General features: G+C 33.5%; 2 protein-coding genes across 2 annotated transcripts in view; both read right to left on the bottom strand.

Moving 5' to 3' along the window:
* The window catches only part of LOC140438484 (beta-1,4-mannosyltransferase egh-like), a 13,813-nt gene extending 8,024 nt beyond the window's left edge, over nt 1–5,789 (bottom strand). The window contains exon 1 of the mRNA XM_072528142.1: nt 5,454–5,789. Within this exon, the coding sequence (XP_072384243.1) occupies nt 5,454–5,762 (309 nt within the window). The 5' untranslated portion in view covers nt 5,763–5,789. The remainder of the gene's footprint in view (nt 1–5,453) is intronic.
* A 24,225-nt stretch (nt 5,790–30,014) lies between these two features.
* LOC140440138 (putative ATP-dependent RNA helicase DHX57) lies at nt 30,015–60,336 on the bottom strand. The gene is made up of 14 exons (XM_072530435.1): nt 60,150–60,336; nt 59,985–60,096; nt 58,841–59,019; nt 55,001–56,079; nt 50,996–51,203; nt 49,648–50,003; nt 45,830–46,103; nt 44,830–45,072; nt 43,617–43,738; nt 41,270–41,410; nt 39,812–39,993; nt 36,872–37,078; nt 32,121–32,294; nt 30,015–30,506 (listed from the first exon to the last, which is right to left on the bottom strand). The coding sequence occupies exons 1-14, from the start codon at nt 60,215–60,217 to the stop codon at nt 30,129–30,131; spliced, it is 3,723 nt and encodes a 1,240-aa protein (XP_072386536.1). The 5' UTR covers nt 60,218–60,336; the 3' UTR covers nt 30,015–30,128.
* Between the last annotated feature and the right edge of the window lie 11,753 nt (nt 60,337–72,089).

Consider the following 72,089-nt stretch of genomic DNA (forward strand, 5'->3'; position numbering starts at 1 on the left):
AACACAGCCCACAAGTATTGCGGGAATTACTGGCGTATGTCTTCACATTATTCTATAAGGGACATAACTTATCACAAGAGAGGACAAAAGCACTTGAAGGGTACAGATGAAGAACGATCATAGTCACAAAAAATAAAAAATCCAAAATTCATGCCGTTATAATGGCATTATAATGGCATTACACGTGAAAATCAGACATAGTCCGCTGTAGAACCGAATACAAAAACGATATGCAGGGGAAGAATGATCATAGTCCACAGTTCCAAGGTAAAAACGATCAGGGTCCGAGTCCGAACAGGTCCCAGCGCACTTATTTGGTTGAGTCAGTCGCTTTGTTTGCGTTGTCGAGAGTGCATCTCACATTGTTTGTTCTCGTGTTTTGTTTATCTAAACAAGTATTCTAAAGTGATACTGCGTAGTAGTTATAGTTACCTTAGTTCTACCTTTTCTTACAATGAGTTCCAGTGAAGAAAGTGATTCAGGCTTGTTAAGCATACCTAGCAGTTCTAAAAAGAGGAAAGTGACCGGTAGAGTTCGTGATGTCGATAAAATATTAATAAATTGTACTTATAAGGTTGGGGGTGATTGTCATTGCAAACGTCTGAAATGTTTTGAAAATGTTAACGATTCAGAGCGTTCTCGGTTGATCAAAACTTTTAATGGGTTGAAAGACAGAAATGAACAAAACTCATTTTTGGCAGGGCTAATTTCTGTGCATGGAATTGAACGAAGACGACTTAGGAAATCTGAATAAGATGCTAATCCTCATGACTTTTCATATGAATATAAGGTAAGAGTGTTATGTGAAGGCAAGCTGCAAGAAATAAAAGTTTGATTTAAAGCTTTTATGTAGTTTTTGGTGTCACTAACCGACGCTTGATAACAGTTAAGAAAGCTCTTGTGCAGACAGCTAAAGCTCCTATTGATGGTAGAGGTATGCATAACAACCGTCCTCGTAAATTATCAGATGACACAAAAAAGCCTTGATAGATTTGTTTTCTTCTCTTAAGGGTAAAAAAGCGCACTATAGTCTTAAGGACTCAAAAAGAGTGTACCTACCTGAATATCTAAATATAAAAAGGTGATGGTTTTATTCTTGAAAAAGTATAGCGATAAGCATTTTGAAATCTCTTACGAAGTATTCCGCAAAATGTTTGTTACAAAATTTAACATTGCCTTTGGTTACCCACGCACCGACACGTGTGCGGTATGTGATGAGTATAAAGTAAAAGAAAATAGTTTAGAAAAATCGCTAGAAAACGCATCTGCTGAAAATAATGTTTCATTGTAACAAAAGCTGAGGAAATTACGTACTGAGATAACTTTGCACAAAAAGAAAGCTGACAGTTTTTATAGTCGTACAAGAGAAGCTAAAAGAATTAGTAGAAACACTGTTAAAACTGTAGCTATTGCCATGGACTTTGGCAGGAACCTACAAATTCCAGATATATCAACAAGTGAGGTATACTTCAGACGCCAATTATCTTTTTATTTATATAATGTTTACGTATTAGCGACATCTGAATCAGTATTTTACACATACACACAAACAGAGGGTAAAAAAGGAGCAGACGATGCTGTCTTAATGATAAATCACTACATTGAAAACTACTTAGATGAATCAGTTGAGGAGCTAAAAGTGTTTTGGGACTCATGTAGTGGCCAAAACAAAAACTTTACTGTACTCAGATATTTTCACTACATGATTGCTATTAAAAAAAGATTCAAGCAGGTGACAATCACGTTCCCTATACGAGGCCACTCGTACAAGAATATGGGTTTGATTCCAAAACGAAAGTTCGTCAGTCGAAATGCCTGAAGATTGGAGGGACATTATAGCATCAGCAAGAGTCAAGCCTTCGCCTTTTCATGTTGTGAACTTTGAAACAAAAAACTTCAAGCTATGGGGAAATTTCCTCCCAACTGAGTACACGAAAAAATTTAGTGCTTCAACACGTCCCATTGAAAAGTGAAGATTTCGCAGACAAAATCACGAACAATTGAACACCGGGATAGTTACAATGGAGCGTTCACTTCCACACAGATAAGGAGTGTTAACAAACCCTCGTCCAAAGCCCCTACGGAGCTACAATCTTCATATCCAAAGACGGTACCTGTACCAAGCTCCAAGTACAGCGACCTTCATAGGAAGCCCAAGAGTTCTACAATAGCCTTCCCTACAAACATTAAGGTAAAGAGGGCAACGATGATGATTATTTTTAAAAGGTTAGTAGGTACATATCTTGAGAGACTTCAATCTCATGAAAATTATTTAGAATTTATATTAGATAACTAAACAAGATTTATTTTTCAGATTAAAAAAGACAAGACTTCCCCGAATAAAAAAAAAACATTTTTTGAACATAAACTTCGTTTCTTGTATTGTAAACACAAAAAGTTAATAAAATATAATCCATTCAAATTATAAAAATAATTCATGTACAATTAAACAAACAGCTGTTTTGTTTAAATTCTCCCAAGTTACAGGGGAATAATGATCATTGTCCATGCAGTAGTTTTTTTTACACCAGGTATAATAAAAAATCGATGCTGATACAAGTTAAGTATTAGAGTTACAGCATCTCAATAAGATAGACTAAGATATAGTTAATTTTAAAATAAAAATAAAGTGCATAAAAACATCAAACATTCGGCACAAGTCTTTAAAGTTTAAAAACGCTCCCCTGAAAAATTTACTTTTTGTGACTATGATCGTTCTTCAACTGTACCCTTCACATATTAACAGCATCTACAAAGAAGGAGATAAAAAGAGTTGTACAGAGAGCTAAGTGTCATAAATTTCAAAATTCTATGGATAAATTATAAAAAATAAAATTGAAAAAGAGATGATAGATGTAGAAGAACAAAATGACTTTCGTGCAGGCATATCCTGTATAGACAGCATTATCTAAAGCAGGTTATTGAGAAAAGATTAGCCCACAACCTTTCAACTCATGTAGTCTTTATAGATTTAACAAAGGCATACGATAGTGTACCACTTTCAATGCTCTGAGTAGTGATGGAAAAACAAGGCATAAATAAATAAAATATAAAAGCAGTACAACAGCTTTACAAAAATATGACGGAAAACATTAAAAGTGGAAACAAATTAACTAGACAAATTCCTATTAGTAAAAGTCTAAAACAAGGCTGCTGCATAGCACCTACACTGTTTAAAATATACCTGAATGAGGTGCTCTAAGTGTGTAGGAGAAAATGCTGCAATATGGGCATTCCAATCGAAGGCGAGAGATTGTACACGATACATTTTGCTGACGACCAAGCCATTCTAGCTGAAGATAAGAGTGATATAGACTATATGCTTAGAAAACTGGAGGAGGAGTACACCAATTGGGGCCTTACAATTAATATACAAAAAACCGAGTATTCAGTTACAGGAGAAAAATCAGAAAACTTACAAATTGAAATGGTAACTATAAAATCAACTGAAACCTTTAGATACTTGGGGGTTCAAATAACATCAAAAGCAGGGAGTAATGAAGAAATACATTCTAGGATTCACCAAGCAATCGCAGCCACTAGACAGCTACATGGAATATTGTGGAATAATAAAATAACAAAAGAAAATAAAAAAATAATTTATGAAACATTAATAGAAAGTATTGGATTGTACGGCGCCAAACTTTGGGAAATAAGTCAAAACAACAAATCAAAAATTAAGGCAATGGAAATGGACTATTGGAGACGTTATTACTGGTATACTAGACTTGATAGGGTGAGGAATGTAGACATTAGGAGAGAAATGGAAATTGACCTAGACATAATAGATACTGTCACGATAAATATGACTCATATTTAACCTATAAACATGTTGTTATTCTAATAAGAATTTTCTAGTAGTTTCCCCTACGATAAAACCGGTCTTCTTCCTCCATGCCGTTCGAGAGAGTTCAGGGGTCAGCACAGGTCAACATCCGTCCGCTTCGAAGGGATTCCAGAACAACGGTAAATAAATATATAAAAAGGACCTTTTCATTTTGAAGTTAGTCTGAATAATAATATCGAGTCAAGTTTTGAAATGTAACGCGCGTATTGTAGGGAATATAAATTGTAATAAATGTTGTAAATAAATTATATGATTATAGTGTAAAATAAATTAGTTTAATAGTGTATAAATACAGACTTTAATGAACTAAGTGTTAGAACATTTTATAATAAATAAAGTTAATAAATTAGACTAACAAACTCAGTTCAATACTATCGAAGCCAAAAAACTGGCATGGACACCTACAGAAAATTCCTGAAAATAAATGGCCAGGCCAAAAAAAAATAGGGAAATGGACTCCTGGATGGTAACATTTTCCTTAAAGAAACTCACAGTTTTAATCCATTTAATCACCAATCACCAATAATTAATAAATCATTAGTATTTGATGCGACTGATATTAAATAAAAAAAAACGGGTGTGGCAGTCCAGTGGGACTACCGGAAGAAGTTACACTTCTATACACGCATTCGCCGTTACAAATTTATTTGAGAGTCAATCTGCACAATCATTACATATGTAATGCTATAGGTAAAACATAGCAGAAAGAGAAACATAATTAATAACAACTTACTAACAATTAATAAACAACATTTGACCTGTAGTAGGAGTATAGTAAATGAAGGATTGGTTCAATATTTTGATGAAAATGCATATTTTTATTTTCATATATATGTATGAAAGGAGTTGAATGCAAAAATTTTTTTACACGTACTCTTATTTTGTTATTAATATAAAAATACAATACACTGCAACATAATTCAATATAATAATAAAATACAAGTTAAAATGCAATATTCATAAGTATTTAAAAATGACAATAATATACATAAAAAAATACACTACAATACAGTGCAACATAATTCAATATATTCATACAATATAAATTAAAATGCAATATTCATAAGTTTTTAAAAATGACAATAATATACATAACTTTTCTACTTACATGTTTAATTTACCATGTAATCATATTAATAAAAAAGTCCTCCCCGACTGGGAATCGAACCCCGGTCTCTCGCGTGACAGGCGGGGATACTGACTACTATACTACCGAGGACATGACACAAACGCATTTCAAAATTGACAGTTCTGGGTCATACAGTGATTTATTGAGATTATTATTTTGAAATACAAAAGACTAATATAATTATGAACATTTAATAAATAATACAAAACATATCACATAAATAATAATATTAATAAATATTTTATTATATATATAATATTATATGTATATATATAATATATATAATATTAAATATATATACAAAAGGACCATTTTTATATTCGAGAGAGGAAGAGAGAGAAAATATATCTTCTGCCTCTGTCTTACTCATTATCTTACATATGTAATGATTTTACAGATTCACCCCCATACAAATTTCCAACGTGGAGCGCGCGTATAGAAGTATAACTTCAAAAATTATTCAAAATGAAAGCTTACCAACTGGGGAAAGTCACCTCTGGTCACAACTCGAAAACATACAAAAGGTGCCAAGAGACGTGGTCCTTTTATTACAATGTTTTCTGAAAAAGAATTATACATTAGCAAGCCAATAAAGGAAAAAAACAGCTGCGGAAACATGGAAAATGAAGCCAATTTCGCGATCCAAAATATAATTAACCTAACAATGTCACATTGCGCCCAGTCTTCAGTATAATTAGATGGCACTACCATAAAAATTTGACTCAATACGATGAGGCCAATAAAGCAAGTACAATGTATGGCATGTTTAACTTTTCTGGAAACCATAGCACCACTAAATAACAGAACACTTTTTGTTTGTTGAACGAAAACTAAAAATTTTTAAAATAATCTACAAAAATTCATGAAATAAATTATAATAGATAAGAGGTTCAAATACATATTTTTGGTAACTCTGTAACCTTTTTACAAGGTAAAGTCCATATGTATATTCATGTCATTATAAACATGGTGTTTTAATCAGTTTTTAATAGGTTATATCCAAATGTTAAGTATTTTTATTTATTTATTTGTCGAAGGGCGATTCAGACACATAAAACAAAAACAGTAAAATCAGTAATATAATGACATTTTGGGGTATTAAAAACAAACAAATACAAAAAAATCAGGTATATTAACACGTTAATCACCAGTTAAATAAAAAAAATTAATCTCCAGGCCACTGTCGCCAAGGTAACCAATCACGACAAAGATTGTTACTTTGGCCGGCCAACCACAGCGCTCGTTATTAACTGCGCTGTCATTGGCCTCTCGGCGGAAGTGTGCTGAAAATTCTCAAACACGATGTGTATAAAAGAGCAGCACATCTTCCAAACGGGATCCAGTCGTCATACACTACTAGCCCCGTAAGACCTTGTTGGTTCGGTGCGCTAGTAAGCTACCTTTGAGTTTTATTAATTAACCAATATCCTGCTATCGTCGAAGACGTCCAAAATTAAAGAATAATACCTAATAATGGTTATCCAATTTAGAAGTTAAATCATCAAGTGTACGAGAACCGGCGTGTCAACTACAAAACGCTTCCTGACAGTAGAACACGACTTTCTGAGATAGAGAAGACATTGGTCTTAGAACTATCTCAAATCGTGTCGAACCGACCACAGCGGTATTTGAGCCAGTCACGGTAAGGAGCGAATAAAAGATGAAATTGATTTTGATATTTTTGTTGCTATTTTTATATTGTCAATAACCTTTAGTATTTGTATTGATTTAGGTGTAAATGATGGTATATAAGGCAGTGAATGATCATAGATGTTTTGATTGTTAGAAACAATGGTCTGAGATTTCACAAAAAATGGTGTTAAGTTATTTATAATAAAAGTATTACAAAAAAGGCTTCCTATGTAGCATATTTGGAGGATAAGTGTTTTCAATTAAGCCTTAAAGCACGCTCTTTTAATCCTGTTACGAAATGAAATGCGAAATCTTAGAACATTGTATCTCGCTAATAACCTTACGTAATTAATGCGGCTTTGTGTAAATAAAAAGGCTACTTAGCCATACTTACGTAGGTAAAAGTATTTTAAACCTGCATGTCCCGTCACGAACGTATGTAGTTAGTACATGGCCACCTTACAAGCAACCTTTTTAGACTATTATTGGATTTTTTATGTGATTAATCTCTAGGGGATCTCATAGCTTCCGAATACTCGAGGTTTTACGGTTTTACCTATATTAAGGAAAACGATTAATCTACTTTTTACGGCGTAAACGTTTAAATGTTGAAGCAGCCTGTAACGACGTTTGAAGTCTTTATTCATTTTGAATTTAATAATGCCGACTGACATAGAGGCTTCTAAAGTGTCTTATATTAAACAGAGTTTATAATATGAAAATTGTATTTATTTGGGAATTAAAGCAACTTTGATCAAAATTTTCATTAATTGTTGATGTTATAAATGATACAAATCTAATATTTTTGGAACTGTATAGAAATGCTGTACTAATTTATTTATTGATTTATTGCAATTTATAATGTACTTAATTAGTACATAGAATAATTAGTAAGTAAATATAATGTAAGAGTAAGGTCTTAACTCAGGAATCATCTATCAATTGTTCACTCTAAATCTGTTATTGAGTCTTCTAGTCATAGTATTTTAAATCTTTGAAGTATACTGGTACATTTTTGTACCACTAAAAATTAGTCCCTCAAATTATTCGGCTCGGCGACGGCTTAAATGTACCACTATACTGAACCGCCTAATAAACATGTTTAAAACACGTGCCAGAAATAGTTCCCATAAATTTGTATCTTTAGATATTAGTTGCAATTCTAACAACTTCTAATACACGTGTCTGTAAAACAAATTTTCACATCGTGATTTTCTTATTAAAAAGTAAGTATTGTGTGTTGTTTATTATATTAGTTTATTGCTTAAAATTAAAGCTCTGACAAAAAAAAACAATAAAAAAATAATAAAGAATAAAAAAAAATGGAAAACAAAATAAAAAAAAGTAAAACAAAGTAAAACAGAAATAAAAAAAAATTTAAAAAAAAGATACAAAAAATAAAACAGCAAAAACAGACTAAACTAGTAAGTAAGTTTCTAACATTCCATGTCTTAACTGTCAATACAATAGTTTTAAATTTAAATACTAATAATATCTTGTGTAAAGAGAGAACTCAAAACAAATCGACTGGCCAGTTGGTTGTCAAAACCAGTGCCAATAAAACACACACACACACACACACACACACACACACACACACACACACACACACACACACACACACACACACACACACACACACACACACACACACACACACACACACACACACACACACACACACACACACACACACACACACACACACACACACACACACACACACACACACACACACACACACACACACACACACACACACACACACACACACACACACACACACACACACACACACACACACACACACACACACACACACACACACACACACACACACACACACACACACACACACACACACACACACACACACACACACACACACACACACACACACACACACACACACACACACACACACACACACACACACACACACACACACACACACACACACACACACACACACACACACACACACACACACACACACACACACACACACACACACACACACACACACACACACACACACACACACACACACACACACACACACACACACACACACACACACACACACACACACACACACACACACACACACACACACACACACACACACACACACACACACACACACACACACACACACACACACACACACACACACACACACACACACACACACACACACACACACACACACACACACACACACACACACACACACACACACACACACACACACACACACACACACACACACACACACACACACACACACACACACACACACACACACACACACACACACACACACACACACACACACACACACACACACACACACACACACACACACACACACACACACACACACACACACACACACACACACACACACACACACACACACACACACACACACACACACACACACACACACACACACACACACACACACACACACACACACACACACACACACACACACACACACACACACACACACACACACACACACACACAGATTAGTAGTGTATTTAGTTAATCACTGGAACATAAAACAATACTATTTTTTAGACAAACTTTATATTTTTGAATATATACTGCCCGTCCAGTTATAATAGGAGGGCGCCGTTACCTTTCAGGTTAGTAGGGATGACAGAGGAAGAATTGTACCGGGAATATGAGTGATCAAGAATCAGAAATTGATGATGATTCAGATGAAGACGAGACCGAGTGATGAGTTTGTACTAAATAATGACGATGCGTCTAATGAGGAAAATGTGTTGAGTGAGAGGATGTTCCTTTGCCGACGAATTTTGCGACAGTTCCTAATAAAAAAAGACAATTTCGTAGTCTACATAGAATATTACAAAAATACTACCAGTAAAAGATTTTAGTGATGAACAAGGACTATGTCAGGAATTGTTACAAAAAGAAGACATCTTGCTTACCCCATACAGTTTTTTTAATTTGTTTATGTCTGTTGATATTTTAGATAAAATTACTTTTCAAATCAACCTGTATGCAGAACAGGAATTTCAAAAAAATTAAAAGAAATATACTCCAACAACTGTAAAGGAAATAAAAGTATTTGTTGGTCTAAATCTGATAATGGGTATAAAACCACTGCCAAGTTATAGGAATTATTGACAGATGACTATATCTGTAAATTCATGCCTGTAAATAGATTTGGTTCATATTTATCTAAATGACAACAACCTAATGCACAAAAAAGGAGAGAATGAATATGATAAGCTGTAAAAAGACCGGCCTTTTCTCAATGAAGTGAACAACAATTTTCAAAAATACTACAAACCAACATAGCCATCGATGACTCTATGATAAAGTACAATTGTAGAAATATATTGAAACAGTATATGCCCAAAAAACAAATAAAAAGGGGCTACCTATAAAAATGGCTATCTATATAATTTTGATGTTGATACAGACAAAACAGACAACTATGTAGAACACTATTTAGGCGAAAAAGTAGTTCTAAGGTTGACAGAGAATTTGAAGCAAAAAAACCATGTTTTATTTTTTGATAATTTCTTTAATTCCAATGACTTACAAATAAAACTAAAAGACCTCGGATTTTATTCATGTGAAACAATTATGTCAAACAGAAAGCATTTGCCAAAATTACGTGAAGATGAGCAACTAAAACAGGCTGAGTACGATTACCTTGCAAGTAGTGATGGAATAACTTTTATTAAATGGAAAGATAGGAGGTCTGTTCATATTCTTTCTAATTTTCACGATCCCACCCAGACAACTTCTGTACAAAAAAGGCAAAAAGATGGATCGAAAATGTCTGTTCCATGTCCTACGGCTTTTAGTTAATTATAATTAGCATGAATTTTGTAGACAGGTGTGACCAAGCAGGTGTAATCCCGCCAAAAGTAGCGAACCTATCCACGAATCGTCTATTTTAAAACCAGTTTCACTAAATGTTTTCCTTTTTGAACTATTTGGTTTACGTAACTTGCCACATATGGAAATACAATCTTTCAATCGCGTTGAAATTGGACTTCTCAACCCTGTTGACCCCGAGTCATCAAACAACTTTTTTAAAGCGTCCCAAATTTCTTTCGCGGTTTTTACTTGTTTTATATGTATATGTAACGATGGATTAAGCAGAAGAACTAACTTGGCTTAAGATTTTTCTTGTTTGTCTACTTTGGTTTCAGTTCCGTCTAAAAAGGTGGACAAACCTTCCAGAACAAGATAATTTTGCACTGCTAAAGCCCAATTATCGTAATTTTCGCGGCCCAACAACTTTGGCACTGTAGACACTTTGGTTACAGTTCCGTCTAAAGAGGTGGACAAACCTTTCAGAACAAGATAATTTTGCACTGCAAAAACCCAGTCATCGTAATTTTCGCGGACTAACAACTTTGGCACTGTAGACATGTAATTTACTGCTATTTTAACCTCAATACTTACTAGTACACAACGTTAAGTACACCATAAGCTATTAAAACTTATAAATGATACGAACCAGTTGAGTATACAATTAGGACTAACTTTATTTTGTTCTAAAGGTGAATGCAATTTTCAGTTTACATTGTATCAACCTTCACATTGCTAGGATGTCAGATCACGAATACACGAAGAGATTAACATTTTCAAAACCAGCGGGCACAAGAAGCAGAGGATGACCACGAATGAGATGGATTGATGATGTGAAAGAAGACCTACAGATTCTAGGGGTTAGAAGATGGAGGGAAGTTGCCAGAAATCGACAGGATTGGCGACTTCTTTGTGAGCAGGCCAAGATCCACAACGGATTGTCAAGCCACTTATGATGATGATGATTGTATCAACCTTAATTTACGGTAAATATCATAATGGCGCTAATATTTACATTTTGTTTAGTTGATGTCAATATTTTAACAATTTCTATGTTGTTCCTCGTATCTTTCAGTTCTTTATGTTTATAACTATTTTTATTTAATAGGTATGTCAACCATGTTCCTTTTTGCGCAATATTTTTTATTTAATTCGCAAAAATCCTGTAATTATGTATATACCTATTGTAAAACTTAAACCTAAATATTTTGTTTCTAAATATAGTCTTACATTTAGATTATGCATTTTTGGGGACTTCTTTTTTCCAGCATTTTTTCATACATCCTGCTTTGACAATCAAGGTAGGTATGCGGATATTTGATTATATTATACCAACAATAATTATTACTTAGTACATAAAAGTTGAATATCGAAAATACCCTATATACAGACATTTAAGTCATGTGTGGTTCGCTTTAGCTAACACCTTTTACGAATTTTCTCATTATATGTGGTTTCACGTCGGATCCACACGCTTCCAATCTCTCGCAAAAATGTTTCAGAACATCGAATTTAAAGATCGGATAATTTAAAACCTACCAACTTAAAAGGTTTCTCTAATTTTCTACACATACACTCGAATGATAGGGAAACCTCATGTTACACATCGAGAATTCAGGACCGGATATGATTGATTTTTTTTTCCAGTTACAAATGTAGTCGACTTGGTATATTAAAACTTTTTATTGCGTATAGATACTATATTTAATATTGATATTACTGTTAATATTTCTTCAATATAATGGTGCTGTAAATAAACGTGGAAACGATGGCTAACCACAACCTCGTAACTGGTAGCTCTATTAGACACAAGACTCAATAAAAAGTTAGTTTAAAAATATATTTAAATAAATAACAAAAATAAAATTACCTTCTATTAAATATGTACGATAAAAATAAACATACGAATCCTTGTAAACGAAAGGCAGGGTGAGGCAAAGACGATCTTCTGTCGATGTCCAAAAAACCGGGATCGATTGATCATTACGTATCCTAGGCTGAAGGTGGAACAGACACGGTCGATCAATATTCGATCTCAGGGTACGGGAAAGAACGAAGTTATATGATCAATACTCAGAGACCCAGGGTTAGGAGTTTTTACTACATCAGTGCTCCAGATCGAATTCGTTTCTTTGTCATTGTTTACGACGTTTTAAATTTTTGACGATGTTCCATCTCCAGCGCGCCGATGGTTGTTGTAGGCTGTTAGTTGAAGTACTGACCTGTAGAGACAGAGGGCCGGCTGCCTGCAAGCAGTGGCGATGCAATCGTCACAAACTTAGGATAAAAGGTAACTTTTTTGTAATTATAATTTTAGTTTTATTTTTATGGTAATTTTTTTTCTGCAGATAAAAAGGTATATTTTTAAAAATTTGTAGTTAACATATTACCTTTATATATTTCGCTAGATGGGGCAATGTTTCATAAAAGAGGTGTATTTCCATATTTTACTGCTAAAAATCTATAACAAAAAAATATTTATCTAATAAATAATGTATCTTAAGATTCGTTTATTTATGCGATCTTGTGTGAAACTAAAAAACCGCATTCACTAAAAGGCGTGACTTCCATACACTGCAATTGTGTAACTCTTTGCAATTTCAAAAGGGATGCTAGAAGAATATGTGGTAGAGAATATCAAATGCTTCAAAAACCTTTAAGATAAAAGTAAATAAGGTAGCTAAATTTCTGGGAACTTCGTATAAGGAATATAAGAATAAATTAATAACAAAAAAATCGGTTGCCTGTAAAGTCGGTTTTACGGGCGAAGATTTTACGTGACAACGTCTTTTTCTCGGTAGAATATTTATTGATATGAATATTATTAAATTGCACAATAGGAACAAGGAATTGAATGAAAATAAGAATTGCACAAATTTTAACTATAGAAATATATTTTGTTTACTAAAACATTGTACATGTAAACTTAAACTTAACTAATTTCTATTTGAGTGATTTTGTTGAGGATAGGACGATGATAGGAGAAATATGAAATGAAAGGAAGTGTTTCTGCTGTAATGTGTCTTGCACGCCAAGAACGCTCGAGAAAGACAGAGAGCAGTGATGTTCCGTGGAGCTTATCCAATATCGGGAGATGCCTTCGGCAAAATTCGGTAGATTTCGGTAGATCATATGCAATGACGTAAATTATATATATATATATATATATATATATATATATATATTATAATACAGTGCGTCCAATTAAGTGAACACCATAATGGAATTTTTTTTTAGTTTTATGACCTAAAACCTAAAATCAATCATCAATTAAATTTTTTGCGCCATATACACGAGGTTTGTCAAAAAATATGAACATAAAATTCATATTTTTTGATAAACTGCATATATTACTAAAAAAATTTAATATCTGATGATTGTATTCTAAGTTTTAGATCATTCAGAACTTTTTAGAAAGAATAACTTTTTTCCATAAAACTAAAAATAGAAAAGTTTCCCATTATGGTGGCGACTTAATGGTTCAAAAGTTAAAGACCTTAAATAATTATGCTGAACTAATTATTAGAAATAACCATAATTCATTGAATTTTGTTTAATAAATAAAGAATCAAATTATTGGGACCAAATGCTCACATCAGCTATTATGATACAAATAAGGTTTAATAATATTTTGAGAAATAGTTATAGGTCATAATATTTACAGAAAGTTAAAACGTTCTGGTTCAAATAGATGTAACAACCATTATCTGCTAATGGATTAAGTCGGCAGTCAAAGAAAACCGACAGCACACACACCGTCATTTAGCTAATAATTTATCACTTGATACTTGAGATTCTTTGAGAATTGAAGAGACGTGTGTGAATGATTATGATTACGGAATGATGTTTATACAATATGTTATTATTAGGTATAAAATTACGAACTTGAATCTCGGGGTATTTCGCTTTCTTTGCATCTTTGCAAATATATTTTTAAACACTATAGGGAAGTATCAAATGAATTTTAATACAAACGTATTAAAAATACCAAGTATTAGGTTACACTGAAAAGTTTTTTGATGGTAACAGAAATAAAAAGATAAATTGTATTATCCGAATTTATTTTCAAGTCATTGTGATATTTGTTTTAAAATTAGGTAGATTCAAGGGGCAGTTCGGTAGATCGGTAGATAGGAATCAAATTCGGTAGATCTACCGAAAAATCGGTAGACGGAACAACATTGACAGAGACACAAGCTCGGAAGCACGCACCGATTCAACGCGCCTAATTCTCTAGTGCTGCGCGCGCAGCGGACCGATCATGTCTGAGTGGGAGAGAGACGCAAGGCATTCGCCGGTCCGGCGGGCCTCTCTCTCGTTCGGTGACTCACTGTAACAGACGTGAGCGGGCGTTACACTTTTTCATAAATGACTCCGAGCCACAACCTAATTTAAGACGTTGTCACGTCAAAAAAATTTAAGCAAATTCAATTTAGGTTAAGTTAGGTTAGGAAACATGAAAAAGAAAGTAAGCGAACATAGACAACTACCTAGGAAGAAAAAGAAGTGCTGAAAACTAACGAGTTCTTTAAAATATCCGCGTTACAACAATAAAAAATATTTTTTAACAATTTTACTAAAGAGATTAAAAAATTATTTTAAAGATTTAGTAATGAAGCAGCGAATATAGAAATATTAGAGAAGAAATTATACAAAACATACGAGCAGAAGGGTTGCCAATAAGAATGTACATAAACAACAGTGTAAATTCTTGAAAACTGTAGGAGCGCCTGGACTAGTAGATATACGGTAAAATATTGAAATATGTAAGAGAGGACCGGGAAGAAGACGCATTTCCTGGCTTCAAAATTTGCGAAAGTGGTATAACACGACTACCACTGAACTGTTCCGCGCTGCAATAAGCAAAGTGAAGATAGCCGTGATGATCGCCAACGTCCGGAACGGATAGGCACTTTAAGAAGAAGATGTAAGATTCAAACACATCAGTCTCGTCTCAGTTCCGGCGCTGAACCAGCACTGTCTCGTCACAGAACAATTCGTTTCGTATGTTCGTACACACCCGAAATGCATCATTCTTCGGCGACCAATCGGTTGAAAAAAGTTTCTTGGATAAAGAATTAGCAATAATTCCTATATAGGTAGACGAAGGAGAAGAAGCGAAAGCAAACCAAACTCCGAACTGCAAAATTTGTCTTTGCGAGGCGTAAATGCAACAGGAAGTGCTTTTCAAGTAAGGGACACATTTAAAAATTATATTAGTTTTTTAGGCGAGAAAATAAAGAGCATTTTTGCTCCGATTTTCTTCCAAATATTAAATTTTAACCCAATGTTTATGTATTTAGCATGAGACAAATAATATAAAACATTATATTTTCTCACACATTTTATTAATTGTTCGTCGTTAATTTTATTTTGTTGACTTGTACCTTCCGTCATATTTCCGGCAAAACCAAAAAATATCGTCGCGGAGATTATGAAATCGGTCGGACGTTAGATGGGTCGAAACCTCTCAGCTTGGAGAGTTCAGCAACAAATGAATGTGACCGCCGACGGCATATTTCTATTAAAGAACATTTTTTATGACGGATTGTTCGGTTCGGCGCCTGAACTGTGACGTACGGTACTGATGTGTTTGAATCGACGTTAAGAGTTAGACTTTTGAGGTGTTACATATTTTCTGTGCTGCTGTATGGAGTGAAGGCATGCACGCCAAAGAAACAGATTTTCGATAGATTGGAGGCTTTAGTGATGTAGGCTTAAAGAAGAATACTCAGAATAAGCTGGGTGAACAGAGCTACAAATGACGTAGTATCGAAAAGAATGAGAAAACAAAAAGAAGTCCTAAGCGAACTGCTGTAAGAGATCAAGTAGGGGAAAGTAAAAGGACTAAGAAGCGGAGGTAGAAGACGCGTTTTCTGACTAAACAATTTAAAAACGTGGTTTAATTGCAGTTCTACAGACAGAACTGTTCAGATCAGCGACATCGATGTGGCTATGACGGTTGGCAACCTTCTGAGAAAGGCGAGAGAGGCACGCAAAGAAGAAAAAAGAGGATAAGAGGCAAAACTAATGAGGACAAATTCTAGAGAACATCTGGTTCAATCAAAGATTGAAACAGAGACATGACAGTAATACTCAAAAGTAGGGACAAATCATGAGATGAAGCCAAATAGATGTCACAGAACAGAAAAGAATGAAGAAAACTTCTCAAAAATTAACACCAACCCTCGATACCTAACGGTAGAAGAGAAACGGTTATGTATATAGCTTCTCTGCAAGTCAGTCTTGATAAAACTGAAGATATAGAAATTCTAATAAAATTCTTATTTTAACAGGAAGTATTATTTTCCATATTCAGTATGTACTTATTAGGAAGCAATTTTTTAAGAAGCGTTTAATACACAGAAAAAGTTATTTTATTAATGACAGAAATGTTAAGCATTTTTAATGCAAAAATCCTTACAAAAAGTTCTATTTTGAATATTTTAAATAATTAATATAAACTACCATATGAATTTTCAATCTTTTCAGCGGAATCAATAGCTATACTTGAAGCTCTAAAATATGTTAAAAACACCTGTAATAGACATATCTTAATTCTGTCATATTGCCTTTCAGTTTTGCAGAGCATAAAAAACATTGAATTACCCTCAACATTTAGCAACCCCTACATATTTGAAATAAAAGACCGATTGTATCATTTATCATCGACTGGAGTCAACATAAAATTTATTTGGGTCAAAGCACATATTGGTCTCAAACACAATGAATATGTAGATCACTTGGCTAAAATGAGTGTAACAACTGGCTCTACGTTGAAATATATGCTTAACACATCAGATGTTACTACGATTTTCAAAAAAAATCAGCAACTTAGATGGAAAGAGCAATGGAAACATTACTGTTCTACAAACTCTAAAAGGTATACCTCTTTACAACCAACTCTACCTCAAACAACCTGGTTTCAGAATTTCAAAGCTCCTCGTAAATATATTACTACTATAAATCGAATACGCTTTGGACATGCATGCTACCCATGCCATTTATTTAAAATTAAAGTCATCGATGATGATAGTTGCAAACATTGCGGCAAGCTAGGTGACCTCGATCACATCTTCTTTGAATGTCCTAAATTTATTCAGCATTCAAACTCCCTGTATACAAAATTAACTAAATGCAATACATACGCTCCATATAATATACAGTCTTTGTTAGCCATAGGTTCTGTAACAATATATAATTTAATTATAGAATTTTTGTCAGACACATGCATAGCTTTATAAATCTGGTACTCGTTCATGAAAATTTTCATGAGCGTGTATAGGATTAGACTTGCACCCTTTGTTTATCCTATATGTAACAATACCTTATCCGTGGTCCAGTATTGTTTGTCTGTTAAAATAAATGTCTTGACGGACCCCTAGACGAGAAGCGAGTGTCCTTGTATTTTCCTTCGACGTCTTCTTCTATTAATTATTCGTCTATTTCGTTTTAGGGATATCGCTGTGCATTTGTCTGAGAGAAATAATCTGTACTCATCTGTCTATACTTTTTTAAGGAATATATTATAACCTTTCGAGACTGGCTGAATGACGAAAGTCAATGCCACAAAAAAAAAAAAAAAAAAATAATTAATAAAAAAGGCAAGCATGTTTTTTCATATCATACGATCCTTTTTAAAAAGGTTCTACATCCCTCTTTATATTAATCGATAAATATACTATACCAAATTATACACCTCGTGTACGACGTCTAGAAATACAACTCACTTCTCAAAGAATCACCCAAGATGCTCCGTGGCCTTATTACGGAAAAAGGTAGTAGACGCTAATCAATTTGGTGCCCATGAAATCGGAAGTCCGCCTCTTGCATCTTCAAGTGGCAAAGTAAATCTGCTGCCTTTCAAATTAGATCAATAAAAATTTTAAATCCGACACTATGGCTTTCAGATGACGATTACGTTTCGACGCCGCCGCCTCTGTAAGTATAGTACAGTCACGCTTGGAAAAGATAATAAAATGTTTAAAATACCTAAAATTTAAAATCATTTTAAGTGTTAGATTAAACTAAAATATAAATTCAGGTTTTTTCACGAATATTATCAGATTTATCAACTTTTCGTGTTCTGATTTGGATTGTGTATAATTCTATATAAGTATGTAGCAGTGATGCCACGAATATTTGGCTTATTCGGCTACTTAAAAAGACACATAGGTATTCAAAAAGTATTTAAGTAATTTTAATTACAAATGATTACTTTACCTAATACTCAAAATCTATCAATGGTGAGTTGTGATAAATAAAAACAATTTTTTCAGCATTTGTAGATAGCAAACGATTGCGTTTTTCTTCATAAATAATATCAGCTTTTAAGAAAAGCTCCTCACTATATATTTACATATACTACGGCCAGGAGACAATAGATATATTTTTAAAAATTCTGTTAGGATTGTATACGCTTTTGCGTTTGCTTACCACCACTTGTAAGAATATGCCGTCCGATTTAGGTGAACAGTTTTCAAATAAAAATTAATCTCATTTGCCATAGAACCTTTCTCTGCATCCTCATCACTTTGCATGTTGACGCTAGCGACTTTTTCAAAACTATTCCAAAAGCTCTTGTGTTTCCATTATTTATTTTTATCAGTTTTATTGGTGTTTCTTTTCAGGGAACGAGAATCAGCATCGGTACTGCTTAACTCATAGCAACTTATTTTGAACTAATCCCAGGAAAATGTTTTAAAACGCAGGTCAAAAAAAGTGGCAAATAGATATTTGTCATTTTCATCGAATTTAATGCATTTTTTAAGCTCATATTGTTGCTCAAACGTTTCAAACGTTTTGAGCGAAAAATACTAAGACGAATATATGGAGGCATAAAAGAACAAGGTTTGTGGCGCAGGTGTTACAATTTTGAGTTGTATAGAAGATTTGTAGAACCTGACGTTGTAAAATTCATTAAGGTAGCACGCCTCAGATGGATAGGTCATGTAATCAGACGAGAGGAAGATGCCATAGTCAGAAAAGTTTTTGACCGAAGAGGGCCGATCGGACAACGAAGAAGAGGAAGACCGAGACTTAGGTACCAAGACAACCTAGAAAATGATTTGAAGTCTATCGGAATTAGAGCATGGAGAAGAGTTGCCAGAGACAGGGGCGAATGGAGGATTGTTCTGGGGAAGGCTTTGGCTCATAAAGAGCTGTAACGCCACTGATGATGATGATGATGATGATGATTGTAGTGAAAATGGGAATGACGAAATCATGATTTAAGTACGACAGTTAAACAAATGTGGGCATATTTTAGCAAAATCAAAATAAATCCGATCTCACCAAAATCGACTACTTTAAACATGAATAACTGGTTTTATGACGAGTGTGTAAGAATATCTAGAGAAAAAAAAAACAAGGTAACTAAAACAAACAAATAGCCATGAAAACTAATATATTGAACAAATGTGGCAGAGGAAAAGTTCCAAATAAAAAAGAAATAAAATATTTCTACAAAGAGCAAAGAAAACAGAAAAGCAGCTTTTTTCGTCCCCGTGGTAACAGAAAATGCGGCGTTCTCTAAAGGATCCGGCTTCTCTAAATTCAGGTCCGGCTTTAAAAAATTGGTGCGTTTTGTTCATAGCAAAAATTTCACCCTGTATACGGTTTTTGAAAACTTTAATAAACATTTTACAAATAAGATAAATTAATACACAATTCAAATGCCATAATTTATTTTTTCCTCACACAATAACTTAATATGTACTTAAAAAAAAATTTAAATTTGACTATGAAAGTTTAGCAAAGTGAATCATCGATGTAAAAAAATGTTACTTTTCTTGCAATTTTTTTAAACAAACATTTAATTTAACATTTACAAACAAACTGGACCTAATTCAAACTAGAAAGAATCAGTACCGGTTTTAAAAAATTAGTTCGTTTTGTTTATTTTTTGTTTGAGATTACTTAATTTTTAATTAAAAAATTAAATTTGACTATGAATTAAAAATTTAGTAAAATGATCCATAGATGTAAAAAATGTAACTTTTTTTGCAAACTTAATTTTTTTGACAATCTTTTTAACCCTTCGGCTACTGGTTAAAAATTTGAAGTTTTTTGCCAGAAACTGAAACTATATTTTGGTGAAATTCACAATATTTAATATTAAAAACATTAAATAAACACAAATATTTAGGTATTTTTTTTTTAATCATTTGTATACCAAAACGCAACAGCCAGTGTTAGAGTGGGTGATCGAACCCAGAAACCCAGAAATTCCCGATACAACGTGGAGTACGCAAGGGGGACACCATATCGCCGAAACTGTTCACTACGCTTTTGGAATATATATGTAAAAGGGCAAAACTGACCGACAAGGGCATAAACATAAACGGAGAAAAGCTTAGCCATCTAAGGTTTGCAGATGATATTGTACTAATAGCTGATAGGATAGATAAGGCCAAAGAACTTTTAAATCAGCTCTACCTTTCCTCGCTAGAAGGGGGATTGAAAATAAATATATCTAAAACCCAGATGAAGACAAATCTTGTAGTCAGCGAAAATATATGCGTAGGAACAAGATCCATAGACCAGGTAATGGCCTATAAATACCTAGGTCATGAGATTCGCATAGGAAAAGATAACCAAAGTGTTGAGCTTCTCCGTCGTATAAGACTGACTTGGGCAGTCTTCGGCAAGCTGAACTATATTTTCAAATCGTCTGATATACCAATATTCCTTAAAAGAAAAACGTTTAATCAGTGTGTTTTGCCAGTGTTAACTAACGGTGCGGAAACGTTGACCATGACAAGGAGAACAGTTCAAAAGATCCGTGTGTGTCAAAGGGCGATGAAGCGTGCTATGTTGGGCTTTTCACTACGAGACAAGATCCCAAATCGCCAACTACGACAAAGAACAGGAGTGGCTGATGCAGTAGAGAAAGTAGCAACACTGAAATGGAACTAGGCAGGTCACGTGGCTTGAATGACAGATAATAGATAAACAAAGCGGATACTGGAATGGATACCAAGAGATTATGCCTACCGAAGCAGAGGTCGTCCACCAACACGTTGGACTGACGATCTAAAACGTTGTCATAGGAATTGGATGCAAGAGGCACAAGATCGAAATAGGTGGAAAATTATGAGGGAGATCTTTGTCCAGCAGTGGATAAGCGAAGATTGAATGATGAAAGGCTGTGTCAAAAAATTTTACACACAGTTTGTGACAGAAATAAATGCGTAATTATCTTCTTAAAAACTGTGTGTACCATTTTTAGATATAATGTTCATTTTTTTTCTGCTTGACAGTAATGAGTGTTAAAAAAAAGCAATTGGTACACAAAAACTTATCACAGGATGTTTAACACATTTTGTTTCTTTTATAGCAAAGTTACGTCCATTTCTATCACTATTAATTTTATAACATCTTGTACAACGACCTCTCTGATCCACTTTGGAAAGTTTGTGACTTCTTTCTTGGTTAACACGACGATCATCCAAATTTTCAATCTGAAGATTTTGACTAGGTACAAAAAATTTCTGAGGAGATTTCTTCTCTAAATTTACTGACACTTCTTTTTTTGTTTGTTATAGCCTCGTATGCAGTCTGTGCATTTATAATAGATGTATAACCAAAATTTCTATTGAGACTTTCCTATACCATTAGAATACCCCTACGCACTGCTGATGAATATGACTATTTTTAATCAGAGACGTCTATAAATGATTTCACATTATTATACCGCACGATTGTGGAAGGTTTTCTCATCACACCACTTTTTGTTGGCACATCCACGATTTTAGACACAGACTCTGTAGTGAGAAACATTCTCACAGCCCCATCCAAATTAGGAGACCTAAGAAAACAAATTCGGATTGATTTTTGTTTCTCCATTGTCCCAAAAATGTTGTTTTTGTTAATGTTTCATTTTGTAATTCCTAATAATATTTTCTGTTCAGCATATCTATTGGTTTCCTCGGCAATAAGTGATAAGATTTCGTTGTCAATAAATAATTTATAAAAATGAATCGGGGTGATCTCCTTCCCTCTGTGCAAAAAAACTTTGAGAGAATCCTGAATTTTCCGTAAAAGTAAATGTCTTCAAATCACCTACAAAATTGTAAACAAAACTCAAAATTATAAAAGTGAATACTAATTTATATATTACTTGCACAATTATTCCAAATGACATTAGGATTATTAGTATTATTTAAAAAATTATCAGGTTCAGAATCGTTGTTGAGAGATTCTAGATCAGATTCGAATTCTAACTCTTGCCCATCACTGTTAATATCTAAATTAGAGGAAGATAAACACGAATCTTGATAATTTGGATCATCTATCGAATCAACATCATCTTCACTAATAAAGTCATACTCCATTTCACTCAAATTCTCCGCCATTTCAAGTAGTTCAGCATCACTTGATTTTTTATTTACCATATTACTAATTTTAGAAACGTAAATATACAAGAGTAATATTGTACCAACTAATACAGTGAATCACGCCTGCAAGTCAGTAATATGCCATTTGCTGAAGGAGTCTCAAACTGCTCCACCAGAATTTTAAAAAATCGGTCATAGTACGGCCATTTGTTGAATAAGTCTTTAAACTGCTTCGCCAGAATTTAGCCGTAAACTATAGGACCTAGATGCTAATATAAAAGCATCAGAGCTGTGTTTACCAAACGTACACACAGCTTGAAACATTACCACTTCATGTGACCCAATTTGGTACACGCAATTTCTGGTAAACATCAACTGTGTACCAGAAATGGTACACGCAGTAGCCAAAGTGTTAATTTATAAGTATTAATACTATCACAGTTCGTGCTTTACATTTTAAATAATACAACTCTTTTGAATTTTTTTTATGAACAAAAACTAACTTTTTCAAGCCGAACCTGGTTATTTTCAGTGTGAGTAAATCTAACGGACAAAAAATCAGGTACAGGTTCTTTATTAAATGTCAAATTAAAAGTTTGTTAAAAAAAAATTAATTTTTCAAGAAAAGTTACATTTTTTAAATATGTGCTACACTTTTAATGCATAGTAAAATTTGATTTTTTAATTAAAAATTAAGTGATCGTATGGGGAAAAAATTAGCATGCCTTTTTAATTGTCCATTGACAAAAATTTTTTTCATAGCTAATGTTAAAGTGTTGCTATAACAACTGTTTTGAGTAGATAAAGTATCACTTTAACCGCAAGGGTAGATAAAGTGACACTTTAACAGCAAGAGTAGATAAAATGTTTTAACTTTTTTTTATTCAATAAAATTTACAAATTCAAACACATTAAGGATTAAAAACAACTGAAATTTTACAATTAACATTATTAGAAATATAATAAAACGCAACAATATTCTCCGCAAAAACCAAAACGTAACATTTGTTTGACATTTGTTGACAGAGTAATTCATATCTCTAGCAACGGGGCAACACAATTGCGATTTTTGTGCTAACAATTACAATTTTCTTTGAAATTCTATTTTTCACCTGAACTTGAAGTCTTGCTATAGAAAAAAATATTGTATTGCACACGACGATAAAATTGCATTATCTTCTCAAGCATAATTAGCGTCTCGACTGACATCTCGACGCTAAAAAACGCTCTAGAAGATAAAGTACAATTTTATCGTCTTGTACAATAAATAACTATTATTATTTATTTATTATTTTTTTATAGATTCTTTATTATATACTTTAACGAAATTAAAAAAGTTTTTACATGTTGTATAACGGAGCCCCTCGTCGCATAAATGGACTCTTCCAACTGTTTACTGTGACTGCAAACCACGTTTCCTGGCGCTACTTCCGTAACACTCGCATCAACATTTTACTATAGATAAATAGTGATACAAAGCCAGTATAGAAGCTTCGCTTTAAAAACCTTTATAATAAGTCATATAATCGAACTTTATTAAACCAAAACGCATAATATAAATATCTAAAGCTCATTTTCACGTTACTTTTATTTTCAATTTACTGAACGGTAATAAATAAATCGTATAATACGAATTTCTGGATGTGAATTGAGCTACCAAATGAAGAAGAATATAATACACTGTGAAGTCTTTTGTGCTCCATGTCCTAATATTCCATAATAGATTGACTACACTATCCATCTTTTGGTACACGATTACATTTTATCCTTACGCCAGGCGCCACTGCCTACATAGCGGGCAAGTTTTGGGAACGAATGAGAAGACGAGTTTATTTCTTGTAGATAATTACTTTCCTGTCGAGAATACCAATGTTGAAGCGAATATTAAAAACGCTGATATTTCAATAAATTTCAAATTTCCCTTTGACGCTCTAGCTTGGCGGAAAATATCGGATTCAAAAGAAAACTGAATGAATATATAGTGCCATTAGAACTAGAAACATTTTAGCTGAAAGTGCTGGCATTTAAATTTAAATAAGTTTTTAATCGAAGCATGATGTTAAACTAAGATATGTCTGCGTGATTTCATATTAGAAGTACGTCAAAGAAGTCTCGACAAATATTTTCTTCTCAGCGGAAGGTACAACGATTCTGCGTTTTTTTTTTAATTTTTCTCTATATCAATAATAAGCCTAAAAATTTATGTTAGTAACTAAAACTAGTATTATTATGCACAGAAACCCTGTAGGGTGATCAAGATCCCTGTTGTAGAAAAGTAGTAGAACAGTATGCTTGGGTCTGCACGGTTGCCAGTATCTTACCCTATCAGTCAGTATTGTAGCAGTTTCTGTAGTGCTTTATATTATAGATACAGTTGCTAGTTACTGTTCCTGCACATATCATAAAAGTGTGAAAACAATAAGCATGAAGTTAAAAATGTGTCAATGTCAATTTCGCCTAATTTTATCTTTTTTATGTGAGGTTTGATAATGGATAAAATGAGGTTTTTTGAAATGTATTTTTTGCCTTATGTTGTTACTTGTGTTACATTTTCTTTTCTATTACTTTTCATTGTTTTAGAATTAACCATAATTTCAGTTGCAAATACATTGATTTTGATGTTTCGATTTTTGCATTTCGGAAATCTTTCTTAAAATTCAAAATAAACAAACTATTTTGTTTTATTATTTGGTAATACAACTAAACTACTAACAAACAGATTAACAACTAAGTTAGATAATTACCAGTCAAGAGAGCAAGCCGGTTTTAGAAAATGATTCAGGACAAGCGACCATATGCTTACGATAAAAATATTAATTAAAAAGGCCAACGAATATCAAATCCCAATGTATATGGCATTTGTAGACTTTGAAAAAGCATTCGATAAGGTGGAACATTAGGCAGTAAAGAAGTATTTACAAAATGGCAGAATAGACTTTAGATATACCGACTTAATTTCCAATAAGCAATGATCAAGCAACAACATCCATCAAAATAGTTGAACAAAGCCCATTAAGATACGGCGAGGAGTCAGACAGGGTGACACTATATCACCCAAACTATTCAATCAAGCTTTGGAAGACGTTATGAGGAAATTACGATGGGAAAAAGGGGGTATTGGCCATATAAATGGCCAATACTTGAATCACTTGAGATATGCAGACGACATTGTATTAATAACAGATAAAAGAGAAAAATTACAAAATATGATGGATGAATTAAATGGCGAATCAACAAAAATAGGTCTACAAATGAATTATAATAAAACGAAAATTATGACCAACCCACCAAAAGAATTAATAATTACAATTGCACAAACCAGGACATCTATGTCTGCTTCCTAGATTATAACAAGGCATTCGATACAGTGAAACATAATCCGTTAATAAAACTATTGAGAACAAAGAACATCGACACACGGGATATAAGAATAATAAATAATCTGTATTATGAACAAGAAGTTGTCATAAGAATAAATAATTTAAAAACTAATAAAATAAAAATCAAAAGAGGTGTTAGACAGGGCTGTGCCTTATCGCCATCACTGTTTAATGCATACTGAGAGCAAATACAGAGAGATACAAATATTCAAAAAAGCATTAGAAGATGAAGTAGGAGGCATAAAAATAAATGGCCTACCCATACGTGAAATTACGTGAAATCTACACGTAAATAATAAGACGATAGATCGAGTTCAGAAATATAACTATTTGGGGCAAACATTAATGAAACAAACGATTATACCAAAGAAATTAGAGTTAGAATAGAAAAGGCTAGAAGTGCATTCAATAATATGAAACAAATATGTTGTAGAGACCTCAGCCTAAATCTTAGAAAAGAGTACGAAAGTCTTATGTATTTTCTGTTCTTTTGTATGATGTGGAGACATGGACTTTAAATAAACAATGTCTCAATAAATTGGAAGCATTTGAAATGTGGACATATCGAAGAAAGCTGAAAATCTCCTGGACAGACAGAATAACCAATGAAGAAGTACTAAGAAGAATAGACAACAGCAGGGAGATACTGGATTCCGTCAAAATAAGAAAACTACAATATCTGGGTTATATAACACGTGACAGATTTGAATTCCTAAAACTAATAATGCAGGGAAATATTCAAGGAAAGCGCAGCATAGGTAGAAGAAGAATGTCCTGGCTGAGAAACCTCAGAGAATGGTTTGGATGCAGCTAAACTGAACTCTTTCGGGCTGTAGTGTCAAAAGTTAGAATAGCAGTGATGATTGCTAACTTTCATCGCGGAGATGGCACGTAAAGAAGATAGACATCTTTGCCAATCAGAAAACAAGAAAAGCACATTCTAAAATTATTTTACTTTTTGTTGCTCTTCACTTTTTGCCGGACCGGAACCCCCTATTCACTTTTTACCGAGACCCGCTCTTCACTTTTTACCGGGCCCGCTCATCTTTCTCGGCAGTCCTGTCTCTGACGGCCGACATTTAAAACTTTGAGGATAAATCCCTCAAAACATGTGAGTGATATCAGTTTATTACCTTATAAGGGAAGTGATATACGTTTTTTATCATTTCTAACTACACGTATCAAAAGAAATAGCGCACTAAAAATGGCATCGGAAACAATTGTCTGTATATTATAATTTTTTTTTGTAGTAATTTATCATTATTATCGCAACGATGATAGTAACACGAAAACTGTTATTTGGACACTAGTATTATTAATACCCGATAGACACTGGCAATGGCTCCATGATGTATTTACTTTCATAAGGTTGCGAAAATGAAATAGAACTGAGCTTCCATAGTTTTTGCCAACAGGTTTTTTGGTCTAATGTCCAGTACCCAAATCGACAAAGAGACATGTTTGCTTTGCGTGGACAATGGAGATTAAAACTGATTCGCATCTCCTAATGCCCTTATAATGATCATTATTTACCAAAGAATGTGTTTACAATGGAAGCTATTAAAAATTGATTAATATAGATAAGCTATCGACAATGAGTTTTTGATATATTTTACATTTTTTATAGTATTTTTCTTAATGTTATTGTTTATTTCGACAATGCAACTCTCTATTTTTACATCGATGATTGAATTATGCTCTAGTTGAAACCATAGCGAATCTTTTATACAACGGTAGGCAATTGTTATGTGGGGGCGTATATTCCAGTTAGGTATGTTTCCAGAGAAATATACGCTAAATGGAATAGAGAAGTTAAAAAAGACGTGGATAAGGCGAAAAATATAAACTGGGAGGCTAAGTGTGATGAACTGGACAGATTTATGGGTGGAACAAAAGTGGCACAAGCTTGGAAAACATTAAAGCAGTTTAGGAAAAATGAAGACAACATTTCTCTCATAAAGTTAAATAAATGGGAAGAATATTATACGAAACTGCTGAAAGAGGATAGAGTAGAGTACAGATGGGAAAAGATAAGGGAATTAATAGACAACAGAGACGAAAGACAGGAAATCCCTATAATAACATTATCTGAATTGACGGAAACCTTAAAAGAGGTTAAAAACGGAAAAGCCGCAGGGCCTGGAGACATTCCCATAGAGCTGGTTAAATATGGGCCGACTGCACTTTTAGAATTAATAGTAGACCTTTTCAATAAATGTATGTGTGGAGACCAGGAAATTCCTAAAGATTGGAATAAATCTTATATAAGCTCCATATATAAGAAAGGGAATAAAAGAGACTGTTCCAATTATAGAGGTATTAGTGTGACAAGCTCTGTAGGCCGGTTGTACGGCAGAATATTGAAGAAGAGGGTTGAAAGACAGATACAAGATATTGAAGAACAAAGCGGCTTTCGTACCGGGAGATCCTGCCTTGATAATATATTTATCCTACGACAAATAATTGAAAAGCGTGTCGAAAGAAGTAGAGAGACCCATTTGGTATTTATAGACCTTAAGAAAGCATATGATAGTGTCCCGTTAAAGAAAATGTTTGAGGTCCTCGAAAGGTCCGGATTGGATTCGACGTATATCCGAGCGATATATAAATTGTACGAAAATGCAGTTAGTTGTGTAAAAATTGGAACCAGAACCTCAAACGAATTTAAAGTCACTAAAGGCCTAAAGCAAGGATGCTGTTTGTCACCGACACTCTTTAAAATATACGTCCAAGAAGCATTGAGGAATTGGAGAAATAAATGTAGATTTATGGGCATCGAAGTGGGACAAGAAACTCTGTATACATTGTTGTTAGCAGATGATCAGGTGGTGGTTGCAACCTATGAGGAAGATATAAATTATATGAATCGAAAATTATTTGGGGAATATGCCAAACGGGGTCTTACTGTAAACATAACCAAAACAGAATATTTAAAAATTGGAGGAAATACCACAGATCTGAGGCTTGAAAACGCAGTCATAAAAGGCTGCAACCAGTATAAATATCTAGGAAGCATCATATCAGCAGATGGCAGGGTTAAGATAGATGTACAAAACCGAATAACCCAAGGGCAAAAATGCATCCGAATACTGAATTCATTACTGTGGTCTAATAAAATAAAGATGCATACCAAACTTCGCGTATACAGAGCAATTGTAGAACCAATTACCACATATGGTGCCGAATGTTGGACGATGCCAAAGAATGAACGAGATAAAGTAGACGTTGTGGAAATGGATTATCTTAGAAGGTCATGTCGAGTATCGAGAATGGAAAGAATCAGGAATGAGGAAATACGAAACCGTACAGGAATTAGAGATACTCTTTCAGATAGAATACAAGGAAGGCAATTACAATGGTATGGTCACGTGAGGAGAATGGAGGAGGAGCGGTGGCCAAAGAAAGCCTTAATGTATGTTCCGCCAGAAAGAAGGAAAAGGGGAAGACCACCAAATTCCTGGAGAAGAGAAATTACAAAAACAATGCAATCTAGAGGCTTAGAAGAGGGAGATTGGAGAGATAGGAAAAGATGGAGGCTGAAATGCGGGAAGCGGCAATCGCCGTAGGACCCCCGTTATATGATGATGATGATGTATATTCCAGTGCTATGAATCTTAAATCCGGTCCTGATGCGCCGCTCGGGGCAAACCGGCAACGTGGTCGGAAACCGTTCTCCGAAAGTAATACATTTCTTATCTTACCTGCTTTGTATTCTACATATGGCTTCTACTATAGTATTAATAATACTGGGTGTGGTATTAATAATACATTGAAAAACATTAGTAAAGTAATATTTAGTCAAGTTTAATAAAAACACCATATTGTAAAACGATTAATGTATTTTCATAAACTTTGACAAATCAAAGATTCGTTCTCACGACATTCGGTACAAAAATAAATACTTTTATTTACAAACACGGCAGTGTTGTTTACTCTCAGTGAGAATTTATCATTCCTAATATAGTCGAAATTATTTTTTCTCCTTTATCGTGATGAAGTAGATTTAATAGAGGATCTCGGATTTTTTCTTCCAAAAGATTGAACAGTTCCATCCTAATGAATTTGATCATTTCAGCTATTTTGTGCTCGTCCACTTGGAAAACGATCCAACCGTCTTCCAAGACGATGAAAGTGTTGCCGCCTTGAACGTTGATGTTCAAGTCATACGAGGAGAATAGTATAAGAGGTAGAACAGGAACCATCGTACATTCTCTGAAGAATACTTTACTGGTTTGGATTTTTTCTTGGTAGACTAGATATGGACTGGGAAAGTTCCTCACAGTGTAGTTTATAGAACTTGGATGCATGAATACCTAAAAAATAGACACATTTTATACTAACTTTTTTTGTTTATAATAGACTGGGAACTCAGGGACATTAATCTGAAGTCCAGGTCTTTTTTATTTGTTTCTGAAGGTGATAAAAGATACATCAGAAATTTTTTGGAGAAAATTTTTATGTGCCACTTTGAAAATCATTTTTTTTAAATCATATACACTGTAACGATTTTCTCACTTTTGTCATATTTATCAAAATATAAAGTTTATGATTGAATTTTTTAGGTACAAGCCTACAAGGATTCTAATGGTTTAAAATGTGATGTGAAAATGTAGAAAAATAATAATTTTCTCAATACTCTTGATTGAAAGCAAGCTTATTCATCTAAAGAAGCGCAAGAGAAACATTAGTGCTCAGAACTGAAGGAAATTAAGGACACAGAAAAGCTGTTTTAACATTTTTCGCTTCGGTTCGTGACTTTTTCACTAATGCCATGAAGCTTTTCTACGAATATATTATTCTTATCAGTTTTTTAAGATAAATAACTTAATAATTTCAATTGGATGTAATTGAAAACAATGAAAATTATCATTTTTTACATTTTTATGTCGTTTGCAACTCTTAGGATTCTAAAAAAGTGTATCATAAATCGATACCTCCTAATCTTTTGAAATTATACTTCTATACGCGCGCTCCACGTTGAAAATTTGTATGGGAGTGAATCTGTGAAATCATTACATATGTAAGATAATGACTAAGAGAGAGACAGAAGATATATTTTCTCTCTCTTCCTCTCTCGAATATAAAAATGTTCATTTTGTATATATAATTTAATATTATACATATAATAAAATATTTATTAATATTATTATTTATGTGATATGTTTTGTATTATTTATTAAATGTTCATAATTATATTAGTCTTTTGTATTTCAAAATAATAATCTCAATAAATCATTGTATGATCCAGAACTGTCAATTTTGAAATACGTTTGTGTCATGTCCTCGGTAGTATAGTAGTCAGTATCCCCGCCTGTCACGCGAGAGACCGGGGTTCGATTCCCAGTCGGGGAGGACTTTTTTATTAATATTATGACATTATTGTTATTTTTAAATACTTATGGATAATGCATTTTAATTTGTATTGTATTATTATATGGAATTATGTTGCACTGTATTGTAGTGTATTTTTTTATGTATATTATTGTCATTTTTAAATACTTATGAATATTGCAGTTTAATTTGTATTGTATTATTATATTAATAACAAAATAAACAATGAATTTTACTGCAGAGTATGTGTAAAAAATTTTTTGCATTCAACTTCTTTCATACATATATGAAAATAAAAATATACATTTTCATCAAAATATTGATTCAATCCTTCATTGTTAGTAAGTTATTATTAATTCTGTTTCTCTTTCTGCTATGTCTTACCTATAGAATTACATATGTAATGATTGTGCAGATTGACTCCCAAATATATTTGTAACGGCGAATGCGTGTATAGAAGTTTAACTTCCACCGGCAGTCCCACTGGACTGCCACACCCGTTTTTTTTTTATTTATAAATATGACAAAATTGAGCAAATCGTCCTTCTAAAAGAAAAAATGTAGACTAAAGCGACAAAACAAAAGAAAAATCTTACTGTTTCTTGCACTGTTGTGAATTTCAAATCTTTGGCTTCGTTTTCTTTGGGTACTGCTCCTGCCGAGCTCATGATATACGACTTGGATGGTGTTAGGATCTTGACAACGTTCGGATATAATGCAGCGCACAATATCGAAGATAACAAACGGATATTTTCTCCATTTCTGTTAAACTGAAAGTAAAATAAGAATTTAATTACATAAAAACTTTCTCTTTTTCAAATAAAATTAAATAAGTACAGTATACTACAGTATACAGTACAGTGAACGGCAACATTGTAAATTAGTAATGAGTAATACATATTTCGTTCAACTAGTAGTTGTCTCTTTCAAGTCAAGAGTACAGGTATTTCCATTAATTGGTTTTAGGCATTCTGAAACTGGTCGATATTACAGGTGACCGCTTTTAAAAGGTGGACGATAATGCAGATTTTTCTATACACCTCAACAGTTCTTCTTAAAACTATATTTAACATATGTTTAAAATCTTTTTTTTCCTGTCAGGGTGAAAATTTCTAAAAACCGTACACGGTTAACCCATCCATAGGGATGGCTGGCGTGTGTTGGATTCAGGGTAAAGGAGTACATCCGAGCCCGTTTCCCCTTAGAACAAGGAGGTCCTACAATCAAATGCCTTCCTGTTATCCTGCCTACCAACTAAAGCCACCCTCTCCTGTTTGGTGTGATAGCCGCTGTAAGGCTGACGACACTTCCGGAGTACTATCTTCTCTTATCTATATCTTATCTCTGTCGTTGGTCCGGCTGGTGTTTCTCGTCTTCTTCTTTCTTTTTAATTACATTTCGAATGTAATTACGTACAATATTCCATCCCTCCTTACTTCCCGTTATCTTCACGATGATATGTTTAAAATCTGGAATCTTAAATATTAAAGACACCGTTGTCTCACTCAGTAGCACTTACAAAAATAGACTACTGAATCATCCAAATACGCTTGCCCAAGACCTACTTAAGCGACCGGGAAGAGGAAGACTAAAACGCCGTGATCCCTTAGACCTTTCTATACCTTTACATACATAAACGTATACTCTATCATTTTAAAGCTACATCTTACACTATATATACCAATAACTTATAATTTTGTGTGTATTTTAACTATTGCTATTTTTTTAATATGTTAGTAAATGTCTTTGTAAAGTTTTATTTATATTTCAAATATTTATATATATTAGAAATTTATCTTAAAGGATTTTTGTCACTGGACGGATCTCCCCCTGTGTTAATTACATGATAAACTTATTGATTATTGTTTTTATTGTAGAAACAGATTACAATAAATAAAGGATGTAAAAAAAAAGTTATAAAACATATTAAATATCGAAATTTTTAAGAATTTCGAGACAAGACAAGATTTTCGGGTTCGAGATCAAGAGAAGACTATGTATTGTATTTTAAGATTTTTTCGAGACAATACTAGATTTGTCTAAAGTGCAGAGAAGCTAAAGAAAACTGGATGTCAACCAAATGCCTAGAAAGAAATGACAGGTAGACACAGAAAGAGACAAGAAACAATATTTGGAAATATATTTATATAGATATTTATGCAGTAAAAGCTCAGAAGAACGGAAAAGTAACCGGTTCAGACAATATCAATGTCGAAATACTTAAATTAATTGCAGACAACGAAAGTTAAAGCTTTGACTTAATTCTATTCGGCACTATTCAATAAGATATATGACACAGGTAAACCATCAGACTGGCTAAAATCAACATCTTAACATTACCAAAAAAATCCAATGCCTCATACTGCGATGACTATCGAATATTAAGCATGATGTCTCTTGTCCTTAAAACTTTTCTCAGAATCATTCATACACAAGTTTACAAGAAGTGTGAGTTTCAGATGAGTGACACTCAATTTGAATTTTGAACTGGATTGGGAACACGAGAAGCTCTTTTTGCCCTAAATGTGTTAACACAACGATGCAGAGACATGTATAATGTAGATGTATAATATGCATGTTTGATTGATTATCGAAAAGCATTTGACAGCGTTAACCATCAAAAGATGGTTAACGAAATGGTTCGAAATTCCGGAACAATTGGAATTAACGAAAACGAGATTTGCGAATTATCTCAGGCATCAAACGGCAACCATTGAAATATGGTACATAACATACGAAGATATACGAATCCGACGAGGAGTGCGACAAGGTGGCGTCTTATCACCACTATTATTTATTCTGTATTCGGAATCTACATTCAGAAAAGCATTAGACGAGGTTCAAGCTGGAATCAAGATTAACGGAACCAGCATAGACAACATCAGGTACGCTGATGATACCGTCCTAATAGCAAACAACGCCCAAAAACTACAAAATATAATAAATGCGGTAGTTCGTCATAGCGAAATGTTCGGTTTACATCTAAATGTGTCCAAAACTAAAATTCTAGTGTTTTCAAATATACCAACAAACGTACATTTGAACGCCAAGGGACAAATAAATAGAACAGGTAACTTCCATAAAATATTTGGGGGCAAATATCAACAGCCAGTGCAACCCAAAAAAAATCCTGTCAAGCGAGGAATACACTCATAAACGTGAAAACACTTTTTACAAGATCAGACCTTAGTCTAGAGCTCAGAATTCGAATGATCAGATGTTACGTTTTCTCTATTTTGCCAGATTTTCTGAAATCTGATCTTGTCTCGTCTTGCAGCATCCCAGTCCTTAAAAGCAACGTGAAAAACCACTGCACATCTCCAGGACTACTAAGAACAATAAAATTAAGAATAAATGAGATTTATAATATTTTCGATAATGAACAAGCTGTAACGAATTCTACATTTGGTAGATGTTTTTACTGTTATCCAACAAAAACAGGAAAACAGGATTCAGCTACCATAAATATAATAAATTCATATGTTTGGAGCACTTGACACCTATTTGTATCGAATGTGTGGAAAATATTGAATAACTTCAACAAGAAAAATTCAGTTTCACCAAAGAGCTTTTATGATTTTCATAGTTCCATGTTATTTCTCAGGCTCTTAGAAATTTTCAGTTAATTTTATATCAATATTTTAATTCAAGCACGGATTGATATTAAATTGTATTAAAAAATACCTAAAATATTGTTTTAGTACTACATTAACAAAGAAAAATACTGATAAATGTCATTTTAAAAATACATGCCGCAATTTTAACCCGTCAGTGTCTGAGACCTTGTTATCTTCTATGCATAATTACCAGCCCCTTCCCATATCAGTTGGCCCACCTATGAAATTTGCAGTTTAAGGCGATTATCATAAACAAATTACATTCTGCATGTTTTTTTAAGTTCCTATATTAATTAATATGGCATTTTTATTATTATTTGTTAAAAACAATACCCTTATGGTTTTTTATTTATTTTCAACAGTAAAAAAAACCACTAAACCCTGGCTATGCATTTACTTGTGTAAACATACGTTGATTTTTTCATAATAACGTTAAATCCAGAGGTAGCTGGATTGTTGTAATAATGTCAAATGTATTTCCAATCCAATTCCGAAATCGCGAATATATTGCAATTGTCACGCTATAGTGTAAGAAATATAGTCAGAAGATACAAAACTACAGGTTCGGTCGTCATAAAACCTAGAAATGTACGAAAAAGTAAAATAAACGAGGACGCATTATAGTGAAAACTGGACTAGCAAAATATATGGAGTTAAGCGTTATATGGAGTGACGTTATTGGAAGACACGTTTCTAGATCAACATGTCACCGAGAGGCCCACAAATTAGGATTTGGTACTAACAAAGTAAAAAAATTAGTACGAATTATTTTTAATAAATTTTATTTTATTTTAGGCTAAGGAAAAGCCACTTTTAACATTGCAACAAAAGAAAAATAGACTAAGATGGTCAAAAGAGCATAAAGATTGGACTCAGTCGCAATGGGATTCAATACAATGGAGTGATAAGTCCAGAATTTAAAGTGTGTGTTGGAGACAGTATGAGTCGAGTCATTCGCAGTAAAAATGAAGCTTTCTATCCCGGCTGTCTGAAGAGAAACGTCAAAGTTCCTGAATCGGTCATGATCTGGGGCAGCATGTCGGAGACAGTAGGAGTAGAGTCATTCACAGTAAAAATGAAGCTTTCTATCCCGGCTGTCTGAAGAGAAACGTCAAAGTTCCTGAATCTGTCATGATCTGGGGCAGCATGTCATCTAAAGGTGTGGACAAGATACATTTTATCGATAAGTTTGTAAACGCGGACAAATATTTGAATATTTTAGAAAAATCTCTTTTACCAATTATGGAACACCGTTTAACATCAGTGGAAGATTTTATCTTCCAACAGGACGGCGCAGGTTGTCATACCTCAAAAAAGAGTTTAAAATGGATTGAAGACCATGGCATACCACTTTTGGAGTGGGTTTCTAACAGTCCCGACTTGTCTCCGATAGAGACTTTGTGGTGCGAAATGAAAAAAGCTTTGAGAAAACATCCTACCAGCTCTGTCAACGAATTGAAGGAAAAATTGCAATTGTGATTCGTTTACATTAGAAATTTGTCATAACTTGGTAAAAACTATGCCTCGAAGAATTGTGGATGCCATTAAAAATAAAGGGGATGTAACTTAGTGGTAAACTTTCAATTTTTTTTTTGTTAATGTTACATATTCTATGCGTTTTTTTAATTTATTATTATTTAAAGTACTCGTAGAATATGTTATCCTTGGAAGGTTAAAGGTGAATGTAACTGCAGAAAAACAATATTTATAAAATGATAAGTAGTCCTTACCTCTGCCCCAGTAATTTCGTATACATCATCCCAACCTAATCTTCTTCTCGTACTTAAATTGACTGGTACAAAACCTATATCGACTAAGAGTTCCAAAAATTGCTTTTTTACATCGGCAATAGTTGTTAAGGTTCGGTACGAAAGGAAATTTTCTACAGCGAAGTGTCTTGCGGCTACAGCAGATTTTTTGTATATTTGAAGAAATTTCTAAAAAGAAATAGATACGTAAGCATTTAATATATCCCTTTTCTAGTGTATCATAATAAATAAAACATTATAATAGACGCTACTTTTTTAAAAATATATATGAAAGCTAATTATACCACACGGAGTCCAATTATGGAGTTACTCCAACCGTCAAATACCAAATTCATATTAGAGTACAATCAAAAATAATAAGAATCGTCTCTTCAGTGCTAGTTGCAGTGAATATGCCACAAGCAATCATATAATACATGTCACCTAATTATAGATCACCTAAACAACGAAAAAGGTAGTTAATAATGCTTCCCGAATTTAAATGAATGCAAACTGATATGTTATATTAACAACTATAGTACCAATTAACCCATTCACTGCAAAAGACGCTAATTCGCGTCTTCTGTGTTTCATTTGTAACGCCAAGGACGTGAATACGCGTTTTCGGACATTGTAAAGTATATTGCCTATAATATTGGCAGCGCTGAATATGCAGGTATAATATTTGGTTGACGTGGTAGGGTGACCTTAAATTATATTACTAGATGGTTGTTTGTTTGTTTGGGTCAGTTGTCATTTTGTTAGAGGGTGAAGTAGATAACTGTTAAGTGTTCTAATGGATCGTCCAAGTACATCAAAAGATGCTTATAAAATGGAACATTCGGAAGGAGAAAAAGCAAAAAAGGTAAATTTTAAAACCGCTATAAATTTATTAGCTTGATTGATACAGAAATATTTCAGGTTATGTTCGGTTTAAAATTTTAGGTGGCAATTCAAAAGAAAATATACGCCTGAGGAGGCCATGGAGTTGCTGTTTTCTGGGGAATTAGATTCCGATGAGGAATCTGAAGACGATGAATCAACATCTGATGTGACGGAAAATGAAACGTCTTTAGATGAAGAGGTTACGGTTGCTGAAAACCAAAATTCTTATATTTGGCATTGGACAGATAACGAATATTTACAGCAAATAGACTTTACGGGTATGCAAATTCCATTAAATCTTGAGAATGACGAACCGTATTCGTATTTTAATTTATTCGCTACACCTGAATTTTACAACGTCCTTCTTACACATACAAACAAATTTGCAGAGGAGATTTTTTTAAGAGGTGTTGCTGAACATTCTAGAATTACTGTATGGAAAGATGTGTCTCTGAATGAATTTAAAGTATTTTTGGGACTATTGTACCACACAGGTACAATCAAGCTGAATAGAATAGAAGATTATTGGAATACCACTTTTCTGTTCAATATTCCTGTATTTAGAAATTTTATGTCCCGTAATCGATTTCAAACCATTCTGAGAGCAATACATTTTGTAGATAATCCTGTAGATGGCGAACACATACCCAGTGACCGTCTGTTTAAAATACGACCTCTTCTTAATTTGTTTAACCAACGCATGGAAGAAATCTACTATCCGGAGAAAAATTTGTCAATCGATGAGTCAATGATGCCTTGGAGGGGAAGGCCCATTTTTCGACAATATATAAAAAATAAACGCCACAGGTATGGTATTAAGCTGTATATGTTGTGCGAGCCTAATGGGATGGTTCAAAAAATATTAATTTACACTGGTGCCAAATACTGATATTGGTGGAGTAGGACATTCGTCAAAAGTTGTGATGAAATTGTGTGAAAACATATTTCATAGGGGACATGCCATTTATGTAGACAATTTTTATACAAGTTTTTATATATTAGTTTAGCACATGACCTGTTACAAAATGGTACATATGTTACCGGTACATTGAGAACAAACAGAAAAAATATTCCACCTGAAATACTGAACACAAAACTTATAAAAGGGGAATTTGTCTCAAAATATTCAAATGGAATCAACATTTTAAAATGGAAAGATAAGAGAGACATTTTGATGTTATCAACGGAACATAAGGCACAACAAATTCTTTGTGAGAACAAACGAAAGCAGCAATTTGAAAAACCAAGATGTATTGCAGCATACAATACCCATATGGGTGGTGTTGACATGAAGGATCAGATGTTTTCTTATTACAGTTGCGATCGAAAAAGTATGCGATGGTACCTTAAACTTGAAATACATATTTTCTAAATTATGTTGTTTAATGCATTTAGCCTTTATAATAAAAATCATCCTAGAGGAGATAAAATGTCCTTCTACGATTTTAGGCTGAAGGTAATACAATATTTACTGTCACATAAAGAAAATACAACCGGCGAAACAGCTTCTTAACAACAAAAAACAAAGCACTTTCCGCAAAACATAAAAAAACCAAATAAAGATGGACATTTTCGTTATATAAGAAGAAAGTGTAAATTGTGTGCCTCCAAAAAACAACGAAAGCACACCATGTTCTGCTGCCTGGAATGTGCAGACAAACCAGCTTTGTGCCTCGATTGCTTTTCTGTATTCCACAAGAATTTACAATAACCTTTTTTTTTGCTTCTACTTTTCCTTATACTTTTTTGAAAGTGAACATTTTGTGTTAGTTTATGCAATTTAACAGTCCAATACAGCAATATATTAAAGTTAAAAATACACTCTTTTTTTATTTATTTAGTTTTAATGTTAATAAAGTTAACTTGTCACCAAGTTATAATGATACGCCAAGGACGCGAATTCACGTTTTCATTCCACACGCCAATGACGCGAATTCACGACTTGGGCGTTTCACTTGAGTAGGCGACCCGGTGCGCTTAAGAGGTTAAACTGACTACTGGCAGTGAATGGGTTAAAAGTAAATATATATGTCTTACCTTATAGGCTATTAATGTAGTTACATGATCGCTCATACCAACAGCGAAAGTTTGTTTCTTTTTGTTGGCTTCTTCTCGTTTACCGAATGGAGCTACAAACGGAGATTTAGAACTTAAACATGCCGCCATTGTTAGAGCAGCATCGACACAGCCAAATATTGCACCATAAAGTATTAATTTTCCTACAAAGAAGTAAAAGGTGTAAATTTTAAAAAGAAATTTTAAGAAATACCCCCAGAAGTAGAAAACAAGTATAATACGGTGTATTATTCTTACTTAATTATAATTACCTCTTTAAAATTGGATGTGTCATAATGAAAGTCAGTTCATCAATTAGCGATTTAATTTAAATAATTAAATTCAGTTTTATTCAGGTATGGCAGTAAACTTAATGGGATCAAAATGGATCTAGATGTTGTTAAAATAGAGTAAAGACATATGGAGAAGTTATGATAAAGAATACTGAAGAGAATTAGAAATATAAAGCATCGTAGCTGTAACAGTTCAAAAAGCTCATTCATATTGCAAATTCCCAACACAAACAAATTATCGAGGCCGGACACGCACATGTTCCGAGGATATTCGCCTTCTAATTCGCCAAGAGACTATTAAATATAATTTATCGCCTTGAGCGAGAATGATTATCATTTTACAGGTCCAAACTGCTCAGTCTGATTATATTCAAATTGTAGTGTGTTGGTTTATATTATAAGTTACTATATTTTGTGTTTTATAACGTTAGTCATTATTGAGTTATTTACTGTTAAGTTGTATAGTGTGTAGTAAACTTTTAGTATAACATTCTGGATGTCACATGGCATGGGCAAAATATTCCAATTTTTGAAAATCATATAAGTAGGTATTTTAACCCCTGAGGACTAGATACAGTCACGTCTTAAGGGGCGTATCCTTTATTGAGTCGCTCAGAAATTTTAAATCCAATCAGTTTCACAGAATGCACGTTACCGGTTATTTTGTGCTCGTCCACTTGGAAAACGATCCAACCGTCTTCTAAGTAGGTATTTTAACCCCTGAGGACTAGATACAGTCACGTCTTAAGGGGCGTATCCTTTATTGAGTCGCTCAGAAATTTTAAATCCAATCAGTTTCACAGAATGCACGTTACCGGTTAAGGTAAATTCTTAGTCAAGAAAAATAAAGTCATGTGCATCTATGTATGTACGATTTTGCGTTCACTTATACAGAAATGAACAGAAATGAAAAACAAATGCTATTTGTGAAAATTTAGAACATTTAAACGATTTAAATGAATTAAATATGTAAGGTTTTTTATCTAAAATTCAAAAAAGTTAGTTAAAACGTATATACCCATCGTTTCATGATAAAATAAATGATTATACAATAAATAAAAAAGGATCGAACATATCAAAGTAGTCGATAGCAGCGAATTGCCGCAACGTACCCGGTCGTATTAATTCTATAACAACATCTGTTTACCTATTCTTACATCCACTGGTAAAGTCGCCAAATGATGACCTAAAGGTGTCAAGTTTTCATGTTTGTCCAACGCACCCACATTTTCTAACCTTTTCACAGCCGTTACTATATTTTCCAGTGTGGGTGGTTCAATAAAGGAACCTAAAAAACATCCACCGTTAATAGTCGGTCTTAAATACTTGGAATAATAATAACGCTTTTTATATAAGATCTTAGAAATCAACATAAACAAAGTTTTTGGTTTTCTTTTTACTTACTAAACTATACCTATGGCTAAAATAAAAATAATCGACAAGGCTAAGCATCTGACAAATAGCTCTCGTTTAAATAATAATTGAAAAAAAGTTAGGTCACTAAACAATAATATAAACCATTAAGTTATCTAACCATCCCATCTTAACATCAGAAATAAGATACGCTTTAAAAAATATGAAAACCGGAAAAGCCTCTGGACCTGACTACGTTCGTAGTGAAATTATACAACTTTTGGAAGAAGACAAGTTAGAACTATTATCAAGACTCTTCAACAGTATATACAAGACTGGTACAATTCCACAAGATTGGTTAACGTCTACGTTTGTGCCTATACCCAAATCAAACTACGCAAAAAAATGTAACGACTTTCGATTAATAAGTCTCATGCCCCATATTCTGAAGCTATTTCTAAAAATTATCCATAACAGAATTTACAAAAAATGCGAAGAAGATATGGGTCCGGAACAATTTGGCTTTCGAAACGGTATGGGAACGCGAGAAGCTTTGTTTAGTTTCATTGTTCTCATCCAAAAGTGTCGGGATCAACAAAAAGATGTCTACTTGTGCTTTATAGATTATGAAAAGGCTTTTGACAAAGTCAAACACGATCAGCTAATAGAATGCTTGCAAAAAAAGAATCTGGATCCAAACGACATTAATACAATACGTGAACTCTACTGGAACCAAAACGCCTCTGTCAGAACTGAATTTGGTGATACTGAAACCATAAACATCCAAAGAGGAGTTAGACAAGGTTGTATACTATCACCATTATTATTCAACTTGTACTCAGAGGACATCTATGCACATTCTCTAGATGAAACACAAGAAGGAATAAAAGTCAATGGAAAAATCGTGAACAATATCAGGTATGCCGATGATACAGTACTGATTGCTGGCAGTGAAGAAGAACTAGAAATTCTGTTAACCAAAGTAGTGCGAGAAGGAGAACTATACGGCCTTAAGGTGAATGCAAAAAAAACCAAAACAATGGTAATTTCAAAAAAACACAAACCAGTTATCAACGTACTAGTCAACAAAAATCTAGTTGAACAAGTGAAAAAGTTTAAGTATCTTGGCTGTTGGATACATGAAACCTTAGACAAAGAATAAGAGGTTAAATGTAGAATAGAACAGGCAAGAAACACCTTAAAGATGCGACAGTTACTCACTACCCGTAATCTTGATTTGTCCCTACGATACCGCATGATAAGTTTTATGTATATAGTGTACTATTACACGGCGTGCAAGCTTGGACGTTAACAGTCAGCCCGTTACGACGTTTAGAGAGCTTTGAGATGTGGGTATTTCGTCGTATGCTGAAAATTCCATGGACCTACCGCGTTCGAAATGAAGAAGTTTTAAGGCGTATGAATAGAGAACGTGAACTCACAGAAATTGTCAAGAAGCGTAAAACGTCTTATCTTGGACACATATTTAGACACGACAGGTACAACTTCCTTCAGCTTATTATAGAAGGGAAAATAGAAGGCAGACGCGGCCCGGGTAGACGACAAATGACCTGGCTGCGCAACATCAAAGATTGGACAGGATTAGACTTTCATAGTTTAATAAGGAAAGCCCAAAATAGGGAAGACTTTGCAGAGGTCATCGCCAACCTTCGCTAAGAAGAAAGAAGGCACCTAAAGAAGAAGAAGTCATCTAAGTGGTTTTGGCACATAATTTGGCGTTAAGTGACAATTACATTTATACTTCCTTATGGGCCGATTGTTCGAACGTTAATCAAAATTTGATTGTAATAAAATATTTAATTAAAATCAAATACGTCACCTTTTGAGGTTATGTTGACTGATTTATTTTATTCAATTTTATTATTTTGTGTTTTAATTTAAAATAAACCATAATTAAACTCTTTCTGATTTTAATTTCATGTTTTTATTTACAAATCAATAATAATAATAAGTAATTTTTAATAAGGTTGACAGCTGCTGTGACGTATTTAATTGTAATTAAATATTTGATTACAATCAAGTTTTGATTAGGGTTCGAACAAACGGCCCTGTGTGTATAGTATAATTTCACATCTGTTGAGGTTTCTTGAAAAAAAAATGAATAGTTTCTTATAACTTACCTAAAACCTGCACTACATCTCTATTTTCAAAGTTTTGTAACACTTTGATATTTAATATTAGTTGTTCTAAGGGTATTCGATTAATTTCTGGAATTGGTTGAGGTAATAAATTATGTCTAAACCTAAAAACAAAACAAAGTTCATTTCGTCGACTTACGGATGTTAAGTGATTGTTTACTGAACTTAATGAATAAAACAATTTTATCATTTTCACGTGTTGATGTACACTACATCTATCCACGGAGATTTGGCAAAACAGAGTAGATAAATGACAGCCCATTTGACAGATTTAGCTTCAACAATATGGCCGCTATAACTGTCAAAGTTCGGAAATCACCCTTGGAAGACGCTGTATATATAGTCATATTCCCACATTACATTATTTTATTATTCTGTGTATATACCAATGTAGTGTTCGATTGTCACTTCCAATATTTATAAATTAACCGTTTTTAACCTTACAGCGCAACACCAGCATGAATGTAAACAAACCAAAATAAAATGAGCTTATAACTTACAAGGTTTAGTTTAGGTTTAGTATTAATATTGATCGATGAAGTGTTTAATGGTAGTATGTCTATCAACATTTAATAAATATGAAGAAAGAATGAAATATTAATCACTTTTTCACAGAGTGATTCAAGAGAGGACTCAAACTTCACATTTTATTTACTTTATTTACACGTACACCAAAAGGAGGAACCAACCGCGACTCCAAAGTATCGAGGCCATGTACCGAAGGCACGAATTTGTTGACCAAATCCTACGGATGATCAGCTAGGGAGAAAAGCAAAGCTATTTGCCAAATCGGCAACTGATGATTCTCTGGATTATGATAAGAGGTTTCAGAAAAGCAAGTACAATAAAGAGAAAGTGAATACCTTCACTCCTTACATTAAGCGGCATCATCGAAGAAAGGCCTTTCGAGTGCCCCATTTCCCAGTGTGAGCACTTGTGTGTATATTTTATATAATACTTTAGTTGTATTTTATGATCCATAACTTAAAATCTAACACAGAATTTTCGTAAAACATTAAATAGAGTAATTTGCGAAATAAAAATGATTTTTTTTTATTTTGGATTTCAACCATTTACACAGAATGACACAATATACATAACCTTACTTTTAGAATCAAATTTTGAATATAATTTTTTGCGTACATAATGAATAATAATAGTGACATAAGTGTGATCAGTATAAAAGGAAACAAACCTGTGATTCGTATAAAGATGTATACACACTCCGCTCATTACTCTTCCAGCCCTACCCTTTCTCTGGAGAGCGTTCGCTCTGGTCACCCAAGTTGTTTCTAAACTTTCCATATTCCTATTAGGGTCGAAACGTTTTTCCTTCATTTTACCGGAATCTATAACGAAGACGCAATCGTCGATGGTAATGGAAGTTTCTGCCAAGTTGGTAGACAGGACGATTTTTCTTTGGCCAGGGTTGGGTTTTCTAAAACGAACATAAACTATTTAATTATTTTTTGTGCAAATAGGAACAGTAGCAGTAAGTTATTTTGAATGTATGCTTCATTCACAATAACTTATATACCATTCTCTTTATACTGTGATGTAACTATACTTATAATACACTTATACCATATACTGTAGCATTTATTTATTAGTGGTTAAGCAATCTTTTATCTGGGACCTGAAAATGGGCTAAAATTGTAGAGCCCAAAACCGGTCATCCAAGTTAGATAAAACCATTTGAGTGTTTTCCTCTGTATTTTTAAGCAAAAAAATAATCATTTGATTATGAATTCGTTGAAATTTGATATATTCCAAATAAACCGTCAGCTTATTGTTTTGTAATGTTCTATAGCCTCTTGCCTTCCAACATTTATCCAATTTTCTAATTTCAAAAACGTTTACAGTTTATCTGTTTTTGTTCTTCCATGCGAGAGATGAGTTTTACCACAAGGACCTTATATTATTTCTCCAATTGTTATCATGGGCTTTGTGTTGTAAACTATTCATTATTTCAGTTAACTATATTAAAAACCGTTGAGAATTTTTAAAATAGTAATCTTAAAACAATTATATCAAAAGATATTACAACTGAAATCCAATGAAATCAGCATTGTAATAAATGTAACCTCTAGTAAAGCCTGACCAATTTAAGTTTTTGCTCAGATTTGAATTTTCGCAACAAGTGAAATATGGAGTGTAACGAAATTTGTTTTACGTTTACTATAAGTGCCACTTACCTGAATATAGCTGATTGTTCTTCACTAGATAATGACGAATGAAGAGGTAAAATGAGATACTTTCCTCGTCTCCTGCCTAGTTCCGGATGAACGTTTAGTTGATCATATAGCGTTGTTATCTCACCAATTCCTGGCAAAAATACTAGAATAGTTCCTACTTTCGGATATTGATGATCGCCTGATACAATCCACTCTAAGACGTGTTCGATGAGATCGTAGTTTATCTTATCCGGGTCCATTATGAATATATTTTTACACGTTGTTATACTATAACCTAAAAAATACGTATGTTTTTTGTTAAATGAATCAATAAGTTACATAGCTGAATAGGCGAGGGAACTAAACCCCAAGCCTACCAATTTTCCGCAGCGAAATGAATCGCTATGCAACTTTTTGTATTAGATTCAAGGAAGTGTCGGGAAAAATTTGTGAAAAAAATTCGTGGTAAAATGAAAATGCATTTTGTGCAAAAGGAAAATGCATTTTCAGGGTGCATACAGAAAGAAAATTTTTGAACTCGACATACTTTGAAAATATCGACGGAAATGAGTTCAATATTGTTACCAGGGGTTTTAGAGGCCGTTGAATACGAATGTGATAACGACAACGATGCTCGAGCTACCTGATGCCCAGAGTGGATCTCATGTCCTGGAGTAGGTTAATTTCATTCTAACTCAGTCAACAGTCATTACTCGGGAGGTTTCCGAGATCGCTGAACACGAATACGATAACGACGATGGTCGACGAGCTACCTGGTGCCCAGGGTGGACCTCTCGTCCTGGATTTTTATGTTATTTTCATTCAAAATCAGTCAAAAGTCATTACTCGGGGGTTTTTGGGATTGCTGAATACAATTACGACGGCGATGACCTTTTATGTATCTGATGCCCAGAGGGACCTCGTCTATGTTAACTCGTCATTTAAGATTTTTATGAGAGTGTGGTATCAAATAAGAGTTAAAATATGATTTTTTGAATATACACTGCGAGCATAAATTTGAATTTTTTATAGAAATTATTACTATTTTTAAACTATTTTCGGTTGTAACATAGTTTAATAAAGGATTGCCTAAAGAAAAAAAGGTTCTTGCCCTTCAAAATTTATTGAAAGTAATGAAAATGTACAATTTTTCTTTGATATACTAAATGTTGGAAATTAAAAATTTTAATTTGATGTACTTTTTGTGGAAATAAAAAAAAATTAAGAACTTCAGTAGCGAGTATTCCCTCCTCTGGCAGTGTTACCAGTTTGCAAGCGACGAGGCATGCTTTGGATTGGATTTTGGATCACATTCTACGGAAGATTGTTCCATTCCTGCACCAATATGTCGCGAAGCTCTCTTGAATTTCCGGGGGCCGGCAAATGATTATGTAAATGTTTCTTCATATCATCCCAAACATGTTCTATGGGATTGATATCTGCATTGCGAGCAGGTCAAACAAATCGTGTGATTTGAACTTCCTTACGAAACTCAGTAACCATCAGAACAGTGTGGGGACATGCATTATCATGCATAAATATTGCATCGTGTCCAAGAATAACCATAAACCGTAAACATGGTCTTCTGGAACCTGTGTCAGGTACCTCCACCAAATGGAAGTCGCTTGGCAACACATGCTTAAGCACATGTCTCACCTGGACGCCACACTCTTATATGTTTGTCTGAGCCCGTAAGACAATCTCGATTCATCGAAAAACAATACATGGCTCCAGTCATGTATTCTCCAAGCCTAGTGTTCTCGTACAAAATTCAACGTGGCAATTCACTGTTCACGGGAAAGCGGTGGTCCAGTTACTCTAGTTCGAGAAGATAAACGAGCAGTATGAAGTCGATCATATCTAGCTATTGTAATTCTGCCTTGACATTAACCAGGTCTTCGAGTAAGCAGAACGGTCTCTTCGTACTATCGTCACACTTGCTGCGCACTCGAGAGACTTACACCAACGTTTTTCGCAGTTTCGCGCTTATATGGCCATCTTCTAACGCCTCCACAATAGAACTTACACTCATTGCAATACACTGACAATAATAACACTACACAAACAATTTACAATTGACATTAAAACCACTGAAACAAAAACTATGCAGTAGAGATGTGTAGTTCACCATCGAAATAGTTCAAATGAACGATTCTTTAAACTGAACTAATTGAACTAGTTCATTAATTTTCATAGAACTAGTTCACTGCGAACGATTTGCATTATAAATTGTGTCTCAACTTTTAAAGAAGAAAATAATGAATGAATGAGATCATATATTTATTATTTTGTGAATGGGATGGACTGACCGACTGACTAGTTTAAAAAAAGAAGTGCCGATTAGTCTCAGATAACAGATCATAATTCTTATGAACGTGACAATAACATAAACAGTTTTATCTTAATATCATAATGGTTCGGATCTTATGCCATGCCCATGCACTGGCTTGAACGTTGACATGCTGTACTGTTTCTCGTATTGTAATTTTGAAATAACAATTTTAAGTTGTGGTTAAAATGATTGATGCATCTACATAAAATATAATTTTATGTAAAAGTGAGAATGAAAATGTGTTATTTAATGTTCCTAAAAAATTCACTGATTTTTTTTGTAAGGTTCTTTTAGAAATAACCTAATATAGATACCTATGAGAATACGTAAATATAAAAATAAATCATACGTGAACCATATTTATATTTAAAACGGTTAATAAAAAACAAATCTTAATAATTTTTTGCAAATAAAAAAAATGTTATTTGCAAAACATTTGAGAAATAAATTTAAAACATTTAAACCTAAACATACGATCGAAAGAAATGGTTCCGAACGCGAACTACTTGTACGGTAGTGAAAGAGTGAAAGACTGACTGAAAACCGAAGAAAACGCGCGGCCGGCGCCGAGCTTGTGTGATGATAAGACGAGACATCTGGCAACCAATTATGTTAGGGTTGGATTTCGATTTCGGTCCTACAAATAGTTCTTTCGCGAACTAGTTCACTGAACTAGTTCATTTTTGTGAAATAGTTCGCTTGAACTAGTTCGTCTAAAAGAACTAATAAGCACACCTCTACTATGCAGATAATGATTTTTAGTAAATAGGGTAACGGGCTCTTTTTATCTCAAACGCCTATCGAAACAGCAGTAATAACAATTTTTTTCAAACAATCCATTGGGAAACTATATTACAACCGAAAATAGTTAAAAAAGAATAATAATTTCTAAAATAAATTCAAATTACGGTGTGACACTAATTTTATGCTTGGCAGTGTAAATAAGATGATTAACAAATGATCGTATCATTGTAATTTATTCCTTCCTCATCTTCTTCTGTATCAGATAATTGATTTTCTGAAACGCAATTTTTACATGCCAATTCTTTTATTCAACCAAACCAACCAATCATTCAATTCTACCCAATCAATCGTTTAATCTCAAGACAATGTTTCTGCATCCACATTTTTATATAAAAAATGGTAATATTCATATTAATTTGAAATAGAGTTGAGTGAAAAAACACACGTAAACTATGTAACTTAGAGGATATCTGTGTACTGGTATGTGTGAGAGAAAAAGTATAAGAGCACATGTGAAAGTAAAATGCGGGAGCTGCTACAGGGAAGATTTTAATGTGTATCACATGGCACTTCATCAGTGTTACCGTTGTGTTAAAAGCGTCAAGAAATATTCGTGTTCGTAAGTAAGGTTATCGAGTAAGGTATGAATTCAAAAATATCTTGAATACCAAAAAGAAGTATTTCAGGCAGCAATTGTAAACGAAAACACACTAGAAGTGCTTTAAAAATGTTCACTCTTATCATTTATGCAAATTGTACTTACCTTGATACCTAGCCAAAACCTGAATTGCATTTAAACTTTCATCTTTAACATTATCCCTGGGCTTCTGATTACTATAACCAACTTCATTCGCGCTCATCATTATTTCCAAATAATCTTCGTCTTTTTTCAACTTTCTGCAATACTCCGAACCGTCTTCCATGACATATCCAGTCGTTTCCAAAATGTCTTCGAGAAAATATTGCTCCACGGGGAAAGTTCTGCCGGGAATATCAATCACCGGAATATCACCGAAGTACTGGGAGAATAAAGAAGCGTTTACAGTGGCACTCATTAAGATAACTTTTAGATCTGGGCGAATTTGAAGGAGTTCTTTCAAGATCAAAAGGAGAAAATCGCTAAAATGTATGAAAAAAATTAGTCGCAAAATATAAAGAAATGTTTAGAGATACATTCACTCATACATATAGTCTACAACCCAATGGGAGGTTTTTAATGGGCCATTTGACCCAGAATAAATCACATATAAACCAATACTAAAATATGTAATAACAATTTAAGAAACTATGCAGTCAATTCTTATCGGTACATGTGAGTCATAGGTAAGATAAACTTCCCAGTCAAAGGGGTAAGTTTTTTTTGCCAAATACTTGTACGGCATTTATAACTTAGGTAGTTAATACAAAAATAATGACCGGCGACCTAATGCCGTACAAAAATATTAGTACCAAGAGCAGGGAAAATTTTTTATTTTCGGAAAAATTTTTCCTCATTTTCTGTAGTTTGACAGAAGTCAGTATCTAAGGTTCTAATTTGAACCGCCATGCTTTGTGTATAATATGCTGATAACAATTGGCGGCATAGAATGATGCTGGGTCAAATGAACCATTAAAAATGTTCTATGGGCTTGCAGTTTAATACACTGTCCAACAAAAGTTAATCTACTCTCTAAGAAATTATGACTAAGTTGGTTGGGAATATTCGGTGTTTCACTCATGATTTACTAATATTATTGTTCCAAACGTTGCGGAATGTCGTAAAATAACAGATACATTAATAAATCTGAACGATTACAAAGGTGACAGATCACTGGAGACAAAGAGAAATTACAAAAGTAAACAAATTTACAGAGTAAGAGGTAAACGCAGAATATACTACCATGAGAATAGAAGAAAAGGAAAGCACTTCAGATGAAACGAAGTGGTGATCTTAAGAGACATACTATATAACAATATGAATAACAGTAGCACTTAATACAAACCAGTGTAGGAAACGAGATCTAAGCCCAAAAATACATGAAATAAGATAAAATCTTTTCCAATCAAGTAATATCATTGGTGGTAGAACAAAAGTATCAAGTTCAAAAATATATGTAACTAATTTTGTTTACCTTTCTTCGCTACGCTCGTGAACTTCGTCAACTATTACATGGGTAACGTTTGGTAATGTCGGTTCACTTTCTAACCTCCTTAGCAATATCCCTGTTGTACAAAAACTTAGTCTGGTACTGGAAGACATCTTGCTTTCTAACCTTATTTGATAACCGACAGTATTTCCTATTTTTTCGATTCTTTCATCAGCCACCCTTTCTGCCACACCTGCAAAGAATAAATAGTAAGTAAAAACTTTTACTTAAAAAATTCTTTATAAAGGAATAAAAAATTTATTTTGTTATAGAACGCGGGCACATAAGTTTGCAAAGCATTGTATATCGATTTGTAAATATTTGTTATAAGTTAGTTTTAAGCAGTGGATTTATCCATAGTTACGGAAGTCGTCGAAACAGTTAAAAATCGCAAACTTGAATATTTTGGCCATGTTATGCGCCACCCAGAGAGATATAATATACTCTATTTAATAATACAAGGCAAGGTAGACGGAAGAAGAGGGCCAGGTCGAAGAAGAACGTCATGGCTTAGAGACCTGAGAGATTGGTTTAACAGATCCTCTGCATCTCTTTTCCGAGCTGCCGTCAACAAAAGTACTATAGCCAATTTGATAGCCAACGCTCGATAATCGAGCTCGGCACATGAAGAAGAAGAAGTTTATCCATAATGAGTTTTACCTTGAAGGACTGAAAAACATTATAGACAATTGTTTCCCGGTATTTGTAGATATTATATTTTAAAAGTCTTTTGTTTTGTTTCGCTAGAAAGGCCAAAGCCACCAGGTAGTTATTGTATTTAGAAAGTATGAGATAAAACCGTTATCATTTTCAAAGAAATTTGTTTAGAAACGATTCTTTGGGTTTTTCTGATGTAATAATGAGAGGCGGGATATAGTAATTTTCTGATTGGTTAGCGAGTTTTGGAATGGGGATGAATGAGAGTGAATGTTTGAAAGTTTCGATTGGAAAAGATTATTATGTGATGGGCAGTGGAAAGAAGCATTTGAAGTTTTGTGTAGTCAGTTAAGAAGCACCAGTACCAGTTTGTTAATAGTGAGAAAAGGGTGGCTGAAAGGTGGAACGAGAGATAGGTCAAAGTTGAGAAGTCGAATACCTCTTTAATTCTATAAAGTCCAAGTGAGTAAGTCACAAGAACTATAACTATTAAAAATATTTGCGACACCAAGTAAAAAGAATACTTGGGTCTCAGGAGATTGTTCGTATAGGAAAGAGAGGAGAGAATTTTGGAGTTTGTTAAACGAGTACTGGTAAAAGAGGCCTGCTCGTGTTTCGGAGAAAGAGTTGCTGGTATACTATGATATTTGCCGTTCATATTGGATATGATATATTCGAGATTATATCGATAGAATAGTGAATGATTACCTTGATGAGGTTCAATTTGAAAGATTTTATTGGCCACCGTAAAGCCGGGATTTAAAGCCGATCGAGCGTTTGTTGGACATCTTAAAACGTCGCATTTGGAAAAGAAATCCTGTTTCTTTGACAAGTAAATAGTGTTATATGTATCTTAGGAACGACTGCTCGTAATTCAACTTCTTTTCTTTTAAAAGTAGCATATTTCCAAGTCTTTTCAACGCTGTTTTTTGAATTTAATTTAAACTAACAGTTACCGTGATATTCTATTTATGAGCCAAAAAGTTGTTTATAATTTTAAAACATTCCTGAGGCCACCCAAATAATCCGATTTCAATCGTAAAGAGTAGGTACGTTAGATAGGTATAGTGCTTTTTTATATGTAAAAAAAATTGGCAAGTTTTACAGAATTTCAATAAAAACAACTTGATTCATCTTCAGAGTCATCGTTTAATGAAATTCTAATAGGTTCAATGTCATCTTGAATGTTGTCTACTGTCCAAAAATTATTCTCCAATTTTATAACATGGTTGACGTAATTTTTCCAATGTCCATTGTTCTGTACTTTATCATAACCTTCATAAATCAATGTTTTAACGTCGTTTTGTTTGAAACTTGAATTCTTAGAGGACACGTACCGTTTCACTTCACTCCACACCATTTCTATTGGGTTCAGTTCACAGTGATAAGGCGGAAGTCTTAAGATATGTACATCTACGCGGCATTGTTCGTCACTGTGATTCCTGTATTTTTCACCAATACAATCAATTTTGTATTTGTCATAAATATTTTTAAATACATTAGCAGTTTCCAGAAGTTCATTTTTTAAGTAATCTTCTTCAAAATAAATGTCCTTTTCATAGAGCCACTCCTTAATTTGACGTTTCACCCAATATTGTTTGGGAAAATTTAATTTCCTAGAGTGATAAGATGCATTGTCCAAGATAATGACATTCTTTTTATTTTTTGGGAGATTCGGTATTAACATCTCTTCAAACCATTTTTCAAATAGATCTCCGTCCATCTCTTCATGGTAATCTTCAGCACCTTTTTTGGCAAGAAAAGTGATGTCAGCACCTTCAACAAATCCGTCTTTGTTTCCTGCATGGACTAAAACAAATCTTGGTCCTTTTCCGGTCGGAGTTTTTAAACCTGTGGTAAGTCCATTTACGAAAGCCTGTCGGCTATTTTTTATTGTTGTATCTTGCCATACTTGCCCATTGGTTATTCCAGTATTAACCCATGATTCGTCCATATAAATGATATTGGCTCCTTCGTTCCTCAGTTTATTTATTTCCCGGAGATAGTGACGCCTCCAAGCGACTATTTCTTGTTTTTCTATTAATATTGAATTTCTACCTTGTTTGCCATATATAAAACCCATGTCGTGCAATAGTCTTCTCAACGTACTCTTGGAAAAATTCGGAAGATGCTCCAGTTGCTTAATTTTTTCTAGTACTACGTCAAGGGTTGGAGGAATATTGTCCATAAAAAAACCGTGCACTACTTGTCTTATTCTAGACCGAGTTGCTTCATCATATCTATTCTCACGACTATTCAAATAACCGGTTCTTTTTTTTCTTATAGGAGTTACGAGTGGACCATTTTCACTTTCACTTCTATATCGGAATATCGTTCGCTCAGAGACTCCAGTCATAGCAGAAACTTCCCGCACTATTGTTGATACACTTTTATCATTATTACTGTTTGATAAATAGTTAAAAACATTTAACACTATTTTTTTGCATTCACTATTTAACAAATTACCGTTTTTGAATTTTATTACACTCGCGGCCATTTTGACACTGACACGACACAAACGTCTGATATCAACTGAAAATTCTTTTAATGACTCTCAAGTATTTACCTGAATTTATAATTGCTGGCATTAGACAATAATTTTGAATTTATAAATAGGTATATTTTTTTAATTCTAAATTATTTTTTAATGTCTGTAACTGTAAATGCAGGTAGAGAAAGTGTGTCATTAAAAGGACATTAAGATCAAAAACGGATTATACAAATAATTATTTCATTTCCACGAATTGTAAACAATTTTGAACACAAGATATAATTCCGAAAAGACCAGATTTCCGAAATATAACTTTCTATTTTTAAAATACCAACAGAAAAATTATATAATTAAAAAAATGTAGTATTTTTCCGTTTCACATTCATAAATATTTCCGAAATTATAATTCTTTTATAGGAGCCGGCCCATAACGTACGATTGTAGGTACGATTAAAAACTGACAACAATGTAGTTATTTCTGGCATATAGAAAGTACAGGCCTATCTCTGGAACGCTGCCATCTGAATGTGAATTTTTCTATAGGCGAATTATGAAGGTCCTAAGTGCAATGTAAGTGGTGGAAAAACATTTAATACGAAAAGGCTTATCTTAAAGGCTAAAAATTATAGCTAATTTATTTCATTACGATTAAGTAAATCATTATTACTGAAGTTATCACTTAACTATTTCTGCAAAAATCAGAATGCCACCTGTAACATCCACCTCAAAACAGATCTGCCCTGGTCTAGTAGACATTTTTGATTTTATCCTTTTTTATATCTAATCTATTAAATAAAATAGGTGCTTAGGGTGGGGTGTATGAGCAATTTTATAATACATACCTATTGCTGATATCCTTCTGGGCTGAGTACAAACGATTTCTACATGTCTATTGTCGTTGCTATAATTTTTTATCCATTCGTCAAGAATAAATTGGGGTACCTGAGTACTTTTTCCACATCCTGTTTCTCCACTAACAACGACGACCGGGGATTGATTAATACTATTCAAAATATCTTTTTGTAAGCTCCAAGCAGGCAGATTTTTCCTAATATTTAACATCTTCCTATATTTTTCATCTTTGACTTTTGTGTAAAACGATTCTATAACCTTTTTGTCGTCTTTCTGTAATTGTTCTAATGATAATAACTTTTTGTTGGACCTATTATTGCTACCTTTTTGATAATGACTTGGTTTTATTTCCCTCTTTTCAATATATTTTTTTTCTGCAAACAGTTTTTGATTTGGATGTAAAAAGTTTACTTCTTCCTTGAGATGTTGTTTTATTTCTTCTTCGTTTTGTAAAAGTTCTGTAATTGTATATACACAAGGTATACCATCTTCGGCTAGCAGTTTAGCTTCTTCGTATAACCTCTTACAAATATGAAGATTAACTAAAGGAGGTAGTATTGCGTTAGTTTTTAAAAATATTAAAGGAGGTTCATAGGGGTATTGGGTTATCCTAGGAAATCGAAACTCCAACTCAAATACAAAATCTTCTAAATGCGAGTTTACATTTTTTTCAACTTTCGGTTCTATTTCGTGTGAAAACCTACACTTGGCACCAAATTTACAATTACCCCTAAGCAAATTCCTGCATTTTTCCCTCTTATCCTTTACGATAACTTTCTTTTTTACTATTTCTTTGTTGTGAAATAGGTCTATGAGATATTCCATTTTCAAATTCTGAATCCAAACATCGTCAGTTTTGATATTAAATGATTTTTCATAAATTGATTCTAAGGAACTTCTCTCGTCATCCCGTTGTTCTGTAAGTTCTTTTTTAGACAGTCCGTGTTCGATTTCTTTTGGTGCTACGTCAAAATTGAAATATTTTTGGTAGAGCAAATATATGGAATCTTCAACATCACCTTTGCAATATTCGAATGCCTCCAGGCAGTGGTTTCTGTGAAATCCATAACTGTAACAAATAAAAAGTAAATAGAGAAAGGTACATGTAAACACTTACATATTATATACACTTACGAATAAAAAAATCGACTCACTTGGTAAATTGTGATTTATTCTCAGCAATTTAATTTTGCATCCCTTTATTAAAAGAACCAATTAAAAAAGCTGATGTTTATTGCGCAGCAAGCAAAAATGAATGAATGGTTTTGTGCGAAATTACTATAAACAAGATGTAAAGTCATCCAAATTTGTATATAATAGGGAATGTAATGTATAATGATTACGCAGTGCATATGCCTTCTATAAATTTGGCGGTAATCTTGCCAAAGTGTTTTAAAAGTTGACCTATTAGTCGAATTGTAGTACATGAATATATGGATGGATGGATACATCATTAATTGTGGCAGTCCGATAATTGCATCTTTTCTATTGGGTAATAGTCTTGGGTAAACAGTCAATAGACTGTACTGGTGCCGGTGCTTGAATATAACTCCCTAAAAGTCATATTGGCTATACCAGGAGACTGGTGGCTACAGTTGACAACCATTATCTGGTTGGTAAGAAACAAGCTAGAGTTTACTAGAAAACACATAAATTGGGAACTTCTCTAATGGATTATAATTATATTCTTTCGCGAGAGTCAAATTTGCATCTGTATTCCAATAGTGCACTATCGAAACTGTAATGATAGATCATGCATGTTTTGGGATGGCATCTTTTTCGAATGAAAAACAGAGCTCATGTGCATGTCCGGTGGTGAACGAAGAGTGGATTTGGACAGCAGAGGGATACATTTAAGATATTCTCTAAGACCATGTTTCTCATACACTAGCAACATCGGCATTATAACGCTCGATGTCACACTAGCTCAGATCATCCAGGGTTACCACAGATTATGAATGAATGGTGAATGAATGAATTTCATCAGAGAACTACGGGATTTGCTCAAACACATGATCAGAGATTCCTCAGGTATCAGTCAGAAACTTAATAAGATTTTTAAAAAATCACATGGAAAGTGTAAGAGAAAGCAGAGGTGAAAAATCCACAATATTCATTTTGTAAGCATTTATTTTTTTGGTTATTGACTTCTTTTTCTTACATAGTAATTTCCATTTGTATAATATTTTCCCAGAAATAATTTTACGTTACATTTGTTACATTGTTGTAACTTACTTTAGCAATATTTAATTTCAATAAAAATTACCAGGATTCGCAGGATTTTATTTTAAATTTCAAATATATAGAAAATAAAATTTAAAAACTAGCAGTCTTACTGATAACACAATTTTTTTGTTCGTAATTAAAGTTTATCAGTTTGTATTCCGATATTCTAGAAACATTTGCTAAAAATATAGTTTTTTCTAAGCAGTTTTTAATTTTGGTCTGTGTCCACTAGATTGACTATGTTACAGGATTAAGAACTCAATCCATCTCTTCATTTAAAGTTCTTTCACTCACATCATTTAGAGCTCGAGACCTTTCACTGCTGTATTAGACCACAAATATATACAGCTTTTTGTTTGCTGATGACTAATCAATTTTGGCTAAAGATGTGAATAAACGATCTGTATGGCACATAAATTAATTGAGAAGGTAGTGTTATTAGGGTAACATGTGAATATGATCTGGCTCTGGAGATTTTGTTAACAGACAATAGTTTGAACTGATACTTAAAAATAAATTATTGGAGGAGATACTGTCAAAAAACTAGAACAAATAGAAAAACAAATAAGATATTCATGTGAAACAGATGCTGGAAAATAGGCTACGAAAATTAATTCATGATTGGCCACCTTATGAGAGAAGAAAAATAGGACGACATTGAAACACATGGATAAAAGGTATTCAAAATACAAGGGACAGAGGATATCTTGTAGAAGGTGATTGGAGTACTATCCACAACATTACTTGGCAACTGCGACATTATTCCAGTAAAATTAACTCTTTCATGGAAGTAAATGGCTAGCAAGTGACCTATGGGGTTACATGTCCTGCTGTAAGATCTGTGATGATCTAGATGACCATGTTATTAAATCGTTTGAGTCAAGCATTTAAAGTTTTACTAAAGATACTTAACAACATATCATAAAAAAGTGTGAAGAAGTAGGGTAAGGCCAGTTTGTATTTGGAGGCAGAATGGGGACGAAAGAGGCTTTGATTTCTCATCAAGTTCTATTACAGAAGTGTCATGATCAACACAAGGATCTTTCCTTGGTTTTGTAGATTTCTAAATGGCACTAATCACATAGATAATCAAAAAATGTTATATACTCTATGGAACATTAAGTTATGAGATGAAGGTGTCTACTAAGAAATCTGTTTTAGTTGCTAAATGGAAAAATTAATATCAATGAACAAATATTCAGAATCATTAGTATAAATAGGGAGGTAAGAGAGTGTTGTGTATTGTCCCGATGGTCTTTGGCCTATACTTGAAGCTGCTATTCAAGAAACATTTGAAAAAGCTTTACGGAGTATTAAAAATAATGGATTGCAAATTACTAGTATACCGTCCTACTTCTAATACTAAGATATGCTTAAAGAACTTCTTCAGCCAATGTTAGTGATGCTTATCAAGAATTAGGAGTAAAGATTAAGAAGAAAAAACCAAGATATATTTCCTTTAAAGTATGATGGCTGTCAACAATGACATTTCTATCTTAGAATGTATATTCCTTTATAGCAGTAACTAATACAGTCATTTATAGGCATGTGGCAGGTAGTTTTTTATTTTTTACATATAAAAACACATTATTTTATATTCTTACCTTTCTAATCTCATAAGACCAAACTGTTTCAACCGTTCAGCTTCTTCTTCTGGTTGATCCCTACTTTGTGAAAAATCTACACCTCCTTTTACTACTAGAGAGCCTTGTCCCACCCAGTACTTTTTAAGAAGATTGGAGTTTGATTCTTCATAGTCAGAAATGTCACTAAGTTTGAAATCCTAAAAAATCAAATAGTTCAAAGGTTTTTTCTTTAAAGTAAAACATTGAAGAAAAAATGTAATACCATTTGTTATAATAGAATTTAAATAATATTAAACATATTTTAAACTTTTTCTGAACTGCTGAAAGAGAATAATCCTGACAACTGTATCTTAGTAACCACATTAAATGATAACTATTCATTGAAAAAAGAGGCACTGGTAATTACAAATTGAAGATGAACTGGTATTGTGTCTCATAATGTCTTAACTAAATAGTATATCTCCACAAGTCATATATCTATATAGAATATTGGAAAATCTCAGTATTAAAAAGGGAACAGAAATATTGATCATATCCTAATATATCTTCTTATCTTCCTTTACTTACACTAAAGATGTAAGTAATTATTTATTGATGAGAAATTTAAGCAGAATCTTAGTATACAAGCTTAAGTATAGTTTGTTGGCTTCGCTTGGGAATATTTTAGCAGATTCATTGTCAGAAAGATACAACCCAAAAATTCCTACCTCTCAGTATTAATAGCTCAAATAAACTTACTGTTGCACACTTCCTTCATTGAAAAGAGAAGTATAGTCATGAATAAAGGGCATGTACATTCGTTAATTTTCAAAACTTTCCATTTGTAACTAATCTATGAAGGACTAAAAATTTCAAAAATAAACTTTTCTTTTAATTGATACAGTTTTATTTTGTTAATAAACTGCATGTGAATATTTTTTGTTTAAATATTACCACTGCCATTTGGTAAAAATTTAACCAAGATAGCAAAAAATAATAAGTAAATTTACTAGGCAGTTGGAATTGGATTAGGGAACCAAGTACAATATATCTCATGAAAACATGACGGCCCTAATAGTGGCAGTAACAATATAATTTGAAGATATACCATTGGAGAATAGTGAAAGTGTGATTTGTCCATTTTAAAACCAGAGTAACCTTTAATAAAAGGTGTCATACTTACAGGTCCATGGATGTATTTTAACGTGTCTAATATCTTTTCTTGAATGAGCTCAGGCAATGTTAGATACTGCAATTCTTCCTTTACGATTTTCTTTTTTAAGGGAGCAGTTTGGCTAAAATAGTAAAAGGGTAAGTTTATGTAAGGTTGTGAAATAATATTTCTTACCCAATTTTAATATCTGGAATTTCTCTTAAAAAGAAGTCAGTTTTTTCAATACAGTCTTCACTGTTCATGTTAATCAAAAGAAATAATACCAAAGGAAAAAACACAAAATATTGAAAATATCTTCACTAGAAAGAATGAGGTTAGGTGTAATTGCAAATTTTTGACAAGTGCATGACAATTATGACACACATTCGAATATTGTGCCAGGGCCACTCACTACTCCTGTCTAATCTTATTGGTCTGCGACGTACGTCACGGGAAGTTTATATTTTTAAAACATTTGCAGTTTTTACGATTTTTTTTAAATTTAGGTCTTAAATTATTCGTTAAAATTAAAATATTAAAATATCTGAAAAATTTTTGCGTAAGTGGTCTATTCTTCTTTAAGCAGAATTACGTTTTCGCTTAAATTGGTGGTAAGCTTTAACTACTTTATAGTAGAGGTCACTGTAGAAGGAATTATTAAGTTCTTACATTATTTTTTATAATATTAATGCCTCAAAATAAAAAATAATCAGTGTGCCTCACCGCACACACAGAAATTAATTATGAGAATATTTCAGTAAGTCAAATATTACTACAATACAACGAGACAAACCACAAATCTTAAAAAACAATTGTTCATAAAGACATTAAAGTACCTATCATTAATAAGATCACCTGAAGAGATCATCCTCTAGTCATTTAGGAACAACTTTAATACTCATTACAAGGCAGCTAATGGAAAAAAATGCAGAAATAAAGAAATTTATGGTATACAATGCTGTTGAGAAAGCATGTAATAGAGTTCTTCGAGAGATTCTGTAAGAAATAAATTCCCGGTCAGCTTGTGAATATTGTGGGAGACATGTATGGCGGAATAACAACTAATGTTATTACAGAGTACTTAGTCCTTATGTATTCTCATTCGTGTTGGAAACTAGAATGTAACACTCTCTGGTACTTATTGTTTGCTGATGATGTAGCTTTAGTAGGAAAATTGAAAGCGATTTAGAAGAAAAACTGAAACAGTAGAGACAACCTCTGAGTAACAAGATTTAAAACTTGGTAGGGAAAAACAGAGTATTAACACGGTTCACATAAAGATAGAGCTACTTAGTTACTATAAATAAAATGATAACTTGGGATGGTGAAATGATTGTAGTAAAAAGTAGTAGTTTTGAGTACTTAGGATCAGTAATAAGTACATAGTAATAGGGAAACAGATGGAAATGCATGCTGATGTAACAAGTTATGAAAACAATAAAAGCAGAAGTTGGCAATATCTGTAATTTTAACGTATTTTTAAAAGATGGCGCTACCTGTCATGGTTTTCTTCTAAAATAAAATTGCTTTAACTCAACAAGTGTACCACCTTATAATGCAAAAAACATTTATTACCAAATTTAGAAAAATTATACTGAGTAGTAAAAAATTATAGCCAATTATATTTTATTAATTTTAAGCTGTATTTCAGAAATAACAATATTTTACCTAAATACCTACCTATATGTTGTCAGAACGTATTTATTTTGAAGAACAGAATCTATAGTTAATTCATGTTCTATTCTCAATAGGAGATACCCTGACTCTTTATACTCAGTTTTATATATACCTATAGGTATTTGTGAGACTAAACATGAAGGAGAAGATTATAGTTTTAAGAGGGCGGAAATTCGAATGATTTCTTTATAACTTAAATGCAGTAGTAGAAATCATTTCAATTGATATTTATTAGACTTAAAGTGGCACATGTAGAAATGTTATTGTAGGAACGATAAAAAATTGTCATCTTTTATGATTAGTATATCTATTTATAACTTAGGTAAGTATATAAAATATTTTCTATATTGGCCAACATATTTAAATAAACAAGGTCCGTACAACTATTTATTCACAACTTTGAGATATAGAACAGTTATGGAAGTACCTGAGAAAAATATACTAGAATTAATTGAGATTTATGGAAAGCAGATCAATAATTCTCAACTAATTTAAAAATACAGAAATAAAAATATATTCATTTGTGCGTCGCAGAAGTTGTTTTGACTTTTTTTTTATTTTTACAGTTTTAATTTCGTCTAACTTCACGTATACCTAGTTTTGAAAACATCAACATGGACATTTCAGAGAAGTAATAATAAACCACAGACAAAAAGCATTACATGGAACAAGCCACATTGTTATCTATGAAAAATATGTATTTTTGATCAAAGATCATCATGACCGCTTTCTATCCTACTCGCGCAACTTTATTAAGATTATTATCTTCTTAATAATTATTTGATTATTATATCAGTACGGTGGGCCATACCCCTATAAGCTAGTTTGCGCTTTCGTCTTTCACAAAGTCTTTCTGTGTTTCAATTTTCTTTAGAGCTTCTTTTGTTTAATTTTTATTTTCATATTTTTGTATCTGTTTGATGTTTTGTTCTTGTTTGGTTTATTTCTCTAAGGTGAGCTGTCCATTCATCTTTGATAACATGTTTAGGTTCTAGCAATACTTTGATTTCCATTCTTGGTGCTATAATTAATCCCTAGATCTCTAGATCTTTACACGTTTACATTTACTTTACTCTGAATATCAACATTAAACTCTAATTTTAATAAAATTAGGAATAAACTAAATCTAAGACCATTTACTTCTTGTAAATGGTCTTACATGGTCACGATCTTCTTGATCTGTTCTTTTACCTGCGGTTGGAATGTTTTCACTGTAACATTCTCTTTTGCCATCTTTGACCATTCATCCTTTTGACATGACCATACCATTTCAACCTTTTGCATTCTATAGTTTTCAGGATGTCAATGTCTATGCCCATATCCTTTCTAATTTCAATATTCCTGACGCTATCGACCCCCAGAGGTCGATGAAAACATGCAAGTGGTCTACTTTCGAAAAAAAAAAAAAAAAAAAATTGGGGGTTAATGAAATAAAAATGGGGTCAATGGCAAGAATAAAAAAAAATATATTTAATATAATTTTAACATTAAAAAAATTACTGCACGCGTCAGAGGTCAAGTAAATCAATATCATTTTGTTTGAGAGTTCCGAACAAAAATAAGTAGATATTTACTACAATATTTTTATAAGATATTACTCGTAATGTTGTAGGTACTATTTAAGGAAATATGGGAAAGACTTGAGTTATTAGTGGTTCAATATCCAAATCATACCCAATTACACATCTTGTCCCCTATTTTTGAAGCAATTTGCATTATAAATTAAAATTTTTTATTATTGCATTGCTATAGCTTATTTAAATAAATTAATTTTGTCCACAGATAACCAACACTAAACATCACAGAATCAAAAGAGAAATGTAAACAGTACAATATTGATTATTTGATGTTTGGCTTCATCCCATCATTTTGGACGAACAAATGCCTTTGTGCCTTTTATGCAACAAAGTTCTTAGCAATGAAGCTATGAAGCCGTCTAAGCTGGAAGATCATCTGAGACGATGTTACCCTGATAAAACAATAAAGATTTTAAATATTTTCAAACACTTAAAGAGAATCTTCTACAGAGGTCCACGCTGGAAAAGATGGTCACAAAGAATTGACGATGGGTTGCAAGGATCTTACAATATTTCGTTGCTTATAGCAAAATCCGAAAAACCGCATACTGTCAAAGAACAACTCATTTTGCCAGCCATTGAAGAGGTTTTAAAAACTGCTCTACACAAACCTACGTATTGATGAAATAACGTAAAAGACGTATTGATGAAATGCGCTATGAGGTTAAAAGGTTCTTGTAATTATTTGCCAACGAACCATTTCTCTATACACCTGGACGGGTCAACTTTTTCTGATAATTAATAAAAAAAATAAAAGATATACGTAAACTAATGGATTACATACCAGAAGAAAAAAAATATTATTTTTTGAAGAGATAATGCAGTAGACTACTACTGAAGCAAGTACATACCGATGATTATTGCTTTTAGTTTGCTTGAAATTTGATATAGATAATAAAACTTAATTTCTTCTCAATAATATAAATTTTAATTCTGGTACTTATTATTTTATCTACCTCCTCTTTTTCAGTTTTTACTCCTTTCGCTGTATGGCCTTTGTCCACTCCGGGGAAATTTATTGTATAATTGTCTATTGGGTATTTTTTCTTTTTCTTTCACACATTTTTTTATTTCATTAATAGGTATATATTTGTATTTTATATTCTCCCCTTTCTTACACTAATCTGCATGCCTTTCCTCTGAGCGATGTTAGGTTCCATGTACTAATTTTTATTTTCATTTAATATACATTTTTAATCCTGTCTTTTTTCCACTTTTATATCAGTCATTTTAGTTAAGTTTGCTGTTTCCCTTATCTTTGTTTTGTTTTCTTGATATACTTATATCTTTTCTTTCCTAAGATTTCGTCTAATTCATATTCATATTTCTTGTCTTTGCCTTGTTAGTACTGCCTTTAGTGTCTTCTTGGTGTTGTTTTGTTAGATTTAATATATATAGGGTTAGTTTTCCACAACTGGCGCCGTTTCTAGCATCCTAATTTTCAGCGTTTTCTATTGAAGTAATCTTAAATGATCAAATCTCATTGCATTGTCAATGTCTTCTTTCCAGGACTGTCTTGGTCTACCTTGTTTTCTTCTACTGGGCGGAGTCTATTTTCAGACATTGGCAATCTATTTTTAGACATTTTCTGCAGGTTTCCGTACTAGTTTATTCTTTTGGGTTCAGTTGTGTCTATTGTGTCTAGATCAATGTCCATTTTTCTCCGAATATCTTCGTTTCTCAACTTATTAAGTCTTGTGACTAAGAGTATTGTCTTCCGTTTCGTCAATTCTTTTAAACATATTTCTCTACTCTTTCGTCTACTTTATTTCATTTTTATTTATCTCCAGATAATATACATACAGCAATTTTCATATCTTAATGAAACCTTCGTAAATCTCAGATTTTCTAAGGTATTTTAATCATTTTATTTATTTTATACATCATTATCATATTATACCTTCAATTTCATACGTTGCAGTTGAATTTTGAGTGATTGTTTATTGTTTGGATAAGCTATTGAACATATACAAATTGCTTGTTCCAACTTTCAATAAAGTCAATAAAAATATTTTTAAGACATATGTTTTTAAAAGTTTTAAGTATAAACAAATAATATTGTCGACAATATCAAATAGATCGAAATTAGAAATAAGTGTTAATTGTTTTTATTACCTTTATAATGACGACATAGCCCGTTTTAATTTTCAAAAAATAAAAGGTTTTAACAATTACACGTTTTTTAAATTAATTCTAAGAGATACTTTGGAATATTTAGGCTACTGGAGTGATTTTTATAATTTAAGTGTAATTATCAATTACCAGGTGTCTTAATTCAAGTAGCAAAGCTTAACTGGAATTTTACTGGATTCTATGCTGTGATAAAATGATCACAGATGACAGAATATTGGAAAACGTGGAATTAATACGCGAAAAATAAATATATAAATTTAATATTAGTTTTTATTAATAATATGTCGGAAGTCATTTTCAAAATATAAGTTTTGACAAATTGAATAAACAATTTTGTTTTGTCACGTTGGAAACAACTATTGAAAAGGTTGCTATATTGTTAAGTTTATTTCTAACTTCAAAACATAGTTTGTTTTTTAAGATTTATTTGGTAATGGTCTTGGATATGTAAAAAAAAATGTAAACCTATGGATATTCCAAATAGAGATACTAAACTATACACCTTGCATTTGGAAGATGACCAAGAAATACTTGCAGCAGGTCAAGATGATATTTAATATATGTTACGTTCTTAATTACCTCAACAAAAACAGAGTGTGTAATGGAGAATAACAGAAGGCACTTTGATAAGACTATGTTAATTAATGGTGAGAGTACCTATTATCTTATAGCCGACAGCAGTTGTTGTTAGTTCAAATTTAACACGCGAGCGATCGCGTTCGTCGGAGCGTTAAAAAAATCTAACTACGCGAGTGTTGGCGTTTGTTGGTTTTTAGAGAGATCACTTAAGAAAAGTTATAGTATTATCATAAAAGGTAAGATTTTTAGTGAAATACCTATAGATTGTTGAACACCCGTTATTATAAGCGCTATTTTGGTTTATTGCAGGTAAATATGGACAAGAAAATGGAAAACCAGTTACTAAAATGTCATGAAGAGATATATAGCGATATGAAACCGCTAGATTCTGATAAGGACATAAGTGATGTTCGTTCTAAACACAGGATCCACAATACAGATTCTGAGCAGTCCACACAAGATCTACCCAGTGATTCTGAAGATGCCATGGAAGAAAGAGGCCAAGATGATGGTTATCCAAGATTTTATGGCAAAGATAAAACACCATGGTTGAAACATAAGAAACACACTCCCAAAGGTAAGACCAGAGGTTGTAATATTGTTACAAACTTACCTAGGGTAAAAGCAAAAGCAAAAGGCGTCAAAACCATATTAGAATGCTAGAAATTTTTTTTCTCGGATGCTATAATCAATAATATTGTAAAATATACAAATCAAAAATTGGATGTGTTGAGAGTGTTTTATACTCGCCCCAGGGATTGCCCTGCTGTTGACTAAGAGGAAACGCAAGCATTTATCGGACTTTTGTTCCTTGCTGGGGTAAAGAGAGCGCAACATTTAAATACTGATGAACTCTGGAAATTAGATGGCACAGCTCCAGATATTTTTGCAGCTACTATGTCCAAGAAAAGATGTCACCAAATCATTCAAGCTGTAAGATTTGACGAGGCCACTAAGAGGCAAGAAAATTCGGCAGTTGATAATCTTGCACCCATTCAAGAAATATATGAAATGTTTGTCAACTGTTTATCTGCATAAACTCCTGGATTCTATGTGACCATAGATGAAATGTTGGAAGCGTTCTGTGGTCGATGCAAATTTGGGCAGTATATAGCTAATAAGCCGTAGAAAACATCGGACTTCTGATTAACATCCAGAAAACTGAATATATGCCGGTCATATCAAGAATACAACAAAATAACTTAAAGGTGCAACACGAAACGATAGAAATGGTAGAAGAATTCTGCTACTTATTATCACTGGTAGACTACAAAAATATCACATCCAACGAGATAAAAAAAAATATGCGTGGCTAACCGCTGTTATTTTGGCCTGGGCCCTCAACTAAGAGCGAGAAGTATGTCAATAGCAACAAAGTGCAAACTTTATAAAACAATAATACGCCCAGTACTCACATACGGATCGGAAACATGGGCAATGACGACCCGAGATGAAGAGTTATTGCGAGTCTGAAAGAAAAGTATTGAGGACTATATATGGCGGAGTAAACGAACAGGGTCTGTGGAGAAGGCGATATAACTTTGAACTCTATAGACTTTTTGGTGATGCAGATATTGTGAAGACCATCAAAATAAACCGCCTAAGGTGGGTGGGCCACGTTATGCGGATGGATGAGAGTGACCCCACTAAAATAACTATGCTAAACAGGCCGGTCGGAAGAAGAAGAAGGGGACGACCTAAACTCAGATATCTGGACGATGTCCAGGAAGATCTGAGGGATATTGGAGGATATTTCGAAGAAGAAATTGTCATGTAAGAAATATCTTGCCTTTTTCAAGGCAAGACACCGAAGATAAATATTTTTCTAGTCCATAACCCGAAAATGGACTTAAGTAGAGGAGCTCTCGACAGTATATTCGAAGTCCTCTACAGAGCACCCGGGGATATCAGAAGGTGGTTAGACCCTTAATTGTTCCCCCGAGGTGACATGGCGCCCGACAACGTGGTTAAAATCCGAACCCACGACCCAGCTCGAATTCACAGAAGGCAACACACCATTGACTTCAACATAGGTTGAAGTCAAGAGAAGAATGGGGAGAACCACGTAGTGTTAGAAAGCAATATTCTAACACTCCAACATCGACGCCTTCTGCAGACCTAACGCCTTCGACGTGCAGACACCTTTGACGAGCCAGGCTTATTCGAAGTTAGAAGCCCCAGATGCCGATGGAAGTCCCGGAGTAGACCCAGTCATCGCCCCCCTACCGAAAGTGGTTGGACGACCACGTAGGCTTCGGCACACTGGTACTTTACGAAACCCCGTTGGATATGGCAGATGGGATCCGGACGACCGAGAAGAAGACGAGCCCGTTGGAGGAGTTGGCACACCGACCGAGGATGGACCTGTAGGAGCTTGAGATGCCGTCATCACCACCGATCTACCCCTGTAAGTAGTGCAGTGTTGTGTGAATTTCTTTTTGAACATATTACTTGTATTTTTTATGCATATTATCTTGTGTATTTTCACATTTGTATTTTTTAATCAATAAATATTTTTCCCCAGCCGCAGAGTCTCCAGAGGAGGGGGATGTCATCGAATGCACATATCTGTGGACTAGTGCGCATTTCGATGCGCATCGCCCCGCCTCGAATTTTCCCATTGGCTCTTGACCTGGAAATCCCTATTTATCGCTCGAACAGCGCATATAAATATTGGCGATTTATATTGGCGAAAATATTTTCCATACTCTGTGGCTGAGAATTGTTTCAACTTAACTTGGTGTTTTTATTTTCGACGAAGAAATTGTCATGTAAGAAATATCTTGCCTTTTTCAAGGCAAGGCACCGAAGATAAATATTTTTCTAGTCCATAACCCGAAAATGGACTTAAGTAGAGGAGCTCTCGACAGTATATTCGAAGTCCTCTACAGAGCACCCGGGGATATCAGAAGGTGGTTAGACCCTTAATTGTTCCCCCAAGGTGACAATACCAGCATGAAACGATTTATTTTAAATGAAGAAATAATAAATTGTAGGGGAGAGTAACCTAAAACGGGACGGTAACCTAAGATGAGACACGTAATTTGCCCGTCTATTCTGTGAGGCTACTGACATCTACCGTCCCGTGCGGAAACCTTCCTTCAGTATGAACAAGTTTTACGAATATCGGCCATCATCGATCTCGCAGTGTCCTGTGAGAAGCCGTTGCTTGTTATCGTGCCATTCGTTAAAATATTCTGGTTTATTCGAGGCGTGTTTTTACTCGGAAAATGTAAGTGCGTTTTATTTCTTTATTTGGCATAACATTAGGTACTTTATACTGTACATATTGCTATGGTTGCATGATTTTATTTTCGACTGCTGATAAGTAGGGTTATGAAATTTTTTTGTATATTCATTATTCCTAAGATGGGACAGAAAGAAGTTTCCTAAGTCGAGACGTCCCATCTTAGGTAACTTATTCTATTTTCTTCTCTTATATTTGGTATGCATTACAATAAAAATAAAACATATTTTTATAAAGTGTTATCGGTTAGTAGGGTTATTTAAAGAGTTACTATGTGAATAGTAAACAGCATTTTTTCTTGTTTCTAGATGCCCAACTTAGAAAAATACAAATATGTTAGAAAAACCAATCGCGGCAAGTGGTCTCAAACAGATATGTCGCAGGCGATTGTCAAGGTCCATAAAGGAGAGCTTTCCATCAGAGACGCGGCAGAACGTTACAATGTGCCAAAAAGTACCCTCGCAAGAAGAACGGGAAATAAAAATAAAACGGTACAGAACAGCGAAAAACATCTGGGCAGATTTCGTAGCGTTTTCAATGAACAGCAAGAACAGGAAATTATAGCATACGTTTTGGAAATGGAATCAAGATTCTTTGGAGTTTCCTATAAAGAACTTCGTCGATTAGCCTTCGATTTCGCTGCAATTAACGGCATCCCCAACAACTTCAACCAAGTGACAAGAATGGCTTCCAAAAAATGGCTCTATTGTTTCCTGTCCCGTCATTCGAACATTTCTCTTAGAAAACCAGAAGCAACGTCCTACGCAAGGGCGACGGGCTTCAACAAAAATGCTGTCTCGACATTTTTCAAAAATTTAGAAGCCATCTTTGCCAAGTATGATTTGTCTCCTGATCGAATATGGAATGTGGATGAGACAGGAGTAACAACAGTACAAAAGCTGTCTAAAGTACTAGCTCAGAAAGGTAAACGACAGGTAGGAGGGCTAACAAGTGCCGAACGAGGAGTGAACACCACACTCGTCTGTGCAATGAGTGCGACGGGAAATTTTCTAGCACCAGCATTTATTTTTGCTCGTAAGAGGATAAAACCTGAGCTTATGGATAATGCTCCCAATGGAAGTGTAGCATTTGCTCAAGATAAGGGCTGGATGGACCGCGACGTTTTTTTGAAATATTTGAAATATTTTGTGGATAATGTAAGACCTACTGCCGAAAAACCAGTCCTATTAATATTAGACGGTCATGTCTCGCACACCAAAAGCTTAGACGTAATCAATTTTGCAAGAGAAAACCATCTTATCCTTTTAAGCTTGCCTCCTCATTGCACGCACAAAATGCAGCCATTAGATGTGTCATTTTTTAAACCTTTTATGACATTCTACGACGCTGGGCTAAATAGATGGATGAAAAACCACCCTGGACGTACTTTTGGCATATATCAGGTTGCTGCAGCGGTAACTGATGCTTTTTCACAGGCAGCCTCTGTTAAAACTGCTATGAATGGTTTTAGAGCAGCTGGCATATGGCCATACAACCCCGACATATTTCAGGAATACGAATTTGCCCCAAGTAAAACGACAGAATTACCTTTGGAAGAAAACGACAGAACTGAAGCCCCTCCCCCTCTAGTTATTGAAAGTAACACCAATGAAGTGTCCATTCTGGGTAAAGATCAGTCACTAAATATCCCGAATAAGAAAAAATCAAAGGAAAACGCCGGAATCTTAAATAATCCACAACCTTCAACATCAAAAATCCAGGACGAAAGTGAAAAATCTCAGAAAAAGCATATCAGCATATTGCAGATAAGTCCTGTTCCAGTAGCCCGGAGCAGAAAAAAGAAAATGAATTCTAATAGGTCCCTACCATCAACCATTCTTACTGAGTCTCCGTATAAAAATGAACTTGAAGCGAATGAAAATACAAAAAATAAAAGTGGAAAAGGCAAAAGAAAGCTAGACTCAGAACAAAAAAAAGAGCGCGAAGAAAAGGAGTTGTGTGCAGTGTGTAAATGTATTTACGCATCTAGCAAAGAGGACTGGTATCAGTGCAAAAACTGTTGCCTTTGGGCAAATGAAACTTGTGGAATTTTAGATGAACTTTATTTCACATGTATCAACTGTTGTACTTAGTGTCCCTTTTTGAGTAACCCCATGTCCCATTTTAGGATATAGGTTGCCTAAAATGGGACATTTGCAAAGTTTTTTGCATTTTAAATTAGAAAAAAAAGTTTTGTTTTTTTACATATTATCTATGAAAATGTTTCTTGTCAATGTTATAAAGTTTCTGTTTCCATATTTTGTTTTTTCATTTGCCTTAATGATTGTTTAAAAGTCGTTGGAACAAAAAAAGTGTCCCATCTTATGTTACTCTCCCCTATGTAATTCAAAGTTCATTACGCAAAAGAAATGTGATATTTTAATAATTTTTTGTACAATTTTTCGTCTATGTACCTTATACATTAGTAAATAAATTTTTAACCTGGTGACATCTAAAACAGCAAATAAGTAAATAAAATATCTAAATATGTATTTTCTTCATTACTGGATGGTCTTTAATCAAAAAATATGGAAATGTATTCATAAACACAGGACTCAATCTTATCACATCAACAATAATTCGAATAAACAGTATGTAGTGCGTCATTCGATCTTATTTTAATTGTTTAAAACGCGTGTCTAACATTCCACATTTCTAAAAAAAATGGACATACACTCAAATTTTATCAAAAATATCTGTTTTTTGATAAAAGTCTGATAAAAAATGTTCCTTAAAGTTAAAATACTAGTCCCTTATAAACTGTCCTTAATATACGTAATGTTATGGATGGTTTAATTTCCTTGTCCTATATTTCGTTTTTTCTTTGATCGACAGTTTCTTGAAAGCAGTAGTTTGCAAACTTTATCAGGCACTCCGCTTATAAAGGCTAAACATTGTCACACACCCTACAAGTTACAAAAA

Source organism: Diabrotica undecimpunctata, chromosome 4 (assembly GCF_040954645.1).
Source record: "Diabrotica undecimpunctata isolate CICGRU chromosome 4, icDiaUnde3, whole genome shotgun sequence".
Taxonomy (NCBI): Eukaryota; Metazoa; Arthropoda; class Insecta; order Coleoptera; family Chrysomelidae; genus Diabrotica; species Diabrotica undecimpunctata.

What these genes read in the sequence shown, in the direction of transcription:
- LOC140440138 (XM_072530435.1), bottom strand. Translation starts at nt 60,217, where the DNA reads ATGAACAGTGAAGACTGTATTGAAAAAACTGACTTCTTTTTAAGAGAA. An exon ending in CTACATTAATAGCCTATAAG is followed by an intron (nt 37,079 to 39,811) that starts GTAAGACATATA and finishes ATTTCTTTTTAG; the next exon opens with AAATTTCTTCAAATATACAA. An exon ending in ACGAAATTACTGGGGCAGAG is followed by an intron (nt 32,295 to 36,871) that starts GTAAGGACTACT and finishes TTTTACTTTCAG; the next exon opens with TTTAACAGAAATGGAGAAAA.